The sequence below is a fragment of the Saccostrea cucullata genome, unplaced genomic scaffold, assembly GCF_032062105.1.
Source record: "Saccostrea cucullata isolate Sc308-1 unplaced genomic scaffold, CSIRO_AGI_Scuc_v1 ctg1558, whole genome shotgun sequence".
Lineage (NCBI taxonomy): Eukaryota > Metazoa > Mollusca > Bivalvia > Ostreida > Ostreidae > Saccostrea > Saccostrea cuccullata.
In genome coordinates, this window is record NW_026933071.1 from 268,674 (window position 1) to 330,181 (window position 61,508).

The window sequence follows — 61,508 nt, forward strand, 5'->3', positions numbered from 1 at the left end:
GGAAGTTTTATAATTAGTTATATAATCAAGTCATATCTCTAAAACAGTTGAATTTCCATTAGTCGTTTCAAACCGGCGAGGCAAACCTCTTCCAATTTAATGAAACAAAAGAAGGATAATAGAAGGTTCAACAAATAAAGGCCTCTGCATGAGACAAACCAACAAGATGTTAAAATAAACTAAACGAATTTTTTATTCAAAGATTTGTAGTATGCTTCTTTAATAATAAGTTTTATCATTCATACAAAAATTTTAAAAGTACTTTATAAGAATTAATAAACACAACACATACTGAGTAAAATATAAATGTGCGTTTCATCGGTTGTATAATTTGATGTCCAAAACTAGCAACTGTTTTCACTTGTTAACATTTTGGGTGTTTCACACGCACTTCTGAGATCTGTAGTTTTAGTACTCCCTGTCTTTTCCTTAAATACATTTTTGTACATAAAAAGTGTCCTCTTATTGCAAACAAAACCCAGGAATATGAACACGCCTTGTGATGTGTTTAAGACGGATATAATGTACGTAAAATAACTTGGCGGTAAAATACCGTCTAAGATCTGCAAAAGCCAGAAGACTCCTGTTATAGGAAATAAGCGTACACATATCAAAAAATCGTTCCTTTCGGGTTTATTGTTAGAAACTGTTGGAGAACGTTTAATTGCACGTATCGTCTGTGTAAAGAAAAACACGTTAATGATGCAGAGTAAACCAACCGGAACTAGAAAAGTAATTATCAAGGACATCATTCCATCTATGAAACAGATTTGCTTTCCATAACCAACATTCTTCCGACTTGAAAACATAGCAATCATATTCCCCATAACAGTACAAAGTGGAAGGAGAAAGATGTAAATGCAGTACTTCATAAACAGGTACTTGTTCATCAGCAGTGGCACTCTGGCCTGAAACACCCGATACATGTGGAAACAACAGGTGTTCATACTCGTAAAGGATGAGAGCCAGAGATAGTGAAGAAGAATACCTACGACGGTACATTTTGTGCTGTTCTTGTCTTCCCCGTAACTCGCCAGAGACACAATATTGATGACAAAGATGGTAGACACAAGAACCATTATCGTTTTTCCTGGAAGTGATCTTAGTTCACGAAAGAAGCAATACGTGAGGAACGTTATCAATAGACATACACACGACAAGATAGAAAATACAGCAGAGAGTTTACTGAAAATTCTCAAATTCTTTCCCGTTTTGAATTTAGTCAGCAGGTCATCAACACAAACTCTGAGAGTGCCATTCTCTGAGATATCGGCATTAACAGCAGACAGAGAAATATCGTAACTCTTTAAAAACAACGCGTTTTGAGTGCTATCAAATTCAAACTCCTCTAATTTCAATTCCACCTGTTTGCACATTAATGCGTCAGTGATATGAGCTGCACGATATTGAAATATATGACTCCATAATGAACCATAATTTGAATTCGAACATCGATCTTTCTCCGTTATTAGTTCTGTTATGTTGCTGTTATTTGTCCCTAATGAAAAATATTTGTTCTTCAAATCAAACAAAATAAAGGTATCATTGAAGATATATTCCATTTTAGTTTCAGTAAATCGTAAAAGTAATCTTTCAGTATCTTGTCTATGAACAGATTCATTGATGAATATTGTTGAGTGCATCCATCCATGGAATTTTCCGGAGTCATTTTGGATATATTCCATACGGAAGATATTGAAATAAATATTTTGTGTTAGCTTAACGTTTTTCTTTATTTTGAATGGTATCAAGTCTGTAATTAAATCTTGAATATTTTGTACTTAGAGATTCCCTTAAAAGTTATATCCAAGTTATATCGAAGATTTTTGGTAACCGAAAAGAGCGGGATGCAGCTTTCTCTATGAGATAAATACTTTCCGGGAAAACATGTTATATTCCTGCAGATTCCCTGAAAAAAAAATTGTGTGTTAATTTTTTTAATATCTTTATGACAATAACTTTTCCCTATCAGAAGAAAATGAATTAAAAAGAGATTACTAAGAAAGACACCTATATAGAGATTACCTATATATTAAGACACCATCCTATATAATCTAAAATCACATATTTTCTTGGGGTCAAATTTTTGAGACTTGAGGGAAAAAAAATATTAGTTTGTTGGGATTTGATTTTGTGGTTGGAGATTGTTAATTATTGCATAACATTTCTAATGGAAAGAATTCGACAATGAAACATGGAATGGATCGTAGATTTGGTCATCTCAACAGGTCCGATAACGAAATAACTTACATGGAATGAGTCGGAGATTTGGACATTTGAACAGATCCGATAATGAAATAACTAACATGGAATGGGTCGAAGATTTGGACATTTGAACAGATCCAATTAAAAAAAAACTTACATAGAATGGGTCGTAGATTTGGTCACTTGAACAGATCTGATTTAGCAGCGCATCGAAATCCATGTCTTCATAATCATCACTGACGGAAAATAAATTGCGCAGCAATGGATACCAAACAAGGGAATTTGAAACAAAGTTCTCTTCTTCTTCTTTAATTCTACCCCTTCCCCCGCGTATCCCTGAAAACGCGACGCCATTGCATACTGCACAATAGAGATTCTTGTAGGGGGCATAGAAGTAAACTTTTGGAAAAAATTCGCAATGATCTCCATCACTAGAAGTATCTGGACACTTATCAATCGTAATCTCAAGAGCTCTATATGGGTTGCACATAGCGCAGTAAACGTTTTTATATAAATCCCCTCCAAACTGATCTGGCCCTTTCCAGTTATGAACGCTAGTGTATGGAAGATCTTCGCATGCCCAACTTACATCTAAGTCTGTCATTGGCCAGTGTCCCGATTTGTTGCATTTCTCTATAAGATGAGGCATGATCTCGTCACATTTTCGACTGTTCGTGGCTGGATAAAACGTCAAATTGCAATCAGCTCCTCGTAAAGATTTGTAAAAATTACTATAAAGCAAGAAGTTTGTGTGTTCAATATATGAAAAACAATGTGATTTTATCGTCCACGGTTTGTAGTTTTTTTCTTTTCGAGAAGCACTACACAGTAAACAGTACATATTTAAATATGGAATGCCTGTCGATAAATCGGTGACAGGGTGAATAGAAAATGCGTCTCCCGGCGGTTTCTTACACCTGTCGCCTATAAATTCCGGATAACTATCTACGCCATAACACCCATTCGTCACTAAACTTTCGTTAAATGTTTTTTTAGGTTCCGATGTCGAAAATATTTTTTCTTTTAAGCAGGTTCTAGGATACATCAGGAACATATCTTTACAGCAGCGATCATAAGTGCTTTCATTATTAATAAGGAACATACATGATGCATCACATGAGCAATTAGTATATTTCATAAGCTTTGTTGGAATTTTGTATTCACCACACGTTCTCGATACATCCTGCATTGAAAACGTTTTATGCACAAGATTTGTTAAATCACTATAATTGTGTTTCATCAATACTACACCACGTGATTGATTTATTATTTTTATTTCTCCGAACTGTTCAAAAACTTTTTGTTTTATTAAAAGGAAATATTCCTCTAGAAATTCCTGCACATTGATTTCAAAGAAAAATATAGGCACGGACGACCCGTTACGAAATAAAAGCTCAGTATTCATGTCTAAGCTTACATCGAAAAATGGAAATTTCGATGAATTTGGTCGGTTACACAAATAACAAAATAAGTTCTTATATGGCAATGTTCCAGGATTATCTCGGTAATATAAACATGCGTTATTTACTGTACGGTTAAAAGTATCCCACAGTCCACTGACGTTGCACTGGGATATTGTGTTGACCGCAGTAAATATTGGATTACACATTTTACAAAACATATTTTTGAACATTGTGTCATTATTAAAGTAATCGGCGTCACATCCATATTCAACATTATGTATATAATGTTTCCACGTCCCTGTTTTATTACAAGCATTAAAATATTGCTCGTTTTCTTTGTAACAGTTGTAAGAGATATTTTCATTTGGAGGATATGACTGTAACACACATTCACGCGCAATGGCATTTTTTATGACATCATCAAAGGTTGAAATGAAATTGATGTCCAGAAATTGATCACAGAATATATCGATAGGCCAGGTAAAAAAATTGAAATCATTGTTGCAAATTGCACAAAACCGGTTGTAATACGTTCGAGATGTATTGTAACTGGTCACCGGTGGGTATTTTAGTTTATCGACGTCATTGGTGACATTTTTGCATCTTTTGAGAACATCACTCTCTGCGTTGCGGGGACAAGAGTCAACCATTAAATATGATGTTCTTTGGTTTCTTTCAGGGTAGTTTGATGACGCATTTACGATTGTGACATTCTTACAGGTCGGTACTGGGGGAGAAAAGAACACATCAGGACAGCAGTCACCTCTGACGTAACACTCCTGATCGCAAAAACATGGCGGACAACGCGGGTATAGTACTGAATCCTGGACTTCCCAGGGAAACAGGGTATTATTTAGGTAACAAAAATGTCCAGTTCCGCACAGAGTCAAAATTGGTTCAAGTAACTTCGGGACTTCTATATCCTCCATGCTCACGTATGATTGAAACACCACACAAATAAATATGCTGTAGAGTGTGATCCGCTGCATCACTGGTCAATTGTTTATATCTGCGAGCTTTCTTATGTATTAGAAATCCTCTAGTATAGAGATTATCATGGATATGATTCATGACAATATAATAAATTAAGTGTATCTCATCAAGTATTTATGAACAAATCCCTTCCAATCAATATGTTTATGATTACTATAATCATACTAATGGTATCTGGTGTTGTATGAAGGCATACGTCCCATCAAACATCATATAAACAGATTTCATTTAATAATACACGTCTATTTTAAGCTTAATTTTCTATAACATTTATACTGCAGATCTGTAGCTTGCTGGTCTGACGAATTTGGGATGGAGACCAGGGAGCTACAGTGCTACCCACTATATTCTTTTCCTGATGAAAGCATGGCATTGAATGATGAAGACTATATTTGTTCTGTTAAATATTAAAAAATGACGCCTAAATGGAGTTTTATGAAGAGACTTACCTTTACAATTGACGACTGACTTTTACAATTTTAACATAGACAAACTCCAATCACTAAAATGTAAAAGTCAGCTGTCAAATGTAAAAGTAAGTCTCTTCATAAAACTCCATTGTGCAATATTTTTCAGAATATTTATTAACAAAAAACTGAATTTTGATATTAATTCTTGCATATACGTTATATAAGACGTTATCTAAGACGTGCTATTTTCCAGGAAAGTACTAATTATACAGTGGATGAAAGGCATTTAAATACTTAGAATTACTGATAGTCAGATTTATCAGTTAAATGTAAAAGTATATCTAAGAAGCACCTCAAACTCTCGTAGCTTGAATTTACTCCGGTAGCAAGTGGTATGTTTTGATAAGTTCAATAAAATTTAGTTTAAGTTAATGTAGAACACTTATAGGGACGAATTCTTTGACAAATAAAATGAATACCAGCCTGTGTCCTGTTAAAATATAAAGAACTCCTCGCCTCGATGCACCAATATCCGGTGTCGCTATTACACAGTCCATCCCTTTGTGACATTCTTTCTGTTCTTCCGTCTGTAAACTTTTCACATTTTCAACCTCTTCTCAAGAATCACTGGGTCAATTTTAATGAAACTTGGTACAAAGCATCTTTTGGTGTAGTGAAATTCAAATTTGCTTTCGGAGTTGCATGTACGATGTACGATTAAACCAGAAATTTCCGAGTATTCATTGCGGTCTCTGGTTTTATCGTACATCTATAACCCAACCGGAAGTAAATGTATCTTATCAGATGTCTTAATTTGTATCGAGGTAATTTTTGAGGAATGAATGAGTGGTTTACAATAAAGAGGTTCGACCAGAGACTTCTGAAATGATTTTATTGACAAGAAAAGAGTCTTTCGAGGCGAACGATGCCATTAAAGCTGTACCGGTACTTGCAAGTGTTTTAAATGTAAAAGTAATTTACTTTTTTATATCATCCCCAAACAACCCAATAATTTTAATACACTGTATGTATATCACTGTTTTACATAAATATATGTATGTACTTTTGAGAAGAAGATTATATAGAACTCTTTCATTTTAATCGATCAGAGCATGTTTCAAAAATCTAAAAAATCTAGATTTAACTTTGCAATTAGTTACGTTCCGTTCTTTTCATCAGTATTTGCATTAAATATTCAGATTTTTTTTAAAAATAAACAGCAGTTAAAGAATTATAAGCTACAAGTTTGGATTTACGAGTACTTGGCAATCTACACGTAAGACGTGTTAAAATTCGCCAATAGCAAAATTGATGACGTAATGCACATATTTCTTTTGATACATGTACGCGTACAAATTGCTTTGCTAAACTTCTCTATTATACTTTGTACGACAAAAGTTATCCGTGACTGTGATTATGCATGTAATCGAGACCTGTGGATCCATCTATTCTCTCTTCAAAATTCAAGTTTGCTCTCTGGTATTTAAACTTTCTTTTTATTTTGAGCCCCTAAAATATAATCGATTGATCTATCAATGGATATTTTTCATTAATTTTGTGTGAGGTGCACTCATCCTTTGAGTTTAAAAATTTAATATAAAAACCATTCATTTTAAAGAATGAGATTTGAAGAAAAATAAAAGTCACATCAACACGTTTAAAAATTGTTTTGTATATGATTTTATTTTTAAACGTCAATCGCTGTTGGTCTACATATTCTAGGTTTACGCTATATACTAAAGAAGTATTTCTGGAAAACTCGTGAACATGTTATTATTTCAGATATTTTGTTTCATGTTTCTTATGTAACAGCAAGCTATTAGGTTAAAGGCCCTTCCTTCGAATTCTGAATACCTTCACTTTATTTCAGTCCTTTTCAATATTAGCAGAATTATATCTTGAACATTATTATGCAACACATTTGACTTTTCACAAGTAGGTGTCCGCTGGGATATCCATGTCAATTTATATAAGGGTCAAAAGGTTAACAGGTATTAATCTTTGCTCCTTACTATTATATTTTTCTTTTGCCATATAACACCCACAAAACGATTACACAACGGTTTTTTTTTAAATTCGCCTAGATAAAATTTTATCTAGATTCAATTAACATAACACATAGCTTTTGGGGATAGGAAGTCGCCCTCTTTTTACTATTGAAATGTTATCTCAGTATTTTAAGACCGACTGTACACCTACATGCAAAATCAGACAGACAAAACAGAGAAAAAGTGATGAAAAAGAAAACAAATAACATTTAATCTCTACGTATAAATTACAAGAAAGAGAGAAGATTAATGTCCCAGATAGCATGACTATGTTGGGCCAACAGTGGCAAAAGGTTGTATGGTTGGCGTTGGGGGAACAACGTTGGGCCAACGTTGGACCAATGTTACCATGCCAACCTTCTCGACCATGACATACGCAAGTGAGTTAAGGCTAAATATAGGTTTTTCTATGCAAATGAGCCAATAAAAATGCATAAATTGTGTATTTTATGTACAGAGAAAGTTCTAATTGATTTTCTTATACAGACTTAGTACCTACAGTATATTAATGCAAGTGCACATTATGACGTCATATTATGACGTAATAGTTCTTTCCCATTCAAGGTAATAAAACACATCATCAAAACAACGTCGGCGCAAGGGCATAACCTATTTAATTTAAAATAAATAAAGTATAATATTAAGGAAAATATTCTTAAAATTAAAAAAAATTGCTTCACAAATCCTATGCTATTCTTCAATCGATAAAAATTTTACTAAACTTACACTGGACTGTACATTTTTACCCTGTTTCAACTTAGAACTGTACGAATAGTAACCAAACAATTGCAGTGTCGACATTTGTGCAACAATATCTTAAAACTATGGAATATTCTGCTTTTCTTTATACCTTGTTTCTGTAAAACAAAGTAAGGTATGCCCTTGCGCCAAAGCGATTTTGTTGATGTTTCTTATAAACTTGTGTAGTAAAGGCTGATGACGTCATAATACGACGTCATAATGTGTACTGGCAATCGCATATCATGGGTACCAAGAATGTATTAGAAAACAAGTCTTAACATTTTCTTTGCGGTATGTATAGCAATTATTGGTTTAAATTAATCATTTTGCATAGAAACCTCCATACGTAGCCTTAACTCACTTGCGTAATTCTTCCGTTGACCCAACGTTAGTCCAGGTTAGCAACTTCCATTAACTTTACTTTCCAAGGAAGGAAGGAAGGATGTTGATGTTGGTCCGACGTTGGCCCAATATTTGTAATATACCCTCAAAAAGTGTCTTTTAAAGTTGGTAGTAGTATGTTGGCCCAACGTTGGCCCGATGTTTGTAATACACCCTTAAAGAAAATGTCTAATCGAGTTGGTAGCAGTATGTAGGCCTAACATTGGCCCTTTGCTTGTAATACACCATTAAAGGAAGTGTCTTATCAAGCTAGTAGTGGTATGTTGGCCCAATGTTTGTAATATACCCTCAAAAAAGTCTTATCAAGTTGGTAGTAGTACATGTACTAGTATGTTGGCCCGATGTTAGCACGAGTGTTCTTTTGTTAAGGTGTTCCAAAGACGCAATATTTTTATTGGGCCAACGCTGGCCCTATTATAATACTGCCAACTAAATGATGTGTTAATTTTAGCTGCTGAGCTTTACGTTGGGAACAACGTTGGTTCTAATATAAGTATTAATTTAAATGCACTGAAATAATTAAGAGTACATTCTATGTCCATGCTTTTAACTGGATGACTGTTTTTGTTCAGATCTGATATTTTCAACATTTTAACTTTGAACAAAAGTGATCACAGCACCAAAGAGAGTTTTATTATATTTTTTGAATTGTGGGCATGCATGCTTATTTATTTGAAATAAAACCCTTGAAATAATGAATTTTTACATGAGCGTTGTTATCATGAGAATTTAGAGAAGACTGAATAAGTTCTCAGGGACAGGATGTAAATGAAGCCCAAATATACATAAATCAAAATGACACAGCTTTATAATCCCAGATAGCAGAATGTTATTGGACCTTTGTTGGGCCAACAAGCTCCTTATGTTGGGCCACTGTTTGAATTCAACATTGGGCCATCGGTAATTTGCTCATCGGCCCTTAATCAAACCAACTTGTTGGCTTATTATTGGGCCAATGTAACAGTTAATATTGGGCCACTGTTAGGCCAATGTATTATTTCAATGTTGGGCAAACGTCATTTTTGTACAATTGGGCCATTGTAAGCAACTAATGTTGGGCCAACGGTAATTTGCTCATCGGCCCTTAATCAAACCAACTTGTTGGCTTATCGTTGGGCCAATGTAACAGTTAATATTGGGCCACTGTTGGGCCAATGTATTTTTTCAATGTTGGGTAAACGTCATTTTTGTACAGTTGGGCCATTGTAAGTAATTAATGTTGGGCCAACGGTAATTTGCTCATCGGCCCGTAATCAGACCAACTTGTTGGCTTATTGTTGGACCAACGAACGGATATCATTGAGCCATTGTTGGGCCACTTATTCTTTCAATATTAGGAAAACATCATTTTTGGGCCAACGTTGGTTTGTATCTTATTGGCTCTCCATCATGACAACTCATTTGCTCTTCACTGGTTGACCATTTGTCCTCAAAATTGACAAACAAATATAAACAATAAGGTTATACTAGTTTTGTAGTACAGTTTAATTAATGGTAAAAACCCTTTAATACTATCTTGTATGCTATATATGCTAGATTAATAGTTTAATACATATTCAAAATATCTCATAGAAATGCCATCAACAAGTATTGCATTGTAAGTAGCTCTACATTAATTAAATAACTGAGGAAAAAGAAATCAAAATATAAAATTAAGTTATAACATACTATAATTTTATTGCTCAGTGCATGAAGAAAACATTAATAAAGAATTAAAAGTCGATGCTCACTTCAAGCGATACATGTAGGGTTACATGACTGTATACTCCCTCTCTGATGTAAATTATGCACAAGTTCAGTAAATTACAGGTATCAATAAGCACGTCTAACAAATAAACAAAGCCCTCCTGTAATAATACTAAAATGAATCCCGTCATTTTGTTTACTTACACAAAAAATGTTTCTGGCATCTGCATCGTGTTTATAACCGACAAACAGACACAAAAAGGGTAGAACTACAGGTATGTCACACTATATTACAGAACAAAAGTTAGGCACTGACACTTTCCATCTGATCCCTCTCCTAAGTCTCCATTTCCTCTTCCCGAGTCTCCTCCTCCCCCTTCTTTTCTTCTCTGTCCGTTTCTTCCTCCCCCATCCCTGTCTTTGGCATACCTTAGCCATTCTTTGATTGTGTTCTTCATGTCTTTTTAGAATCTCCAGTAACACTAAAATTGTAATATTTGGTACTTAATACCTTTGTTACTTTTCTCAGTAAAGAGTAAACATACGATTAAATTTACAAGTATATCACTATATGTTTAAGCTGTCAATTAAGGAACAACCGTCTTTTTTGTTTCATGGTGTGATTAAGTGATTAGCTTGCGTGATGAAGGCATTTATGCATGATATTTATACGCTTGATAATCATCATCACAACAATTTTGATTCAATGCTGCCCCATATAAAATACATGTATTGAAAATTTGTCGGTACAATGAACAAATTTTAAATGAAAGAACCCAATCTATTTTTAGTACTGAATAAATTTTGTTTTAACTTCAGCAAGTTCATCATTTTCAAAATGTTTGATCATGTACTCGACGTTAAGTGTATATAAGTTAATTAAGTTAGACTTCGGAAATGTATTCTACTATAGACACAAATTTCAATTTAAATAAGGAGCAAATTATTTATTGTTTTAACTGTATCAAAACACGTTTTTAAACTTTCATTTATTTTTCTTGTATAGAAACAAAAATTTTAATCACTGATAATTTATTTTGTTTGGGTAAATTATAAGTATTTTAAATTTATTTTAGCTAGCTTGATTTTTCAAAAAGGATTGGTTGTAGATTTATTTCTGATTTTAGAGACGATCAGATTTGTTAATATACAGATTTGTAACAATTAAATGTTTATACACATTGGCCCAATGTTGGTCCAATATATCGGGCTAACATGGGGCAAAGGAGCAAAATGACACTGGGCTAACGTCATTTGCCAACATCGGCCCAATGTTCTTGTTGACGTTTTGCCAACAATGTCGCATTCATTGGGCCAATGTTGGCGCAACGTTGGGCCAATATCTGTAGAAATAACACTCTATATTGGGCCAACGTTGGCCCAACATATCGGGCCAACATTGGTCCTATGAGCAAACTTAAATTGGGTCAATGCCATTTTCCAACATTGGCCTCTGCACTTCCCCGTGTCTGATTTACACAGATTTGTACATGATATAGTTTAAAAACTAAACGTTAATTCAACTGTGCCGAGGCAAACATATTATTAATACTTACAAAGTGGATGCAGATATGCAAGGTATCAGTCTCATTTCGCTCGCTCGTGTCAGATTAAAAATGGCGCGGATATTACAAGTAGCCCGGTTGTTGTCTACCCATGATCCTCAGTCAGATTCATGGTATATTGGGCCAACGTAGGGCCGATGCCAATCCCCAAACAAATATTTTCTCTCATGATTATAGTTTTATGATATAATGCCAACAGTTAGCCCAACATTAGCGCACTATTATACATAACCAGCTATCAATATTCCATGTTGGGCCATTGTTGGCCCAATCAAGGTAACCCAACATAGATAATAGAACCATAATGTAAGATTGGGCCAACGGTGTTCCGCTATCTGGGTTATTACAAATAAATATGCATATACACAATTTAAAAAATAGAATAAAACACTCTTTGGTGCCTGATCACTTAAGTGCAAAGTTAAAATAATGAAAATATCATATCAAAACAAAAGCAGTCATCCAATGATAAGCATGGGCATAGAAAGTCCTTTTAATTATTTCAGAATGTGCCAACCTTGTCCCAACGTAAAGCTCAGCAGCTAATTATAAAATTAACACCATCAATTAGTTGGAAGTATAATAATTGGGTCAACGTTGGCCCAATATAAATATCCCATCTTTGAAAGACCTAAACAAAATAACACTTGTGTGTATTACAAACATTGTGCCAACGTTGGGCCAACATACTACTACCAACTTGATTAAATATTTTCATTAAGGGTGTATTACAAACAATGGGCCAACGTTGGGCCAATATACTACTACCAACTTGATAAGGCACTTTCTTTAAGGGTGTAATACAAACAATGGGCCAACATACTACTGCCAACTTGATAGGACACGTTCTTTAAGGGTGTATTACAAACAATGGGCCAACGTTGGGCCAACATACTACTACCAACTTGATAGGACACGTTCTTTAAGGGTGTATTACAAACAATTGGCCAACGTTGGGCCTACATACTACTACCAACTTGATAAGGCACTTTCTTTAAGGATGTATTACAAACATTGTGCCAACGTTGGGTCAACATAGTACTACAAACTTGATAAGGCACTTTCTTTAAGGGTGTATTACAAACATTGGTCCAACGTTGGGCCAACGCCGTGATCCTTCCTTCTTTGGAAACTAAAGTGAATGTAAGTTGCTTACGTTGGACCAACGTTGGGCCAACATAGGAATTCCGTCATGGTCGAGAAGGTTGACCTGGTAACATTGGTCCAACGTTGGCCCAACGTTGTTCCCCCAACGCCAACAATACAGCCTTTAACAAATGTTGGCCCAACATAGTCATGCTATCTGGGAATTAAATTGAAACAAAAGTTTGGCGTTCGCTAAACCTTATAATCGCACGGCGATTTAAACACCAGACTGTGGAGTGAGCTGTCAGATTCAATTGCTCACAGGTGGTAATGAATTCAAATTTGTGGAGTATACACTTGCTGAAGCTGCATTTAAAAGCGATGTATTTAAGTATATTTATTCTTATTTATTCAGGTTTACTGTTGAAATTGATTCGGAATTCATTCTTGTCATGTTTTTGCACACAAGCACTGTAAGTTAATGTAAATACAAATATATTTATAATTTATGTGTATACGGTTTGCAAATAAATGTATTTCAAACTTTATTTACAATAACTTCTATAGCTCATCAAAAATACAATGAAAAACAAGTTAAATAACATCTTTGTTTCTATCTTATTCTCAACTGTCTATTACAAACACGATTGTAACAAGGAAAATAAGGTTAATAGATCAACATGCACTAATAGTATAATACATCATTCTTTAAAAGACTTCATTTGAGGTATATTATTTATTTATTAGTTGGACCAGTAATTGTATTGTTTCTAATATCAAATTATTTTGTATTTTCAGTCAGAGACTGCAAGGAAAACAAATGTTGAGACGGTAAATAATGAAATCGAAGAGCATAATGAACATGATGAAGTGTATGAAGTACGAGTAAGTACGACAAAGATCAAGATGAAGAAAACGGGAGGCGACGAAGGGACGAAGAAAGGAGCGGGAATACAACAAAAGGACAGTGATAAAAGAAGTGAGCCCTGCTTTAGAACTTTGAATTGATAATTTTTCATACTTTACCTCAATTGTCTATTTTAACATTTAATATGAAATTATGATTGATGTATATAAAATATTTTCACAGTGAACCATTAGTAATGTTTTCATTGAACATGTCTATGTATGCATTATAAATGCAGGTTGAATTGTGTATTATTTTTTTAAACAGTAATGAAATGGGTTTAAAGAATCAATTAATCAATTGCAAATGTTTCTATGTAATAACAACGTTGGCTCAACAATTTACCATTTGACTGTTGCAACCACTCTTGAAATAACGACCACTATTGAAGTAATTATATCAATAGTGGTTGAGAGTGCATTTCAATAGCAAACATAGTTAGTAACCGCTATTGAAATACAACCACTATAGAAATAATTATATCAATAGTGGTTGAGAGTGCATTTCAGTAACAAACGCAGGTAATTAACACTATTGAAATACAACCACTACTGAAATAATTATATCAATAATGGTTGAGAGTGCAATTCAATAACAAACGTAGGTAATTACCACTATTGAAATACGACCACTATTGAAATAATTATTTTAATAGTGGGTGAGAGTGAATTTCAATAACAAACATAAGTTGCAACCACTAAGTTGTAATGCCAAATATCAAACACTACCGTCGTTCTCATTGTCAATTATTCTGTCTCTTTCTAACGGCACCTTTTACACTATTTCAAAACCTTATTAGTGACCATTTAAAAAAATGTGAACGGAAACACAATTCTCCCTTTATATATATTCTATTAGAAAGATTTATCACCTCATATTACATTACATTAGCGGGAGTCATATTGAATAAATCTAAAGTCTTTTCAAATCATTATACACATCCTTTGGTTATTTAACATGCGCATTAAAATCTAGGGGGCTTCAGGTAAGCAACAACCGACAAACATGGCTGCAAGTGCAAAAGAATATTCAATGTTCTCTCCCAAGGAACACATTGAAATGTGTAAATCTCATGACTTACGAATTGATATGTTATGTGAGGACTGTGATGAATTTATTTGTGGTAAATGTGCCAAAACAAATCACAGAGATCATGACTGGAACACTCTACCCACGGCAGCCACCGAAAGGAGGAAAGGTTTGCTTAATTTTTTGAAGAAGATCACGAAAGAAGATCTGTCTTGGATTGACGAGAAGATAGAAAAGCTGTCAAAACAGATCACAGCAAATAAAGAACTGTGTGACTCTGAGATTGAAAAGCTGCAGAAGCATGTCGATGAGATAATATCCAGGCTTAAAGAAATCCTAAAGGGCATGAGAAAACATTGAGAGACAATTTGGAAATGGAAAATGATCAACTGCACCATGTGAAATCTGAATTAGAGAAGAAAAAGAGAGGTATTGTTAAAACGGTGGAATTCATGGAGGAGAACAACAGCATTATGTCAGATTACAGCTTAATTGACAACCACAGTGAACTGACAAAAATGGTTGACTTTGATTTAAAGGGCCATACCACAAATTGTGAATATTCAGTGAGATTCACTAGAGGTGAAATCAAAGATCAACTACTTGAGGCCTTGGTTGGAAGGACTTGGGATTTAGATGATATTGAAATGACTCAAAAACACTCATTTCAATACGGAGAAAAATTCATATTTGTTTTGGAGACAATTAGTGAAGATCAATGTTACATAAGAGAAGGGACATCAGAATATATAGAAAAAGTTAACAATGAGGGTGCAAAAAAACAAATACTTCGAATCGCTGGTAATGACATATGTGTCACTAAAAACAGTAATGTTTATTTTGCTGATTTTAATAAGAAGTGCATCAGCTGTCTGTCGTCATCAGGATCTGCCTCTACAGTTATCAGTACACTTCCATTCGTACCAATTGGAATCTGTCAGTCAGTGGACGGTGGACTACTGGTCTCCCTGAGAGAAAGGGAATTAGATCTTTACAAACTAGAGTCACACAGCAGACGTCTGGTGAGACACATCACAGTGACTGGTGACGTCATCCATGAGTATGAGTACCAGGAGGACGGTCACACCAGGCTGTTTACATTGCCATACAGAATAACACAGAACAGTAACAGTGGTATATGTGTTGTGAACCGTACAAATGAACATGTAGGTGATCTAGTAGTTATGACTTCCTCCGGTTGTATAACGTCTGTGTACCGTGGACAGAACCTGAAAAATAAATTTAGTCCATTTGATGTAGAGTGTGACTCCCTCTGTAACATCCTTGTTACGGATATTTACAACAAACAGATCCATCTGCTGAGTCCTGATGGGAATTTCCTTAAGTTTTTACTGTCAGACAATGAAGTGAACTGTCCATACACTTTATCACTTTACAAGTCTACATTGTGGGTGGGACATTGGGAAGGACTTGTCAAAGTGTTTAAATACAGAGTGTAAATAATAGCATACTTTTTATCTGAAATCATTAATCTAGAATTACGTACGTTTTATTAAGCAATATGTATCATCAAAAATTAATTTGATACATAGTTCCACAAGGTTCTCATGTATTGTTTTCATCAAACATGTAAAATGGGAAAGTTAGAAGGTTTACAGGTTAATTTACTGTGTATGAACTGCACATCTGAATTGCTTAAAATAGGTTTTCATTTCTTTTATGCTTTCTTGAGTCATGTTAATATTAATTGAACCTACACGTTTAAACAGAATTTTCATTTGAATAGTTTAGATTCGTTATACATCTGTTTTGTATTCATTTTAGTTATTATTAGTTAACATATTTGTGAAAGTCAAAATAAAAAGCACGGAAATTAATGGTGTACCAATCGCTGTATAGGGACCTCATAATTGGAAACATAACTCCTTTGGTATTGAAACACCCCTTTTATGATATAATCCTTTGGATTATTTCAAACTTTCTTTTTTTTTACCTCTCATGGGTGTCTTGGTCAGTCCATACTCTGATGACTCTCTTTTATACCACATTGGGATACTATTTGATAGCTGTAATATTTTGACTCTTCTTTCCATTAACGTTAAACCAGATAGGTGGTTCATATACTGAAGCCTCCTAAGTTTGAACTCTCTTCTCTTTAATATATATATATATATATATATATATATATATATATATATATATATATATATATATATATATATATATATATATATATATATATATATATATTATATATTATATATATATATATATATATATATATATATATATATATATATATATATATATATATATATATATATATATATATATGTATGTATATAAGTTTAACTAGATAATCAAGTTTTTAAATAAATTGTATTTAGAATTCTGAACTACCCTCCAAACAATAAACTATATGAATGAGAGTTTTGATTTTTCTTAGACTCAATGTTTAAAAAAAAATTCATGTTTGCTATCTTGTATATAAATGAAAATTATGCATTTCAATGTGAACTCCGTGAATATTCCAACGCTCATGCGATACTTTTTCTTCAGTTGTACATGATGAGCTACATTCATTGCTTTTTTCAGTTGATTTTTTTAGATACACAAAAAGTCACATCAAACAGGTCCACAATTGCTTTTTTTAATTTATAAAGGATATGGAGATAACGAACAATTTTCAATCTCAAAGTCCATAAAACAATACAAAATTAGAGTAGAGCAAACACGGACCCCGAAACATCAGAGGTGGGATCAGGTGCCATGGAGGAGTGAGCATCCCCTGCTGACCGGTCACACCCGCCGTGTGCTCATTGTCATGATCAGGAAATAACGGAATAAATTCGTCGTCAATTCAGTGTATAAATAATGGACTAACAATTGGTATGAAAAACGTCAGTCATTATTTGACTCAATGATAAATTGTATTTGTTAACAAGGTCATTGTATCGACCACAGAATTTACGAAATGATGACTTTAAACGAGACTGCGGATATTCTTGTTTCATCAATTTGCTTGTCAATAATTTACCTCGTTTTAAAAATTGTTCATACGTGGATCATGCTCTTGCGTATCGAATCAACTGAGATATATATACTTCGTATGCAGGTGATGAAGGTATATTGCTGCATAAGTAAGGGAAGTTTACGATATAAAAGTTAAAGTCATCATGTTTATCATATAGCTTGGTTGTTAGATTAGCATTAGTGTCTTTTTCAAGTAAAATATCCAAGTATGAAACAGAAGTGTCGGACTCTGTGGTATCTTTTATATGATAAATATATACATAAAGCGAATAAACTTTCAGCACTATACAGAATCTCGGTTTCTGATATTGGCCTACTTGAATATTTAAGAAATGTTTCCGGGAACTCGAGTAACCATATTCCTATTTTGATTACAATATTTCATGTTTCTTATAGCTACGATGTTAAAGTCTTGCATATCAAAACATGAAAGTTAAACTCTCAAAAAGATCTCCCGTTCTTTAAAATTAATTCTAATATCTTCACTTCATATCCAAAAAGTAGACATATTTTCAAACCTATAAATTTAAAATATCTATGATGAGTGGTCATTTAATTTTTATCCCCTTGCAATGGAGTTGGAGGATATAGTAACACGTGCACGCTCGTGTGTGTTTGTGTATGTGTTTGAGAGGGTGTGTGAGAGAATTTTTGTGTTTGTTAGTTTGCTCTGTGAAAAATGGAGGCGACGAAATCGATGTCGTTCTTTGCGAGAGGATGTACGGCTTAATGGTTCCCTGCTTAAAGTTGACACATAAGTAGATTCGTTAGAGATAATGGCGATCTAATGTAGGTCATCAGGTCAATAATAAGCTACTGTCTGCAGTGTAATTTTTGCACTTTTTAAATATTTTTGCCAACTCTTTTGCTCTTTTTCAATTCGTGTATGTGAATTAATAAACAATATCAGAAGATTGTATGTGCAAAATAACAACCACTAGTATCTTGGCTAGAAATAATTGAACAGAAATAAAGACTGGTGGTGACAGACAGCTCATGGATTTGTAACTCTAGTCAGTAAAATAAGCATCATTCGTATGAGTCACACATAGATCATTTGAAGAGATTATGAATTTACTTTGTTCTGCACCTACGTTGTTGACTTTTTCTGTATATTCTGATATATGATCCATCATGTTACATTTGACTTCACTGAATGTCTCCATCACGTTTACATTATTTCCATATTGTAAAGAATTCATTTGAGTCAAACCAACATCATCTAGATGTAAAGTTCCCCAAATCAAAGACTTAAATAAGTCATAATTGATTCACCTCTAATGAACCTCACTGAATGTTCACAGTTTGTCGTATGAACATCCAGTTCAAATAAAATTTCCTCAGTTCTCTGTGGTTGTCAATCAAGCTGTATTCTGACATGGTGCCGTTGTTTTCCAACATAAATTCTACTGTTTCAACAATTCCTCTTTTTTCTTCTCTAACTTGGATTTCACATGGCTCGTATAAAACGTCACCATAATGATTCTGTAACTTTTAATCTCAAAATGTTAAAGTTCTTCATTTTCTCTGATCTGTTTTGAAATCTTCTCTATCTCCCTAACAATTCCAGGCAGATCCTCTTCCTTGATGTTTTTCAGGAATTTAGGAAAACCTCTCCTCATTTGAGTGGCTTTCATTATGTAATTTTCCAGTCATGATCTCTATGATTTGTTTTTGGCACACTTAGCACAAATAATTTATCACAATCCTCACACAATATATCAATATGTAGTTCATGGGACTCACATATAACTGGATGTGTGCTAGAGGAGACACTAGTGAATATTCTTTAGAGTTGACATGCAAGTCTAACAAATTATTATTCATTACTTTTTTAAGGGAACATTTTAGCTCTTTGTACAACTTTAGGAATTAACCTGTAGTGTTCGAAAACTAGTCCCATTGGTCATGCCAAAAAAAAGCAATCATCAACTACGTTTAATTTATCATTTCTGATTTAATGTATGGGCTGAATGTACTTCATAGCAAATAAGTTGAAGCAAATTTTAAGAGTAATTCCTGCTATGCAAATGTGAATAAAATCTTTTTTTTTCTTCAGCATATTTCCCCAATGACAAAATTCTTTTCAACTTTTATATTTTTTTCTCGAGTAAATGGAATATTTTTTTTATATATACTTTATTCTGCCAATGATACTTTATAGCAAGTTTGTTCAATATTTTTCCATGCAGTACATTTGGCTTTGAAGAGAAAATAAAATGTAAAAAAGGTCTACGCATGTATGGAAAACTGGTAAAGATACCTGTAGAATTATAATATGAAAGATAATAGCAATTTTAACGTAATTTTAATTTTAAGCCATCCTTTTCTCGCCTGAATAGATATGTTTTACAATTATTTTGCTTTTGGAGAAGACATCAGCTGGTCACTGGAAGATGAACGATCTATGATTTCACTCTGTTTGTCTCCTTTCGTATCAAGAGACAGAATGTACACTTGATGTGACTTTTTACAGGAGTGTTTTCGAAGGAGATTAACAAACAACGAAATTGTCACAATAATGATTATTGATATAATCATTGCAAAAGTTCTGAAGGGAAATATTTGTCCTGTTTCGACATTGTAGAATGGATACTCAATAAATGGGCTCCAGTCTAATAGGACTTCCCCTGCCCCTATTCTAAGAATTGTTCCTACGAGGAAACCTGGAATGGCTCCATAAACATTGGTCCACTTTATGAATACAGCACAGAAAAGCTGGGGTAATACAATTACAAAAACAATGTCTGCCGCCAAAACGAATAATCCGTACACAATGGGTACAAAAAGGGAGACGAGAGTAGCCATTACCCCCACACAGAATATAGAGATGGTTTGTACCCATACCGATTCTGTGTCACCAGCCTACAAAACAAATGGTGCTGTAAACTATCTGTTTATCTATAAGACATCTGATATCTAAAACTGAATGTAGGTAAATTATTTTTTCTACTGTTAAGACCTTTTTTCTGAGAATCTTCTTGTAGATGTTGTTGGTAAACATGGAACTGGAGCCAAGGATAGAGCTATCCATTGACGACATCACTGCCGCGGAGACAGCACCCAATGCTGAATAAGTCATGTAAAATTAATATATAAATATTATTAATATAATTATATTTTTCTTTACTTTCACCTGGATAAATGAAAATTATTTCTTAATAAATTGTATGAAGTCAAAATGCCATTTCTGTCTACTTAGTATTTTGCACTGCAATACTTTTTAAAATTATTTGCATTCTATAATAAATTTTTTCTGGAGATTGGGGATCAATATAATAGTTCAAGCTGATACTGATATGAGTAAACAAAGAATCATGAATTATTTGCTGTTTTCAAGGTGAAATGACCCTCCAGTTATACGATAATATTATAAGAAAATGTTTTCCTTACATAATTTGCAGAATTTTAAAATATGTCTCCATTATATCCTTTAGGGTAAAATTAATAATAATTTTCTTTATTTTCTTTCTATTTACATTGAATGAACTTGATTATGATTACAAGAAGATTCTTCTCTGATGAGCTAAGAGTCACTTTCTCAGCGCAAAAACATACCCAAGACAGCCACCCAGCTAGGGGTGAACTCATGCAGAACATACGGTAGAGTCATGCTGGACTGATTCAGAGCCATGGGAGAAAATTTTAACGTCGTATTGGTCCAGTCTACAAACAGCATAATACCATAAAGGAACAACATCAAAACACTCACACACTGTACGTATATATACTGCAGTGACTAAATCTCATTTCAGTATTATCTCGTGGAACTTCTCAACATTTTCAAAAATTGGGTTAAATTTTAATTTAGTGACTTAATATCAATACAAAACTTACAACATACGAACTGGATCTTTTAAATTGACATTCTATGTTTCTTACATCAATAATATTTAGTGGTAATATCATTTAAAATATACAATATGATAATGAGTTAATGTGCTTCTTTTTATAGGCACCACACAGAAATGTTGTTTTTTAAATAACTTTTTTACATTTATAGGGACAGTAAATGAGATATTTACCCGCACTGGTTGCCACAGCCCCTATAAGAACAGAAGGAACAGCTAAGATAATGGCACTAAAGGCCCCGGCTATAGAGAGAATGTGGGCGTGTCTACCGCTTCTGACTGACAGCACTTTCTGAAAATAGGACTGCCAAGGAATTGTCCCAAAAATCTACAATAAATGCTTTAATTTGTAACTTTATATATTTTCCAATCAGGAAATTCATCAAAATGACATCGTAGTTTAATACTTTTATATTGTACTAGTCAGTTAAGGTAAGTCTGATCTACCCTACTTGTACTGGAACGGAACCATAACTTCATAAAAATCCTTATTAATTGCTGTCTAGCAAGTGCTCTACATTAAAATTATCTTAACTCCTTACAAAAATATCAACTGCTTTAAATTTCAAACACATTGCGCTATAGAATAGTCTACAAGTTGTGAAAATCAGATGTATCCATTTAAAAAAAAACTCAGAAAAACTTTGAGAAATTAACTTTATTAAACATCATTAAATTTTCAAATCGTTAGCATCAAAATTTACCACTTTTCTACACTTTACACATAAAGTCCACACGATAAAAAGACTTTTTGATATTGAAGACAAATGTTTCTTCAACAAAAACAGAATAAAAAATTTCATATCTTTTGAATGGCCATCAGCAAAATATTCCCTTTAAAAACCGCACTGTCCTCAATTGTCCTTAACTGATATTAAAAGGATGCTGAAGTTCCTTATTAACAAGATATATATTTGATTTGAAGACAAAGTTTTCATTAACTGTTGGACTTCTGACGGACACTTATTTTGCTCCTTTGTTAGTTGACCTATTTTTGATACTTATGAAGAATTTCTTCGTGAAAAGAGGAAAACACCTATTGTCGCTTCACATTCTACTTTAAGATATACATGATTTTTAACAATTAAAATTGTTATTTTAATTTATATGTTAAATCGATATATATATACCAGTGAACTTGAAATATTAAAAACGACATAGTCTGCTACATCTATTTCAAATTTAAATGTTCTAGCGACAATAGATTATAAAGGCCAGCAAAAACTAAATTGCATGTCAAACAAAATTTAAGCTTTTTCATCAATTTCCCTTATTTATGTAGTGATTTTCATGCTTATTATTTGCTTTAAGGTGTTAATATATCCCAAATTATTCACTATTCAAGACCTATCTGATCACTAAATAGAGCTTACAGTGGGTTTGTCCAGTCAGGAGGGGATGGTCACTCTTCTAAGACACCTGATCTCACCTCTTGAATTTCCAAGGGTCTGGGTTTTATACTCTCTTTACATAATTGAATTGTTTGATGATAATATTTTTCCTGATCGGTCACTGTTCGATTTCTTCAGCTTGTAATATTTTAAATAAGTCACATAAAACCCTGGATAATCCCTGTATTTCATTCAAAAAGGGTAATGAATTGACTCCTCAAATAAGTCTTTTCTTGTATAGTTAAATTTAAACCATTACCATTGCAATGAAAAGGTCAATCCAAGGACTTGTCATTCCGACATCAAACTGTCCAATCCATATATCTGCAGTATCAGAAATGCTCCCTACTTTGTCGTTGGTCAGGATAAAAGGTAGACTTAAAGCCTACAAAAAAATTAATTTTTACTTCAAATAACTTGTCTTATTCAAAAAGTTGATAAGTGTGGGATTAGACTTGCATCATATATTTCGAAAAATTCGTCAAAATGTCTTAATAAATACATATAATACAGTTATAATGAAGATGAGTTGAACAATGTCCGTGTACGCGACAGAGACCATTTGACCAAACATGGTGTAACAGACGGTAGCAGCAGAAGAACTCAATATGGCGATACTTAGAGGTAGGTCCACAATTACACTGAGACTTGTTCCTGTCAACAAATGTTAATATATAGATCTGTCTCTCTTTCTTTCGTTTGTGTGAGAGAATGTCACAGTGTGAGGGTGTGTATTCAGTGTATGAAGAATAAGAGAATATGTATGAGGAATGTGAGCTTGGGTTATCACAAATGAAACATATCACAATGGTCTTTGAGTGAATATACATGTAACTCACCTAACGCTACAAGAATAGAGGCTGTCCAGAAAACATCTCCACAGAGGGTGGCTATATAAACAAGAACCACAATAACATCCCCCGATTTCTCTTGGATTGGGTCCAACATGGTCAGAAATCGCCGTTCTCTCATTGGACGAGCAAATACAATACCTCCAGTAAATGGTTTTCACAAAAAATTATACTTTATTATAAAAAAGTAACTAAATGCGTCTACTTAATGATTTCATCTCTACACGTCCCTTCTAATGAAGAAATAGTATTCTAGAAATCTGGTTCTTTGGGTTTGATCTTTTACAAAGAAATTTGCTAACACAGAAATACTTAAAAAGATTTCTACAAAGGAAAAATTAGTTTCTGTTCCCATTTAATAGGAATCTAGCCTGTCAAATACGTTGATACGGTTGGAGAGGCCATAAAATCTACCTTATTGTACGAGAGTCATTCAATAAGTAATGCAACATACGGTATGTCATAATAAATGTTGAGGCATTTAATTTTTTTACTAAAGAGGTCCTTAAGACAGAAAACCCCATGAATTGTCCCATTGTCTTCGCAAAGAAGTTTCACTTTTCAAGTAAGCATGGTCACTACACTGCGCGGAAAACTGTTTATAAATTAAATCTGCCAAGAAAATGAAATAACAGTCTATGTGAAAACAGTACTTTTTAAATAAATCGACGAAGAACTCATACTTAAGATATGAATTTATATGTAGAAAAAAAATTATCTTTAATGCTGTATACTTTTCAGATGAATAGTACTATAACTCCGAAGGAAAAAAAAGAAGAGCTTAAATATTACAATCAATCTGGCCGATTGAAATGTTGGGGGACACCATTAAATGATGATATCGATGCTATGTGCCAGATGGTTTCTGAAAATGCTTAATTTACAAGGAAACACATCGTTAAAATACTTAACATTAAAACATCACAGTATTTTGTAGAATTTTGACAATGAAAAAAATTAACAAGATTTCTTTCAGATATGTGCCTTATTTTCTTTCAAATGCTTTAGAGAGAATATGCGGTGAATGTAACAACGGTCTGTTTGAAAAAAAAATATGAATAGAATATATGCATGATATAAACTTCCTTGATAAATGACAAAATATAGGTGCACTTTTTTACAGCCGAAAGATAAGATTAATAATTCTTAAAAAATGTGGAATCAAAGAAAAGGTGACATTATATTATGATAAATAGAAGCAACTGCGCCAAATATGTTTTATAAGCTTTCATGTATTTAGAGAGATCCATTAGAACAAGTACATATATCCAATACGTTCTATTTCCACTGTTGAAGAGTTATAGTTCTTAGTGCGCTCTTTTGTGGAAAAGTCGGAGAATGTACAAATCTCGCGGGATTTCTGGGACAAACGTAACATAAACATGTAAACAACATGTTGAATGTAGATGAACAAATACTAATAAAATGCATATTATGAAATATTTTATTGTTTTGGACTTTATTTAAATCAAGAGTAGAGATGACAAGGAAATTAATTTACATCTATTGGTGATGGTATGTATCTATTTATCGTAATGGTACATTTGAAGACAATACACTTACCTCGGAAATGTCGTATTTTTTTTATTAATGGACGATAAAGTTAGGGTTTTTGCTCTCTTTCATATGTCTTTTAGTTCTTCTATTCTTTGGTTAGAATGACAAATGCACTAAACATTTAAAATTGAATTGAGACTGGCATATTTTGTATTATCCGCAACGCCATGCTGTCCCAGTCAGACGACCAAACGCGTCTCTAAATCTGAAGAGTTCACTAATGGAAATACAACGTATTGAAGGACTAGCAATATTAACTTTTGTGTTCGAATTTGACCAAGTAAAGTAAAGCAGATTTCTTGCAAGGGTTGTGCAACTTACGTTAACTAAGGTATTTTTCCTGTGCCTGCATAAGAATGCAATTGCACATATCCTTAAAGAAATAAAGTTTTGGAAGAAAATAAAGCGAACAGAATTTTCCCTTCGGTCATATTAGATAGATCTAAGACAATGTGAGAACTTCTTATTCCCAAAACACATGAAAACAATCAAAGGAAGATGGTACAATGCTAGATATGTCATGGAAAGTGATACTCGTCAGTGCCTTTGGGGCATCCCTAAAGATGTGTATGCTGAGGTGTACTTTGCATGGATACAAAGACATAATACATGTGTAAAGGGCAAGATGGAATGTCTAGAATGATTGAACCTATTAAGAATATGTATTATGTACTTTTTCATATTTGTAGATGACATGTTGCATTATTTATTGAACGACCCTCGTAAAAGCAAGGAAAGTTGTCTTTTTCTTGAAAAATAGAGACAATTGAATAAGGAAAAAAAATATTTTACCAGTGATTAATCCAATAAAAATTCCAAATGGCGCCAATGTCCACACCATACCGGAGAATGCAATAGATTCGGCTGTCCCGTTTATGAATCCTCCTCCCACTATTGTTGCTAACAATACAAAGTGTTAAATTAGTTATCTTGTCGTTACATTTAGAGATGAAACATACACGTACATATGTGCAATTCATACAGAAGAGGAAATCAAACATTATTTCTAATGATTAGAAAATTCATTTCAAAATACTTATCATATTTAATACATTTTTTTTCACCACAAAATTGATATATATAAAAAGATTTACCTTTACTATTACATTAAAACCATATTTATTATATATTGATATAAGAGGCATTATGAAAAGTAAACAAATAAAATACGTTAAATTTGTGCAATCTGTAAATTAATACTAGTTAGAAATAAATCAGATATAGGTAGAGCAGCAATGAAAACGTGAATATTCTCTTTCGGAATAAATTACATGCCTATCTATTTTTCTATTGCCAATAATATCTTTGATATAGCTTTGAAACTAGTATTTTTTAAATCGTGCGAAAAATAAAGTATTTTATTGGTAGGCAGAAGTGTTAGTAAATATTGCAAAATCACATTATGTGGGTCAATGCTTCGGAAGAAAATATAAGTACTGACTTGAGAGGATTTGATATCGTGGTAGAATTTTAAGCAGTTTGCAGTAATATTTAATATAAAAATTCAAAATATATTTTGAATAAAAAAAGATGTAAACTTGTGGATATCTTGATATTTTTAAAGTATAAAAATTAAACCCCGGCGAAATATAGCATGCCTTTTTCTCCTTAATAAATAGTTTTCATTCACCGTCTCAGGTGCAGTAGAAATATTTTTGCAAGCACATTCAATTTGACCACATAGACAAGTAAATATACGTAAGACTTGTTTAAACAGGCATGCATATTTCTACCTGTAATGATCACATTTGATGTTTTCCCTCAATCTAACTGTAGGAAGTGTTGTTCCTTATATTTATGCATATAATGAAATTAGGTATAGCTACCAAGGTATTCATTTGTTTATTTTAAGCGTTAACTAATCTCTACAGTTAAAATAAAGAAACCTACATTTGGAAATTATTATGAATGTATCGTTGACAGGAACAATTGTCAATGCAATATTGTGCAGAGTTACCTGTCATAGTAAATATTCCGACGATAACATTAATGTCCCTCCCCGCCACGACTGCCTCCTCCATTCTGGACACCCCATCTGGTTTCTTCTTTAATTTCCCGGCCAGAATCCCCACAATAATAATGATAAGGTAAAACACAAGTAGTACCACCAAACCTAGAACATTAATCGCCATGTTTATCTCCAGCCAGCAAAGGTGAGATTTAAGGACAGATGATACAAACAAATGTTTTCTTTGAAAATTAGGTGAATCAGGTGAATTTTATTAGGAAAAGCTAAATGGTTAAAATCAGCCTATGTGATATTGCCATTTTTTTGGTGTGTGTATATTACACTTTTAACGCCAGGATAACATATTCTGAAATTTATTTTCACCTGTAAACCTTTATGATGTGATTTATTTTTATTGCTAATATTTTCAGATTAGGAAAAAAAAAGAACTCCACATTTCTAAACTTGTGACATGATATTATATCTTTTTCAAAGAAAAAATTTGTTTGTATCATCTGTCCTTAAAGAATTTGGATTTATCTACTGCTTGTCCAAATATACAAATTGATTTGTAAAGACAAAAAGGTGTTATGTAACTTTACATTAGATTTGTCTTTATTATAATTTTTTATTTTCTGATAACATTCACAAACAATTTTTCAGCTTTCTAGGTCATAGTTTTTGCACTTAATTTTACAGCAGAGTATTCCGTCAACCAAATAAATAAATAGAATTACAACTTTGCTGTTTTCATTTGTACTTAACATGCTAAATGTACAAAAAAGACCTTATAATTTGCACACTCCTCCTACGGAAGCCATTTAAAGTCTTCATAAATATCACTGTATAAAAAATATTATAATATCACAGAAAATACAGCAATATGTGACTCAGAGATTAAAAAGCTACATCTAGAAGCATTGTAATAATTTAATGGACATTATTCATGTTCTTTTCAAAAACGCATTAATTATTTTAGTTAAACATTCAACAGCAATCAGTAAAGTTTCACTTCTGTCAGTCAATGGATGGAGAACTGCTGGTCACCTTGACATACAAGATATCAGGTTCCATAAATTTCCATTAAATCCATTACATAAATTTCAGTAATTCGTAGTAAGTTCACCTTTGATATCAGGCTCACATCTACAAAAGGAACATTAAGTGGAAATGAGAATTGAGATCAAAAGTGAGGTTTTCTAATTTTTATGACCCCGGAGCATGTTCATGTCATACAGCAGACGACTGGTGTGACACATCACAGTGACAGGTGACACATCCGTGAGTTTCACACATAAACTGCATCTAATACTTGTTTACGAAATATTACAAATTTGGTACATAGGCAAACTTGAGATTTATATTTTCGGAAACAAAATGTGCTGTAATAGCAAAATAAATTTTCATAGAAATAAGGAAATTCGAAAATTGTCATGTTTTCTTACCTCTCTGTGACATCTGCATGTGTATTCCAAAACTTAAAACCATTATGCTCAACTTGTGGCAGGGATGGCAACAGGTTTTAAATGATAAATTGTTCTATATCATTATTCTAAAGAACACACAAAATCGAGAGTCAAAAGTGGGGCTTACCCTATCTTGACCTTTATGTTAACATGCTATTATAAATTAATTCTTAATCAAAATATTCTATTTTCTATTTAGTCGTAGCACACACCTGTTTACATTTCATTTCATAAATAGGTGTAATATTGAATAAATTGAAAGTCTGTCTTTAATTAAATTAAATCCTTATTGTAAATGAGAAATCGTTGATAATAATGAAATATATATTGCATTGCATACATTGTAATAAACACTTTGCACTATGAACTATGAACTAAATAAACACTAAAATAAAACTGCAACCAGCCCATTGAACATTTTTTTAATTAAATATTTTTATTAACATATTTTACACATAAAGAAGATTTTTTTGTGTTTAAAGGTTGTATATACAAATTTATGTACTAATTTTATCTGGTAAATTTGATTAATACTTTAAACAAATATCAGTAATGATCATGATTATTTTGTATTCATTAAATACTCTACAAAATTTTTCTTCTTATTCATTATAAATTTGGCAGTATAATTTAATTATAAGAAGTGTTTTCCAACTTCGACAGAGGAGCTTGAACAGAAAGCGCATGTATTTGTATATAATGTGTTTCTATAAATAGGAAGAACAAGCTGTGCTAATGCTGAACCTTCTTGTTTTGAAATATTTGAAGTAATCAACAAAATAAACATGCGGTTCTGTTTGACAAATAGATTTATAGAAAATATATAGGTGTCCTTCATTTTGAGAGATCATTATGCATGTATCTGTGTATTTTAACTTTTCAGTCTATTTCAGCGTATTTACAAATTTTTGCACTCAGAATCTGTAAAGATCCATGATTATCTAATATGCAAACTTAAATCTAGAGCACTGGTAGGGCTTTGGGTAAAAAGCTGCGTGGAGTGGAGTGGTAATGAAGAGTCATGGAGTGGAGTCTGTATTGTACGGAATGTTTGTGTGAATACAATCCCTCATGCAATATTCTTTTGGATGTGTATATAGTGAATGAAGCAAGGAATAAATATAAAGGAAGAAATCCATGAAAGCCAAAATCTAATAGTCTTCAAATATTACACAGAGAATCACATAGAAATGTGTTTAACCAAGACTGGAAAAAAGATTAAAAACTAAACATTGATATATGACCCTGTACTCCTATCCAAAACAGACAAACCTAGTATAGAAGTGTTCATAGCTTTAACGTCAACAAATGCAATGCTGAAATGGTCACATAAACTGAGATATAAAGGTACATAATTATTTTCAATTTCCATTTATTATGTATGTTATGTTTTAGAAATAAATTAGAAATGCTGTATAAAATGTTCCGCCTGGAATATACACTGTCAATAGAGGCACTCTTGGAGATGGATTTCGGGCGTCAGTTTGTCTCAATGCATATAGGGTGAAACGTAGGTTCTGAGTGTTAACCAAGAAGAAGCCAAGCGGAATTGAGGAGGACTTTGAGTTGAAAAATGCAAATGAGCTACTCCTGAAAAAATGATTGACGCCTGGAAACTAAATTGACGCATACAGCAGAATTACGCCTTGAAAGTCATTATTGTTATATAATACTAGTTGACCTAAAACCTATATATATCCAACATAGCAAGAATAAGAATTTACAGTACCTGAGAATGCTTCTATATCAATTTTTATTTAAGGCCTAAAACCTAAAAACCGTAGGAAAAAGCCTGATATTAAAAATAATTTGGTACTATGATAATTAAATCCCTAGTGTATTTGTTTTTTCTACTTTTATTTTAGATATAAAAACTGTCAACACCTCTTTCTACTGTTTGTTTGTTTGGGATAGGAGCACAGAGTCATATTACTTATAGTCTTTATCAATTGCCGGTATATGAAAAAAATGACCCCGTGTGTGACTTTTAAAGTCCATTAGCTTTTTGTCTGCATTAACTTTATTTCCTGTTTCATTTTTAAAAAAAATGATGTTGCAAGAGAGATCTATCGTAAGGAAACTGTTTTTAAATTCCAACTCCATATCAGTCCACTTTACTCCACCCCAATCCACTCAGTATTTTTTTTATCCCAAGCCCACTGATAGACAACACCTGAAAAACATGGCTGCTAGTTCAAAAAAGTATCAATTAGGCTCTCCTCAAGAGCACATTGTGATATGTAATCCCATGATTTACCTATTGATGTTATATGTGAGGACTGTGATGAATTTATTTGTGGTAAATGTGCCAAGACAGACCACACAGATCACGAATGGAGCACTATACCCACGGCAGCCAACCAAAGGAGGAGAGGTCTACTTAAATTTCTTAAAAAGATCAAGGAAGAGGATCTCCCTGTGATTGATGAGAAGATAGAAAAGATTCCACAACAGATCATAGAAAATAAAGAACTGTGTGAAACTGAGATTAAAAAGCTTCAAAAACATTACGATGAGACACTGAACAGGCTATTCGAAATCAGAAAATGCCACGGAAAAACACTGAGAGGCAATTTGGTTAAAAAGAATGATCAACTAAATTGTATGAAATATGAATTAGAGAAGAAGAAGAGAGGCATTGTTGACAGAGTGGAATTCATGGAGGAAAACAACAGCACCATGTCAGATTACAGTTTCATTGATAACTACAGAGAACTGACAAAAATGCTGTCTGAATTGGAGTTTCATACAAAAAACTGTAAACATTCAGTGAGGTTCAGTAGAGGTGAAATCAATGTTGGCTTACTTGAGTCTTTGTTAGGAAAAACTTGGGATATAGATAATATTGATGTGACTCATAAAAAATCATTTCAATATGGTGATAAAGCAATATCTGCTTTGGAGACTTTCACTAAAAATCAATGCTACATTTGTGAACATCAGTCTAAAATTATAGAAAAAGTAAACATGGAAGGTACCAAAAAACATAGATTTAGTGTCAACTCGCCTACTTATGACATGTGTGTGACTGATTACGGTGATGTTTATTTCACTGACTATTGTAACAAGTCAATCAGCTGTCTGTCACCATCAGGATCTGTGTCTACAGTCGTCAGTACAGATCCACTGGAACCAGGAGGAATCTGTCAGTCTGTGGGCGGTGGACTACTGGTCACCTTAAGTAGCAAGGAAGCAGATCCTTTCAAATTACAGTCACACAGTAGACGTGTGGTGAGACACATCACAGTGACAGGTGACGTCATTCATGAGTATGAGTACCAGGAGGACGGTCACACCAGACTGTTTACATATCCAGTTAGAGTCATACAGAATAGTGACTTTGATATCTGTGTTGTGAACAGTACAAGTCTGACTACAGGTGATCTGGTTATTATGTCTCCCTTTGGTCGTGTGAAATTGATATACCGTGGGCAGAACCTGACAGAGAAATTTTGTCCAGTTGATATAGTGTGTGACTCTCTCTGTAACATCCTTGTTACCGACTTATTAAACAAACAGATCCATCTGCTGAGCTTTGACTGTGAGTTTTTAAAATTCTTACTGACAGAGAATGAAGTGAACTCTCCATACTCACTTTCTCTATACGAGTCTACTCTGTGGATAGGATACTTGGAAGGACTTGTTAAAGTGTATCAATTCAAAGTGTAGAATGCAACAATATCAAAAATATTAATTTGATTCATTAATATGACACTAGAATAGCATAATGAAATTATAATTCATAAAAATCATCAAAATTCGTTTTTGTAGATACATTTATATACAAAGTTTTCTTATTTTGTTATCATGCAACCAAAATTTGTAATTCACAGATTTGTTAACTGTGGATATGTTCAATTGAAATATGTTCTATATGTACGAGGGTTGTTCAAAAAGTTCGTGGACTAGCGCCATAAAATTTAAACCACTTAAGATACATCAATGATTTTTTTTTAACATTTAATAAGCTTCATCTTTTTTATTCATGTAATACACTATACATCATTAATTATCTTTTTAAATAAATTGTTGAATTATTTTAAAGCAATGGTTTGTGAAGGCGGCGCAACCTTGAAGATTACATTTTTTTTCTACCTAATCGTAACAGAGAAAGAAAAATTATATAAGCATTTGTCATCCAAAAATCCCGTTATTTCACCCCTGTGGTATTACAATATTATACCGAACAATTTGCAATTTTAGTCCCATTCTGTTAGTTCTATGAAATTTCATCGTATATTTTATATGAATCGTCCAAACAATTTATGAGTTATATTTACCCAGCAGTCCCAGCTGTCCCTGGGACTGCTTTGTTCACTCATGTGTGAAAGAGGTTCTGAGTGACACGATAGCTCCGCCCCTTGTGTATTCTGAATTATCTGACTCCCTGTTGTTTTGTTAACTTGCAGCAGAGAGGAGTTTAAACTATTACTAAAACAGCAAAGAGTTCTTACAATCTTTTAGTAACTAGAGATTACATGAACATCACATTTTAAAGTGATTTTTTTCTAAGAATGAAATATACAAACACATTTAAAAGACTCTTGTTATCTAGTATTTAATTGGAAATTAAATGATTTGTGTTATTTGATATTTTCAGGGACTGTATATTTACACAAATGTAGTTTAGATTTTAAAAATAAAACTGTTAGATAGGGAAGTCAGGAGCGATTTTTTCCCTAAAATAAACTACATGTTCATGAGAAAAAATATCTTAATGTAGGCCTATTTTATAATTTAATGTAAAATTAAATACTCAAATTTGCAATGGCACTATCAAAAATAAAGAGTCATATTTAGATAAGAGATGTTTTTAAATTGAAAAATCTACATGCTTAACAAGTATTATGCTAAAAAAAAGTGTTCCATGAATCTCTCAAATAAAACCTAACAATTGATTTTATGGACATGATATAAAATTCTGCCATCACTTTTCCGTAACATAAACAATGTAACCAATTATTGGGGAATTTATAGATCAATTAGTTTTTAATTCATAAACAAGTTATTTAAAGAGTACATTTATTTAAAAAATAAACAGTTGGAAAATACTGGGAATTGTGATTTATTTCTTTTTCTTTGTTTTTCTTTACATGTGTAAACAATAAGTACACCTGGCTGATCATGTGTATAAATAAAATGGTATCAACACGTGCGATTTCAATCGCCTATGGGCAGAAAATCAACCATGCATGCGTTTGGGTACACATATCAATGTTATATATCATTGAATATGCTGCTCAACAATGACCCTAATTTAAATCTATGTAATGCAAATATATATATATATAAATGAAATGTGTATAAATTTTTTCCAGGATTAATTAATTTTAACATAATCTGAGGGTTTCATAAATTTACAAATAAAACACATAAAACTGAGTATTGAAGAGCTAGAGAAACTATTAATAATTATATTGACTTGTCAGTAAAAGTAATCATGACTGAAAAATAATACTTGGCAAAATTAAAAAATAATTTTTCAAAGATTATTAAGAAAATGCCTTTAGAGTATTCCGATAGAATGGAAATTGGCCTTACCCTACAATGATAATTAAGATCTATTTAAGGCTAATTCTGGTGAAAAATAATCAATTCAAGTTTAATTTTCTGTATAAAAAATAACTATGGTAACCAGTATCAATCACAGAAAAAATTGAATTGATATACCAGATAATTGTGATTAAATATTCATGTTTAGTGTATTTCATTTATGTCAGTGTGAAAGCTTTCTTTCTTCAGTAAATATTATTTCAAATTGTTTCTATGCACGTACTGGTCATAAATGTAAATGACCTTCGCATACTTAGGATTCCTGAACTACTACTCAGAATAAATTTCAGCTGCCTTTTATAGTTCCATTGTTTTTCTGAGTTAGCTCCGCCCATAAAATGGGACTGCTGGCACTTCTTTCTGGGACTGCCTTGCGTCAGGTTGGGTCTGGTCGGTACTTTATATCGCACGTACGACTTCGTACGTGCGAAATAGCATTTCGTACGTACGGCCTAGTATCTCGACGTACGACTTACTATCTTATACATATGACTTACTTTGTCTTACGTGCGACTTATTGTTATCTACGTACGGCTTATTATCTTGTACATTTGATGGACTTAGTATCTCGTACGTACGACTTAGTTTTGGTCATTTAAATGCTTATTTAATGCATTTCAACTGACATAACTCATTAAAAAAAATGAATCACATCATTCCCAACATGTATGCTCATGGGTCTATTTTTGTATTGCATATATAAATGCAGTTTAAAAAATCAAAGCAAAAGGCCTCATTTTATAATTCAGGGAAAAACAAGACGTACAACAAGAAGTCGAAACAAGGCAAACTTATATCTAACCGTGGCATATCTTTTCTGAGAAATGGAACTGGAATACGTATAACAGAACGAGGAAACCAATTCAGCAACACTGATAATCTGATTTTCCTTTTGAAGTAGCACATTTTCCGTTGGGAAGAAAAATTAAGGTAAATGAAATCTTTTTGATATATAAATGTAATTATACAATTGCAAACATGTTATGGATACATGTACATGTATATGTTCCATTGAGATATTTTTATAAACTTCGGATCTTTGACGAAGTTTGTGTATTAAAATTTATTTTTGATAAGCAATCATTTTACTCGTTTGTGTGAATGGTGTCGTTTTCTGAATTTTGTTACTAATTCAATGTATATCTAATTTCTTTATTAGCAGATACCTTAGTATACTCAAAACTACAATAACTGAATCAAAATCGGTCATACTGATTTTCTTTATATCTATAATGTACCCTTCAATCTTTTAAATTTAAAATTTCTCAAACCTTTCTTCTCGTAGGACTTTTCTTCAGAGAAATCACAGTATTAACCGTACTTCCGGAATGATATTATCAGATAACACGTGCCAATTTTATTATAACGCCAAAAACAAATTATTAAACACTATGAGCCGGCAAAATAATGTTTCTGGAAGAGTCGTATGAATGTAACTGTTTTGTATGTAATATGATCAATTTTTTTTTTAAAAAAATGTAGAAATATCAATTGACTTGAGATTATGACAATATCTTTTGATCCTTGAAATACTGTAGGTAGTTAATCAATTAATTATTAATAATTTGTTTTTATTCAGACAGCCATCAGAGCATGATTTTTTAAAAGCCAAGATTTATTCCCCCCATTTCATATTTTCAATTCAAACATATGGAGATAACGAACAGTATTTAAGATCAAAAGTCCAAAATACGATACAAAACAGGAGCAGAGCAACCAAGAACATCTAAAACATCAGAGGTGGGATCAGGTGCCTTTGAGGAGTGAGCATCCCAGGGCTGCCGACCGGTCACACCCGCCGTGTGCATCTTGTCATGATTGGGAAAAACAGAAAAATAGAAACGTAGACTACCGACAAATCTTATGTAATTACAAGTTTCAAAGCAATTCAAAAAAGAAATTCTATGGTCTTTTTAATTACCCTCTTTAGAAAAAATAATCCATCATTGGGTTTGTCTGTAACTTTTTTTGGATTTATTAATTTCGTTCTTTATTGATAAATGTTAAGATAAATGCTAAAAATAAGTTCTATCTATTGCCATTTTTGATTTCAATTAAAACTACCAATACAATAATCTAAATTTCTATAGGAGAATATTCTATCGCTATTCTCGATTTAATCTTCATTTTTTCTTTAACATTTCCCAAATAACTGCTCCTATTTCTCTGATTTTGAAAGTTCTGATATTCGTCAATACTTATGATATTTTTACATTTAAACATTCAATGAAAACACTGGCTATGTTGCAATAATACCTTTTGTAGTTATACCTCTTGTATCTTATTAAAGAACAAGATGGAGAGTGCGGAGCTAGAGATGCAGGTGTACATTGCTATTGGCTACATGTCCATATTCTCGGTGGTGGGAACGATCGGTAACGCCCTCGTTTTGTACGTCTTCCCCCGTTACAAGAAAAAGCTTACCTCAACCATTTTTATCCTTACCCTGGCCGGTGTCGATTTCGTCACGTGTTGTGTTACAATTCCCTCTACCATCGCTACAGAAGCCGCCAAATTTCAACTGAAATATGACATAATATGTCAGATTTATATTTTTCTTATTACGACAACTGTTCCGTTTTCGGCATTTGTCATGGTAGCAATAGCGATGGATAGATATTTATGCATTGTGTACCCTTTCAAACATGCAATGACAATACGACGAGCGAAAATCACTGTTGGGAGTCTCTGTGCGTTTGCTGCACTTCTTGGGATTACATGTTGCTCTCAATACAGAATAACACCAGTTCCCGTACCAACCGCAGTTTACCAAAATATCACCTTATTGCCAAATTCATCAATATCTTACATTTCACATCATGATTATGTCTGTTTGGCTCAAGACACGGAATTCCTTTACATTTATCAGAAAATATACTCGTCGTTGTTTGGAATTTGCGCCCTTATTATCATCATTTTGTACAGTTTGATATACAGATCCGTTTTAGCTCGTCGAAGAAATATTGGAATGTTTTTGTCCGGCAACTGCTGTGGAATATGGAGCTCTCAGTGCTTCACAGAACAGACTGAGATCACTGTTCTAAACAACAGAGACGTGAAAAATGCGCAGGACGATCACAAAGTAGAAGAAAAATGTAATAAGACTGTGCAAAAGAACGGAAATACACAGATTAGCATCAGGGACGTCATTTTAGAACCAGGAAGCGTGTCAAAAGCCAAACTTGAGAAAACGCGTATTGCAAACATTAAAACGGCCTTTTTGCTGTCTATCGTGGCTTTGGTGTTTATTGTTGCTTTTCTTCCTTCATGGTTAGTGGCCTTAAGGGTCCTTCCATTAAATATCATCGTCATTTACATGTATTTCATTTACAATGTTGTTAATCCTGTCATTTATGCCTTCTTTCACAAGACATTTAGGGAACAATTATCACAAAGACTTTGTTGTAGAAAATAGTAAATAGCGAATTCTCATTGTACGATATCCGAATTCATTTTTTTTAGTTTCGACAATGACGTGTTATTTGTAGCTGCATGTAGGATTTGCACTGTAAATGCGATGTACAAGTATTGCATAATTAGTGCAAACTATCTTAAGTTTCCCGAGAAAAAAATATCGAATATAACTTTTTCTTTCTAACTGCGCATATTTAGTAATCTATTATTTTTGTTTGTATCTTGCTTTCTTTTTAAACACACGAAAAAAACATGTGTAATATTAAGTTTTTTAATTTGTCAGCTTATCCGACAAAAATAAGAAGTGAAAACCTCACAAACATATGTGAATTTTGTTTTGTTGGGTTTTTTTTTTTTTTTAAAAAAAAAGGTTTGCAAAAGTAAGTTCAGGATGTGAAATGAATACTCTAGACTCATGAAACAGGGTTTACGGCGCTTTTATTTATAAGACAAACATTTATGGAAACTTTTGCTACAGAGAACAACACGTTTCCTTAAGATTTCCACTTTCTCAAATCTTGTTTAGAGAAGCAACATCCGTTATGTTGATTTTATGCTTTTTCGTATAACATTATATTCATTTTCTTAGAATAGTAGTCCAGTCAACAAAAAGTTTGTGTTCTTCAGTGTGGTAAACTTAAAGAGAAAGAAACATTTTTTCCAATTCTTCTTCCAAACATTTTGTCGTGCTCCGATAAACATGATAAGCCTATGTTTAATTTTTTTTCTTTCAGTATGTGCACGCAGCCCCATCTTTGGACAATCAATATTCAAAATGCAACTTTTGAGATATTTATTTTCAAAATGAAATATATGCACAAACTAAAATAAACTACGGTGAAGAAACAGTGAACAGTGAACAAACTGGAATATACACTCTCTGACGATGCTTCCATACATTTAAGACTTTTCATGGCTTTGCTGTTCTTGAGAGGAATGTTTTTAAGATTTTCCCTATATATTTCCATGTTAAACTTTGATTGCCTATTGTGACCCCACCCTACCCCCAGGGTCATGATTATCGGACAAAGTTTGATCAGCAATGCATCTGAAACATAATAATCGAACGTGTTTATGTTCTTCACCCTACAACAATAATGTTGTTGGACAGACGTTATAACTGGGTGACGTAAATATCGTTAATAATGAGAACTTTAAATACCTCAGTATAAGAGGGTCAAATATTATCGATGAAATATATAGAGACGAGTAGAGCTTTTTCAAAAACCTTAGCCATCTTTAGCAACGACCTTAAACATTTGGCATGTATGCACCTACTGGGCTTTCATGTGTTGTGTTCGGAGTTTATGAGGAAAGCCCAGGGTCTGGTTGAATGAAATTAAACAGAGAGTGCAAAACAAACAAAAAGAATAACTACCAGCTGAAAAGCTGTCATGTGATAAAAACATTTCTATATACGATGAAAAGTACAGAAATGCCCTTTGTGGTTACTACAAAAACAAGAAACATTGATGTAACCATTAATTGTCGCCTGGGAAATAAATAAAGTAAACAATGGAAATAAGTCTTGATCATCAAACTGCTTCGATATGTATGAGAAAGGCATGCGTCTAAATGATGGAGACGATAGTCGAGAATATCTTGATAACGTATAGTCGGATGAAAATCGAACAAAAATGATACCCTTTTAACTTTATCAATTCCTCAAGTAAATGTAGGTTGCTTAAAATATAAGTTGAAACTAGACATGCATCGCTTTTTATCAAAACTATATTTTTCTTTAAAAATATAAATCACGAACTGTGAAGAGCACGTTTTTATGCGATAAGTAAAATTCGATGTTCTAAAAATGGGACCAGTCGTGTATTATGATAGTAACTGATAAGCAACTTTATATATATAATATCATAAACATGTATATTTTTACAAATTCACTTTATGGAAATAAATATATTATGTATTTCGTAATTTACAAAGGGAGAGAACATTCTGATTAACACTAATTTGTCCCAAATTTTAATTTTGTTTTTGAAAGATCGATCTGTAGCAAAAATTATACATTAAAAATATTTTTAAGGAAACTGAATTAATTAAAACCTTTTACATGTTATAGCAGGAAAACAATGAAAAACATTTTTTTGCTGAAATATGGCATTTTACTGAGGTTTTTACTACTGTTAATAAAAAAAATATCATAATTAAATGACATGCATTAGCTAGATTTTATAATTCCCTTAATTTATATGTACTACATAAAACTGTTTAATATTGCATTAATTTAAAGAATGAAAATGTCTGGTAAGTTTTGTTATATTCATGCCAATATCTTTTTTATTTGAAAATTATGTAAAAATCATGGAGGAATGCTCTAAAAATATTTTTATCATGTGAATTTCATGTGAATAACTTTTTATGATATTCATATATTTTTTTTAGAACTTTTATGTGAAGTTTTCTTTGCACAATATTTATGCCATGTGCTCTTCTTGTATAATTCACATGAAAGTTATGTCAAAATCGCTTGAAATTTTCAAATAAATTTCAAATATTTTGTCCTTCTCAAGCTAAGAATTCACATGAAATTCAAGTGAATTTCTTATAATATATGAGAATTCAAACTGATAACGGAATGCAATGGGGTCGGCGTGACCAGACTGAAGCTAACAGCCAATAGCAGCAGGTGCCTCCCTTTTCTCTGAGAATAGACTTTCGGTGTATTTTTCATAATATGTAAATTTTGATGCTAATGCCTCTTGCACCCCGCCTGGACGTCCAATTTTATGTTCTGTGCAGTCAGACATATACCCAAATTCCAGCATTTGAAAGAAAAATTAGAAACTAAAAACACTTAACCCCTGATCCCCCAAGATATTTTTTGAGAATGCACTGTTATTTACTGGGGGCTACGAAATTGATCTTTTCATTGATACTTTGGCATTTATTAATTTAGATGTACTCCTCGTTTTATTCTTTTGAATAAAATACATCTTTCATACATTTAGTTGATTTCTGTAATTATTTGGTTTTTCTGAATCCCCACCTGAGATTGTTATTAAATAAACTCAAATACACGTATGGTATTTTTATACATGTATCACTACAGTTACTTATGCAGTATATACAAATAAAACATTGATAAAAATTCATATCAATTTTTTTTATCAAATTTTCTTATCTTAGATGTTGGCAGACATTCATATCCATTTTCTTTTCAAATTTAAAGAGGTTGGAAGGGACACAAAACGTACGAACTTAAATAAAGAAACAGTGTATTTCTTTATTTTCCTAAGATAGAGCACACATTCTGGTTAAAACAATACTGTCGTGTTTAAGTTTACTAAGTATTTATGATTTATCGCTTTGTGTCTAAATATAAAACATCAAATAAATTACTTATAAATCGATGTTTCATAGCTTTCTTCGGTACATAAACCAGCATTATGATTTTACAGTAACACTGTGTTTTTTTACTTGTCCAAAATAATTCAAGTCTATTAACATGTATCTAGCAAAATTATATATTCTTTGAACATGATACAATCGGAAATACTGTGTGCTTGAAGCGATCCCAGTGGGTTCTACAGAGAAAATAAGACAATATTACGTATGTTGTGAATTGCTCAAAACTATGTTGAAGAAGAGAGATGTCTTCCTGTCACCCTAATGTTGTGTAGTTAACCTCCAATGATATCCGGCGAGTGCTCTCTGTATAATGCAGCAGTGACACCTAATATGATGAAAAAAAAACCCATCAGATTAATAAGAATTAATCGAATTTATTAGCAGCATTAACAACACAACACATGAAAATGAAACATATATTTAAAAAATAATTATTATGACTGAATACACTCTCGCTAAATGATTAAAGAAACTGTACTTTCTTCTTTCCTTCAATTTAGCTAGAAATTTATTTTTAAAATTTCATGTTCTCTAAATCACTTTTAGAATGTTCAAAATTACAATGCGCTATAAAAAATAGAGGTTAGCTAAAAGGGATACCAGAGAATTAGTCTTAATACTTGTAAAGGGTTTTGCATTATTCTGGTATTTGTTAGTGAGCTCTGGAGAAAAGTTCGGGAGCTGTTTGATTTTATATATCTGTTTTCTTATTTTGAATATATTTCTCAGATTAGATTATTTCTGTTCATATTCGATAGAAACTTAATTTTTTTATGTCCTTCTATCTGTTCATCCATTTCTTTACCTTAAAATTCAAAGTTTGAATTCTTGCTTAAACTTTGATGACACAGAAAGAAAAAATCATTCCAATTTACAATGAATACATGAATGTTTGTAACTCTTAATTATGGCATATATTTGACTGCAATGTGAATTCAATTTTTAACACTGCCCTGCAATGTACGAGGGTTGATCCAAAAGTAATGTCACAACTTTGATAAAATTGCTATCAATCGACGTAAAGCAACAGAATTATACATGATGAAAGCTTTATTTATTTCAAATCAGACCTGAAAAATTTGAATGAATATAATGTATACTTTCCAAAATATCGGATTTTAAACAATGTGCGTTTATGGTAGTCGCCGCACCTAAATATAACGTCATATGACGGATACGCACCGTCATACTTTTAAGCATTTCCCCTTTGTTTCATTTATAGATATTTGTGATTTGCAAACACTTTCATCGATTCTACTTTCTTTAAGAATCCTTGGTACCATTATACACTCACTCTTTTCGTAATTAAGCCCTCTGTCAAAATTTTCTGAACAGTAGCATCAGACAAACTTAAAGATTCACATATCACTCTATACGACTGTCTTTTTTTTGACAACGTCAAATACCAACGTTTATTTCGTCCGATCTTCTATCTTTCGGTCTTCTTGTCCTCTGCTGATCATTCAGTGAACATTCACCCTCCCAAAATTGCTGAAACCATCTATTAAGATGTGTTTTATTTACATTCTTTATTCCGTAAGTCTGATTAATTATTGTAACTGTCGCTTGTGATGATTCCCGTATTTTGAAGCAAAAATGCATTACAACTCGTGGATCCATTTTTCCCAATTTTGACAATCCCTTTGTTCAATTCAACAGTGTAAAACAACAATGTTTATGATCAAAAATACCAATGCCGTCATTTAATTTTCAATTAAAAACTAAAAAATGACGAGAGTTGTGTCTTTTTAAAAAAATTTGGAAGATGAGATGCCTTTTTAGAATCTTTTTAATGTGTTTGTCTTTTTCACTCTAAGGAAAAATACACTTTAAAACGTGACGTTCCGTTGTGACGCGGCGACACCCCCTATGCTCTATGTTTTAAACATTTGTAAAATAAATTCAAATTAACATTATTAAATTAAAATTTCAATGTAAATTAGATTTATATTTGTGGTATATTGTATTCGAAAATATGACGCCAAATATAAAAGATATGGACACTGTGACATTACTTTTGGATCAACCCTCGTATATGCCGTGTACGACAAAATTATCCTTCAAATTATATTTGTCATTCATACTCGTCGGTTTCTCTAATCTTTCTAAAGATTTATATTGATTTCGCTTTCTGAAATTTAAACAACACTTTTATTTTGAGCAACTTAAATAAATGATCGCTCCATTATCAGTCATGCGTGATGTGCATTATTCCTTTGCATTAATTAAGCAAATACAATTTATCATTAACTCAAATGCTGACTGACGTTTTTCATATTAATATAAGTCCATTATTTACACACCGAATTGACGACGGATTTCCCGTTATTTCCCGATCATGACAAGGATCACAAGCGGGTGTGACCGGTCGGTAGGGGATGCTTACTCTATGGCATCTGATCCCACCTGTCATGTTTTGGAAGTCTGTGTTTGGTCCTATTTTATACTGTTTATGGACTTTGATATTGAATACTGTTCGTTATCTCCATATCCTTCATTCTATTTCAAGTTACACAATTCTGATGAGGAAAAAATATGATCTCAAACATTTCTTACTTCTAAATATATAACATAGGAACAAATATATTTTGAATGTTTCATCTAGTCAGAAACCAGACAGGAATCCCTTCTCAATTACATGTTACATTGACATTTTAATGTATTTATCAAAGAATATATTTTTATTCAAATTTATATTTACCTAATTTTTTTTTCATTTTTCACATCGTTATGAATTCGCCAGACTTTATTTTATTTAGATATACATCATAAAGGCACGTAGAGGTTTTGGGGGGATGGGGGTGACCCACAACGCAATCGCCACTTTAATTCCAAACATTGCTATTTGCAATCTAAAAATCTCATTGAAAGACAGGTTACGCCCCCATTGCAGTTTTATATTGCAGGAAATTGTATTAATTGTAAAATTAATAGGTACTACTAAAGAGAGTTGGAACTTAACAACCCCATCCACCCCAATACCATTTTCGACTTTGGACGATATTTATTTTGTGGAAATGCTGTTCCGAGAAACATTCCCTGATCAAAAAAGCAGGGAGCTAACCAGAAGAATATCCATCGTTTATATACTCTTTCTATTCATATTATTAATTGATGACAATGACTTAAATTGAGAACTATATTTATATATATTTTTTTGGAAATAAATTTCGATCTGACCATTAATTTTAAAATATTTTTACCTCTTTAACATTAACTGAAGATCAATGCTACTTAGAATGATTACTGGTATCTCTTGTTTTAGTTGTATTGGTGTTGCATAAACAGATGTCGTATTGAATGAATCTATCGTATATTTAAATTCCTGTGAATGCAAGTGACCCTTATTACCGGGTAATAGATATCATGACAGTTTTAAGTAGTCTTGTGTTTCTGCAAAGTTAAAAATGTTTACATTCATGTAGAATATTAATAAAGAGTGTCAAATTGTTTTATAATTGAATTATATTAATTAAATCAAAATTGAATAAATGTTTTATCTGATCAAATCCTGATTGACCAACTCTGAAGTGCGGAGCTGGGACACACATGTCGGGCAAACAAAGCGAAACCCGGGTTATATATAATCAATAATACTTTCCCTAATGAAAAAAAAAATATTGTATCTGTTTTAAAATGACTTGTACTGTAAATCATATATTTTCGTGAGGTAAAATTTTTGAGGTTTGAGGAGAAAATATTGGTTTGTGTGATAGAAATTGTTTAGTAGTTATGCATATGAAATTTCGTGGTGGTCATAAGATCGTTGGTCCCTCCAAACCTCAAAAACAACGACAATTAAACCCAAGAAAATTAGTGATTTCACAGTATTCTATACATTTCCTAATGGATTTTTTTAAATTGAAAATATATTGAAATTTTAAGTTTTTAAAGACAGAATATGAATACGAGATTTTTGCGATACGTGGATAAGGCGCGTTTTACAATGTGCCAAGCAGTTTCCCGCCACATCTCATCAGAAACTGTACGGGAAGAAATGCAGTGGCGGATATAGATGATGTTGTGGCAGATTCAACTCTCTCCTTTGGATTTGAGAGAGAGGGGTAGGGAGGGAGAGAGGTCCCAAATATTTGTTGTGTTTTTATTGAAGTGAATGTTCCATGAAATGCTACCTATAATTATATAATTATCTATTGAGAAATTGATGACTTGTTTTAATAATACCCCTCAAGGGGAGTAGAAGTATTAAAAGTAGCCATCAAGGTCTCAATAGAGAATAATAATTATGTATGCAGAAAATTTGGTTATTGATAAATATAATCCGCTCCTGAAATGTCACATTTCCTCGGAATTTGATAAAAGATCACGTTTCAGACTGTTGCCTCTTAAAAAAAACCAATTGGTTTGCGGTCGATTATGATGCATGTGTCAATATGTTTCTTGTGGTTATCTAACATGCGCACTTAAATCTATGGCACTGGTAGACAATACCCGATAATCATGGCTGCTAGCGCTAAAAAATATCCACTGGGTTCTCATCAGGAACACATTGTAATGTGTGAATCCCATGATATACCTATTGATATGATATGTGAGGACTGTGAAGAATTTATTTGTGCTAAGTGTGCAAAAACAGATCAGAGATCATGACTGGAACACTCTACGCACAGCAGCTACCGAAAAGAGGAGAGGTCTGATTGAATTTCTGAAGAAGATCAAGGAAGAGAATCTGCTTGGGATTGATGAGAAGATAGAAAAGACGTCAAAACAGATCACTGAAAAATAAAGAACTTTGTGAATCTGAGATTAAAAAGCTACAGAGACATTTTGATGAGATAATGATCAGGTTAAAAGATATCAGAAAATGTCATGAGAAAATATTTAGAGACGATTTGGAGAAAAAGGATAATCAACTGAACCATGTGAAATCTGTGTTAGAGAAGAGGAGAAATGGAATAATTGATGCAGTGGAATACATGGAGAAAAATAATAGCACCATGTCAGATTACAACTTGATTGACAAACACAGGGAACTGACAAAAATGCTGTCTGAATTGGAGGTTCATACGACAAACTGTGAACATTCAGTGAGATTCACTAGAGGGGAAATAAATGATGTCTTACTTGAATCTTTGGTTGGAAAAACTTGGAATTTAGATGATATTGTTGTGGCTGAAAAGAACTCATTTTAGTATGGAGATAAAGTAATATATGCTTTAGAGACATTTATTGAAGATCAAAGTCACATTAATGAACATCAGTCTAAATATATAGAAAAGATAAAAAAAAAACATGGGAGGTTTCAAAATACATAGATTTAATATCAACTCTCCTACCTTCGGCATGTGTGTGACTGATACTGGTGAAGTTTATTTCACTGACTTTTGTAACAAGTCCATCAGTTGTCTGTCACCATCAGGATCTGTCTCTACAGTCATCAGTACAGATCCACTGGAACCAGCAGGAATCAGTCATTCAGTGGACGGTGGACTACTGGTCACCTTGAGAGACGAGGAGCCAAATCCTTACAAATTAGAGCCACACAGCAGACGTCTTGTAAGACACATCACAGTGACAGGTGATGTCATTTAAGAGTATGAGTACCAGGAGGACGGCCAGATCAGACTTTTTACATTCCCATCCAGAGTCACACAGAACAGCAACAGTGATATCTGTGTTGTTAACAGTACAGGTGTCACTACTGGTCATCTAATGATTATGTCTCCCTCTGGTCGTATGAAATCTGTCTACCGTGGACAAAATCTGACAAAGAAGTTTGGTCCAACTGATGTAGTGAATGAGGCCCTCTGTAACATCCTTGTTACTGATCTACTGAACAAACAGATTCATCTTCTGAGACCCGAAGGGGAGTTCCTAAAGTTCTTACTGTCAGAGAATGAAGTGAAGTCTCCATACTTACTATCCCTATACATGTCTACACTGTGGGTCGGATATGATGATGGACTTGTCAGAGTGTTTCGGTACAGAGTATAAAATGTTATAATTTAATTTCAGTTGTAACGCGTCATTTGATTGGTTTAACTGTTTTATCCATTTTGTATAACATAACTTGCCTACGTCACAATGAGTTAAGTCAAAAACGTATCACTGCGCTTGACGTTACTTTTAAAATAATGCTCACTTTGAGGCCTTTTTCTAGAGAAAATATTGTCTCATTGTCTACATTGAAATTAAATTATAAGAAATGAAGCTTATTTCAACTTATGTTATCCGATGTAACAAAACTTGGGCAAGTTTACGCTTATTTCTAAACCGCTTCGCGGTTTATAAAGCGTAAACTGCCCCAGGTTATGTTATATCGGATCGGGTAACAAAACTTGGGCAAGTTTACGCTTATTTATAAACCGCTTCGTGGTTTATAAAGCGTAAACTGCCCCAAGTTATGTTATATCGGATAACATAAGTTGAAATAAGCTTCATTCCTTAAATAATTCTGTAGCAAAAAAGAAAAGTATTTGATTAATTCAATATGACATTACATTAGTATTATTATTTTCTTCATCTAAAATCATCAAAATTTGATTTTTAATGCAAAGTTTTCACATTTTGTTATCAAACAAAATTTAAAATTGACAGATTAATTTTCTGTGCATGAGTTTAAATTGAAATATGTTTAATATGTAAATGTTATATTTGATATTTTAATGAATATATATTAATCACTATATATATAATCATATGCAATTTACACCTTTTTTTCAAATAAACACCTCGGTGCAATTAAATAAAGAGATATATAGGAGCTTGCACTTTTTGTAGTTGGATATGATTTTTATCGAACGAGAGTTGTGTGTTTTATACCCCCGAGCCTTGGCGAGGGGATAAAAACACACAACGAGTTGGATAAAAATCATATCCAACTACAAAACATGTTATTCTTTTATCCCATGTTTCACATATTGTTTTATACACCACAATCAATGTTTTATACACTGTTTTTACATAGGACTCCACTTTATTTTACTTCTTTACTTCTTCCGTCATTTTAAGATCGATGGTTTGGTTTGAATACTTTATTGTTTAGATGTTACAACAAAAGGATTGGACACTATTAGTTACACAGTCAGTTAGTGACCTAATACGGATTCATACAGGGTGTGAAATGGAATTCCGTATTGGGCGAGGCGAAGCCGAGTCCCAATACGGATTTCCATTTCACACCCTGTATGAATCCGTATTAGGTCACTAACTGACTGTGTAACGAATTTATCCCGCTGAAGACCTTTTTCAATATTAAAAAAATATTTGGGCATATTTTGAATCCGTATCAGGTCACTAACTGACTGTGTTACGAATTTATCCAGGTGAAGGCCCTTTTTCAATATAAAAAAAATTTTTGCGCATATTATCAAAATATTAAGTTTAATCCAATAACAATCAACATATAAAATCGTTACGGTAACAAGAAATTTAACTAAACTACCTACGTAAACCGTTTCTTAGCAGCCATTTTTATTTACAATAACAAAGCTTCGAACGGAATAGCGTGCCCGATTTTCATATTACTCCTCGACGGAGACGTAATACGGAAAATTTCAGGGCGTCATGTGATCAGCCTTTATCCAATCAGCAATCTACAAATTTGTCTGAAGCGGGATAAATGTCCTTTTGATGAAACATCTAAATAAAATATGTTCAAACCAAACCATCGATCGTTAAATGACGGAAAATTAAAGAATATCGATGAATGACAAAAATAATTGGCACGTTTTGCTCTTTGTTCGGTTATTACAGTTGTTAAACAATGTTATTGATATTGTTTCTAAGGTTTCTTTCATCAACGGGCTTGATGTTATATAATGTTTTAAAGATTTCTGTCATTATAAGATCGATGAATGACAATTGATCGATGAATGGCAAATTTCAACCAAACGTGACACAAAGTACCCTTGGGAAAAGGGAATTCAAGTTTGTTAAAATGAAGGGCCACATCCTATTCCATGGGGAGATTATACTAATAAGTGAAAATTTATATCATATTTTAAAAATCTTCTTCTCAAAAACCACAGTGACTAGGCTAGGAAAAGATGTAACATATGAAAACATCCTCAGGTAGTGTAGATTCAAATTTGTTCAAATCCTGACCCTCGGGTATAGGGCGGGGCCACAAATGACAATCAAAGTTTAACATAGGAATATACAGAAAAAATCTTTAAAAATCTTCTCAAGAACCACTGAGCCAGGAAATATGAAACTTATGTGAAAACATCCTCATGTGTGTAGATTCAAGTTTGTTCAAATCATGACCATCGGGGGTAGGGCGGTGCCATAACTGACGATCAAAGATTTACATAGGAATATATAGAATTTTTTTAAATCTTCGGGTAGTGTAGATTCAAGTTTGTTCAAATCATGACCCCCGGGTGAAGTGGGACACAATGGGCGATTACATTTCAACATAGGAATGCATGCATCGGATTAAAAAAAAGGTCATGTCTTTATGGAAGCATCCTTACATAGTGTTCATTAAAATTTGATCAAGTCATGACCGTGGGTACGGAGGGCCACAATTGGGGATCAAATTTTAACCTTGAAATATCAAGCATTTTTTTCCCAAGAAAAGAAAAATCATGTTTAAAAATTGATATGGATGCCTCCTCAGGTAGGATCAAATCAAACGAAGACCCATAGCGGTAGGACTAGGCCACAATGGGAGAGGGGGGTGTTTAAATGAATTAATAGTAAAAAAAATTATTTGAATAAAATAGCAAAGCCTTTTAAATTAATATGGAAGCATCATCAGGTAGATTAAAATACCAACACCCCCCCCCCCATGTAAACTTCTCAATTCTAAAGTGATCTTTGCTTTTTTTCCTAGTCAATGTGCTCAGGTGAGCAATGTAGCCTGACATAGGCTTCTTGTATTCGTTTATCACAACGTATTTCTTTCATATCTTTAAATCAAGATTTGAATGAATAAACCAGTAATGACGTTTTTTGAAACAACTGCTTGATGCCGGTGTTGTACCTGCATTGTCACTTTATATTTTCTTTTATAAAATAAATTTCTTAGTTATTTCTCTACAGAGAACTTAGAATGATTGTATGGCGGTTGTCCGTTGTTATGCTGATTTTTATGACTTACTGTTGGCTATTTAAATTCTTAGTGTGTCCTTAGAATTATCATAATGTTTCTAAAGTCTTACGATATAGTAAAGATAGAGAAATTCTTCTGTGAATTACTACCGTGATTTTGTTGAATGTTTACTGGAAATGGCTTCTAAAAACTAATTGTAGAACCAGTATGGTAAAAAAATACGGATCTCTGGATTAGTTGCTACATACGCCGACATACCTGTACACTTTTTATTAAATACCTTATAAGTAAGACGTCTGGATTAGATTAAGAATCATAGATTAATTAACGACTTTTATAGATGTTTTGTTAATAAATAAAGTAGTTCAAGTACATTGATTAAAGAATAGTTTTTGAAGTTTTACGAAATGTCTATGACGTAGATGATGCATCATTGCGTCATGGTTAAAAGACAAGATTGCAGGTGTGGGTTGTCAGAATACCGTTTGAAGTGTCACCTGTCTTACAGCACCTTGCACCTTGATCTGAGGTATTATTGATATACGTAAATATGTAACAGAAGGCTATGGAGATGTCGAATAGTATTCAATCTCAAAGTCCATAAAACAATACAAAACAAGAGCAGATCTAGAGCAAACACGGTCCTCTGAAACATCAGAGGTGGGATCAGGTGCCATGGAGGAGTGAGCATCCTCTGCTGATCTGTCACACCAGCCGTGTGTTCATTGTCATGATCAGGAAATAACGGGAAAATCTGTCGTCAATTCAGTGTATAAATAATGGACTAACAATTAGTATGAAAATGTCGGTCAGCATTTGACTCAATGATAAATTGTATTTGCGGACAAGGTCATTGTATCGACCATAGAACTTACGAATTGATGACTTTCAACGAGAGTGATGATATTCTTGTTTCATCAACTTCTATATCAATAATTCACCTCGTTTTAGAAATTGTTCATACGTAAAGGATGCTCTTGCGTATCGAATCAAATGAGATGTATACACTCCGTACGCAGGTGATGAAGGTATATTGCTGCATAAGTAAGGGAAGTTGACGATAGAAAAGTTAAGGTCGTCCCGTTTATCATATAACTTGGTTGTTAGGTTACCATTAAGTTAACGTCTTTTTCAAATGAAATATCCAAGTATGAAACAGATGTGTCAAAGTTTGTGGTAACTTTTATCTCAAGCTCTCCTAGATATATCGTATCGACGTAGGAATGGAAATTACCATTGTTAATTGACAATTCGTCGTCGATATATCTGAAGGTCGAGTTGAAGGCCATAGCAAGTTTTTTCTTCTTTTCACGCATGAGATCTTGCATAAATTCTGCTTCATATGAATACAAAAATAGATGTGCCTATAACGAAGCGCAATAAGTTCCCATGGGAATTTCAATAGATTGTTGAAAGACCTGGTCTCCAAAAACTACATAGCTATTGTCAATCAGAAACTCAACCATCTTCTTTAAAGTGTAAAGATCTTTAAAGTAAAGATAATTTAAAATTGTTTCAGCACAAGTTATAGCGCAGTAAAAACCCTTATCAAGTTGGAAGTAATATTGAATATTTAGAAACTTAGATTTATTCAATATTTAAATTCAGCGATATTTAGACAGTCGGTGCACTCGGGATGCTGACCCTGGGAGACTCAGAAAATTGTCTCTCTCAGTAAAGTTATAGTTGATATTTTAAGTTTGTAATTTGTTAGCAGTTTGAATTTGTATTTTTGAAAAACATGGGATTTTGATGATATTGGTGTGACTAAAACCAAATCATTGCAGTATGGAGATAAAGGAATATTTTCTCTGGAGGCACTAAGTGTATTTCAATGTTACATTATACAGTGTATGAATTTCAATCCAAATCTATAGAAAAAGTAACAATGGAAGGTATCCAAATACAAAGATCTAGTGTCTCCTCTACTAATGGCATGTGTGTGACTGATAGTGGTGATATATATATTTCACTAACTACCTTCACAACTCCATCTGCTGTCTGTCAGCATTAGGATCTGTCTCTACAGTCATCCGTACCGATCCACTAGAACCATGGGGAATCTGTCGGTCAGTGGACGGTGGACTACTGGTCACCTTGAGAGATGTTAAATCAAATCTTTATTTATTAGCGTCAAACAGCAGATGTCTGGTGTGACACATCACAGCGGCAGGTGACGTCATTCATGAGTATGAGTGCCAGAAGGACAGTCAGACCAGACTGTTTACAGCGCCAACTAGAGTCACACAGAATAGTAACAGTGATATCTGTGTTGTGAATCGTACAAGTATTAATAAAGTTGAACTAGTGATTATGTCTCCCTCTGGTCGTGTGTAGTCTGTTTCTCATGGACAGAACTTGGAAGTAGATATTAGTCCAACCGATGTTGTGTGTGGCTCCCTCTGTAACATCTTTGTAACTGATGCCAACAAACGACAGATCCATTTTCTGAGTCCTAACGTTGAGTTCCTGAAGTTTTTTTTTTGACAGCTAATGAAGTGAACCATCCAATCAGATTATCACTATACAAATCTACATTGTGGGTGGGATACGATGAAGGACTTCTCAAAGTGTTTCAGTACAAATAGCAAAATATATGACATGCATAAATATTATCAAATTCATCATTATGACATGCATCCGCTTTATGAAACATGTAAGATCTTTATAAAAAAAATCTCAAAATGGAGCTTAATTTCTTATGGTAATGCATAATGAAATTTATATCTTTTGTTTCCAAAATCAATAAATCACAACATTCACCGATTTATTACATGTAACTGTGAATTAATATTTCTATATCATATACATACAGTGATTTTTTCCCTATGTTATACAAGACAAGGCCATTTTAACCTTCAATTTAATCAAGCACCATTTTGCCTGAATTTTAAGTTTCCTATATGTACTAGTAATTCTATCAGCAATATATGTTTCTAAACAAAATACAGTAAAACTCGGGTATAACGAAGTCACTGGGGCCTGTGAAATTACTTCGCTATATCCGTAAATCGTTATAACCGTATAAGAAAGTCACTAAATTTATATATCTGGAGATCCAAGATGAATTCGCTGTATCCGTAAATTTGCAATATCCGTGTTCACACTAAACGAGTTTTGCTGTACACTTATGGCATATACAATGTGCTTATCTGACGCTGTGTAATCAAGGTACTAAAACATAATTCAGTTTCTTGTTTCTCGTCAGAGAATTTACCTTTATTTGCTTTGGTCCGATTTAAAATATGAAAATATGAGCTCTCATAGATGTGTATCACTCATTTAATGGAAACTAGGTTTGCGATCAAAAAATGCATGCACTTGGTGTTGAAAATTATGATAATAAATATTTAAAATGAATATCAAAATACCAATGCTTCTTTTAAGATGATAATGAAATGTAAGAGAATTAAATTCATACCAATTTACTTTGCATTTAAATTCTATGGGAGGTTTTAAAAGTCTCTAACAATGTTAAACTCCTTTAATAATATATTATCGTTTAACTGAAAAATGATGACAATAACAATGAATGAAATACGTAATATAATATACAAAACAATTATATGGAACACCAATCCAAAAATAGCTGTTGATATTAGTCAATACTTTGTAGCTTATACATTATCATCATCATTCCATCTCAGAACTCAACGGGGTTTTTTTTTAATCCTCTAATCATATTACAAATTTTAAAGAATTCTTGCTTCACTTTCCTATTGAGTCAGTATTCTATCCATTCTTTTAACACATATTTATTCCTCATTTTTCCTCCATCACATTATTACTTTCACTTTCAGATCAGCTGTCATTTTCACAATTTCGCTCCTTCACGTCGATGCTGAACTTGTATTCATGGTCACACCCCATGTACATAAAGAAGATGGTGTAGTTATAGTGACCAGGGGAAGGGGCCACAAAGTCCAGTGTGACCTTGGCCTTCTGCTGCAAGGTCAGTTAGATTTGTGGTATCCAATCACTTATAATCCACCAGCCCTCCTCTCGTTTATGATGAAAAAAAAGAAATACTAGTATGATTTGGTATCTCCAAGTCCGTCATAAAAGAAAGGATTTCAGACAGCAATTGTATTACATATGAAACGGTATATGAAAACAAGTACTTTCAAAATCCACCAGGGCAAATAATGGTGCCACCACTGGTCCTACTAATTCATCAAAAGCACTTGGAGGAACACTTGCAAATGCCTAAATAGATTGGGTTGTTTCCTCTCTTGTCTTCAAATAAGTTGAAAATTTATATTGAAAAAATTTCTCTGATTTGTTTTTATAATGTTTAAGATTTTATATTGTAATGTGCTAGTAATGACAAAAATGGGGTGATTGTAAACCGCTAAAACTTTTATGGTACAGAAAGAACAAAATTTCATTCCACTTACAATGTATACGTGAATGTTTGTATTTCCTGTTAAGAATATATGTTTATGATGTAATTATAATTTAGATTTTCATCTAATTTTTTAATTTAATTCTGCAAACATGTATGGCAAGTGGAGCAAAAGTATCCTTGAATGTAATTTTAAATGTATTTTAATGAATATGAACGGGTAATCTATACCCGATAGTTCCGATTTTCTTGCTATCTGGTATTTAAATTGTTCCGTTTTTCTATTTTGAGCTCCTTTAATAATTTATCGCTTACTTTTTCACCAGTCATGTGTGAGGAGCACTGTTTCTTTGGGTTTAAAATTTTGATTTAAAAAACCGTTACTTACAAAGAACGAAATACTGTATACAGGGAAATTTTCACCCCTGTTTTATTTTCGCCCCTTTCCCCCTTACTTCAATTGGGCGAATTTAAAACGGGGCGAATTCAAAGAATATAGTATAATTTCTTAAACAAAATTATGTCTGGGCGAATAAAAAGCGGTGCTAAATTGTTTGCAAGTAACAAAGGGCGAAATTAACACGGGGCGAAAATAACCCTGTATACAGTATCAACTAGACAGCTACGTCAATCAAGTTCACCAATTATTTGTATGGGATTTTATTTTAAAAACTATCTTCGCGGTTCGTCTACATGTTTGTCAAGGTTTCCGCTTTATCTCAGACAAACAAGGCTGAAAAGAATATCTTTTGAGTTCATTTCTATTATCGTCCTTCATCTCCATCACATCAAAGATGATCTCTTCTTAAAAAAAAACAAAACTCCTGATTAATAATAAAAGGAAATGAATTGTTTACATTTTTCTCTTTCACCTTCAAAGTAGTTGAAAATTTATCAAAAATATTTTTCTCTTATCCGAGCTACTTTTATAATGTTTACAGGTACGAGATAAAATGAAGGGGATGTGTCGGGGGAATTTGTATGTTCATTTTCTTCTTATTTTTTTTTTTTTAGAATATGTTATTTTTATTTTTCTTTGTTAGAAAATACAGGTTGGGTGTCCTTCCATCTTTTAATTCAAATTTTGACTTTGGAAGTTTTATATCTTGGCGAAACTTTGATGATACAGAAGAACAAAACTTCATTCCAATTAACAATGTATATTTTTAATGTCTGTTTATTAAAAGTCATATATATTTTTGTAATTTATGTATCTGTTTGTTTGTTTAAGGTCCGTCTAATGAATTTTTCACTCAAATGGAGACTGCATCCGTTTTCGGTCAATAGATGCAAAATTTCCTTTATTCAGTATTTCTGGCCATTGAGCAGTGAGGGATCCTTTTCTTGTCAGCACTTACTGCCACACTAGACCTCGGCTTATACGGTCTTATCCAAAGGTGCGGTCTCCACGTCCCACAGTGGGATTCAAACCGGCGACGTAAGGATCAACTCCTTACTTACCGACTCTACAGCAGACGTTCTAACCACTGCGCCACGCGGGCAACTTCTTTTATGTGATTATACAATGTACGATAGATGCAAACATTTTCCGTGTTCAACAAAAATATCTTTGACCATGCAAACGATACGCTTTGGTTTCTCTTTTCTTTCTTCAAATTTATGTTCACTGGTATTTAAGGTCAGACGAGACGCTCCTCAAAATCTGTTTTGTATACTAGTATCCTCGTAATGTATGAAAAATATTCAAAATTTTCATAACATTCTTATTTCTAAACCAGTTTCTAAACGTTTTTTAAAAAGCCAAATATTTGAAATTGGAAAAATATTTTTCTTCCCCAAAGGATTATATAAGAAAAACTACCCCTGGTATCTTGCAGAAATGCCTGGAAAGCTTAAGGTACCTCATTTTTTGTGACTTAACATGTTTAAGTAGCAATACTTCAATGACAAACTCTAAGCAAAAATTATCTATTATTAAGGAACGTCTCGTCTGTCCTAAATTGCCCTTTTATTTTTAGCTTCCTTAACCTTTTTCATCAGTCATGCGTGTAGCGAAGTGTTCCTTTGGATTTCAAAATATGAACAGCATTCATCATGAAGAATAAGATTCAAAACTAGCGATCGAGTAATATCAAACAAAATCACTAATTTTTTTAATACAATTTTTAATTTCAAAATTTTCAGCGCTGAAGGTCTACAATTTGATCAAGATTTACTCTTTACTAAAGAAACATTTCTGAAAACTCCTTAACATGTTTGAGTTCTTATGCTTCATGCATGTCTCTGATCATGTTAATTAAGGTCTTCTACTTTGTTCTTATTACCTTCATTTCATTTCCATCCAGTCTCCATACTTGCAAAACTATATCTTTAACATTACTATGCGTAAACATTTTATTTTTTTAATTTCAAAAATTGCTACAGAAAATGGGCGTGAGCTGGGTCTTTATAAAAGGGGTTAAATTAAAAAGATAAAAATCAGTCAGTTAAAATACATTGTAATATTCGCTCCGTAGCTGAGCAATTTCACACCATGTTGAACTCGCCTAGAAACAGTGTTATTTATTAACATATAGATAAAAATCGCCGAACTGGGTTCATTTTTTAAGGACAATCAAGTGCAAAAAGGGTAAAAAGAAAAAAATGTTACTAATTTTCTTGTATAGAGAGACTATTCTCATATTAGTGTTATTAATATGGAATATTGGCTGTTTAGTCCCAAACTTGCCATCTACATGAGGGATGATTCTAGGGGTACGTGTTCATTTATCTGTAGAGGTCAAAGTTGTTTGAGTGCTTTAGAGTTTACGATGATCAGAGAAGCATCCCTATTATATTTTTTCAAAATAACTGACGAGGTGCATTATGGGGTACAGAGGGAAATATTTTAAAATTCTATTTTTCTCTATCTACATTTTAAAATAATGATAATGACCAACATGACATTTTATATTACAGTGTATTTGAGTAATTTATTTCTCACCATTTTAAAAAAAATTGTACTTCAAAAACATAATTTTCTCTTTTTCTACTTAGAATGATTATCAAATATTTAGTTACATTTTATTACATACTAGTATATAGATAGAAGTGTCGTATTGGAGAAATTTAAAGTCTGTCTTTAAAATCCTCAAATCCATTAAAGTGTTCCTTATGCATGGTTATCTAACATGCGCACTAAAATCTAGGGCACAGGTAGGCAACACCGACAAACATGGCTAAAATTGAAAAAGAATATTCACTGGGTTCTCCTCTAAAGCATAATGAAACGTGTAAATCCCATGGATTACCTATTGATATGATATGTGAGGAATGTGATGAATTTATTTGTGCCAAGTGTGCTAAAACAGATCATAGAGATCATGAATGGAAAACTCTGACCACAGCAGCCACCCAAAGGAGGAGAAGTCTACTTTCATTTCTGAAGAAGATCGAGGAAAAGGATCTGCCTGGGATTGCAGAGAAGATGGAGAAGGTGTCTAAACAAAACATAGAAAATAAAAACCTATGTGACTCCGAGATTAAAAAGCTACAGCAGCATTGTGAAGAGATAATGACCAGGCTGACAGAAATCAGAAAATGTCATGAACAAACAATAAGAGACAATTTAATTAAAAAGAATGATCAACTGAAGGATCTGATAACTAAGTTAGAGAGGAAGCAAAAAGGAATTGTTGACACAGTGGAATTCATGGAGGTGAACAGCAGCACCATGTCAGATTACAGCTTGATTGACAACCACAGAGAACTGAGGAAAATGATGTCTGAATTTGAGGTCCATACCACAAACTGTAAACTATCAGTCAGGTTCACAAGAGGTGTGATTAATGACGAATTTCTTAATTCTGTGGTTGGAAAAGCTTGGGATTTAGATGATATTCGTGTGACTTTGAAAAACTCATTTCAATATGGTGATAAGGCAATATATGCTTTGGAGACGTTCAGTGAAGATCTATGCTACATAAATGGATATGAATCTGAGTATATAGAAAAAGTAAACATGGAAGACATAAAAGAGCATAGATTTAGTATTTTCACAAATGACATGTGTGTGACTGATAACTGTGATGTTTATTTTACTGACTTAAGTAATAAGTCCATCAGTTGTCTGTCACCATCAGGATCTGTGTCTACTGTCATTAATGCAGATCCACTGTTCCCAATAGGAATCTGTCAGTCTGTGGATGGTGGACTTCTGGTATACTTGGCAGACAAAGAATCAAATCCTGACAAATTAGAGTCACACAGCAGACGTCTGGTGAGACACATCACAGTGACAGGTGAAGTCATCCATGAGTATGAGTACCAGGAGGACAGTCAGACCAGACTGTTTACATTCCCTGATAGAATCAAACAGAACAGTAACAGAGATATCTGTGTTGTGAACGATACAAGTGATAAAACAGGTGAACTGGTGATTATGTCTCCCTCTGGTCATATAAAGTTTGTCAACCTCGGACAGAACCTGACAGAGGACTTTAATCTAAATGATGTAGTGTGTGACTCCCTCTGTAACATTCTTGTTACTGACATTGACAACAAACAGATCCATCTGCTGAGTCCTGACGGGGAGTTCCTAAAGTTTTTACTAACAGACAAAGAAGTGTACCATCCATACAGATTATCACTCTACAAGTCTACGCTGTGGGTGGGATACTATGAGGGACTTGTCAAAGTGTTTCAGTACACAATGTAGAATTAATGTGATAATAGAGATTGTTCTATCTGACGTATCCGTATCCGTATACGTATCCGTATCCGTATCGAGATATGAAAGGCATCTCGATCCCGATGTTTCAACCATTTAATACAATTTCCGTTTCTGTTTGTGGTTAAATAAGCCACAGTCATGCATCGGAAAATAGCAAATGGCAATTTTTCCATTAAAAATACTAAACTGCTGTAAACCTCTATCATTTCGTAGAAAAATATTATTAAAAAAAAGAAAATGAATAAATAAATTCAAGTATAAAATATTTCATTTTAACTATTTTGTTTTAAAATTAAATTCATTTTGTTTCAAAATATTTGTAGGAAATCTCCTTTCTCTTTTTCAGGATATTCTGAATTTGTCATATACCTTTACGCGGTATAACGGTATACCCCCCCCCCCTCACACACACTGAAATACAAAATACGTTATCATCAACGCGATTGATAAAACACTGTAGCCGTTTTTAAAGAGACTATTCAAACTGATTTCATAATTCGCTTCAGGACCGTTACAAGTATTGAGTATATGCATTGAAGAGCCTGTCCAACTCCCTCGTTTCACCTCCCCTCACATTTAGCAAATTGAAAGTAGGGAGGGAGGGGGCTAATTGAAAGAGAAAAATATAAGTCCTGAAAAACCCTGACATGCAAAAAAAAAGGACGTAAACACTATTTTGTGTGTGTGTGGGCGGGAGAGGGGGTCGAACTCTTTTTTTACTACCACTTACTATTCTTTGACTGCAATACAACATGCCTTTTGAAAGTGGAAAGGGAGCTTATCCTACGCCCCCAGCCCCCCCCCCCCCCCCAGTGCCGGCGTCTGTGCCTCACAATGTGCACACACGACATTTGATAAAATCTTTTGACTATCATTCATTAATCATTTGTGATTCGATATAAAAACTATTTCGTAATTTCGGAATAGGGTATTCAAAAAATATAATCTCAAATCTTTTTTTTTATGCTAAGATCAAAATTAATATGGCTCAGAATTTTCAAAATAATACATCTTATTTTGCTAAGTCTACTTGTCCATCGTACTAATTTTCTTCTCTTTTTTATCCGACTTTCTTTTTTATTTATATGTATAATTTGGCCGAGATCGAGATCATTGTGCACAGTGAAGAGAAGGAACTGCTTCAATGTAGCAAAGAAAAAAATCACGCATTAAAAGAAAAATTACAGTGATGAAATACATATATCAAAGTTTTTCAGAGCTTGCTTTGTTTACTATAAACTCGATCATGTAACTTTCATAAAAAGAAGTTAATATGCAAATAGAATAGTTTAAGAAAGGAAGATACATATCGTAACCAAACATTTAATTTTCTCCCCCTTCATCGACAAGTGTTAATATACTGCGTTTAATCGCAACACTGTCGGAAATTGTACATAATCAATTCTCAAGCTCCTTGAAACCCTGGATACGCATAGGCGTCAGAATCGGGGGGGGGGGGGGGGGGGCTTAAGCCCCCCTCCCCCCATTTCTTGCAAAGATAGACATTAGACACAATATATGCATTTAAAAGTGGGGTTTACTTTTTTTGTTGGTTTACCCCCCCCCTTTCAATTAACCCCCCCCCCCCCTTTTTGCCTGCGCCGCCCATGATACGGCTATCGACCTACAATTTAGGGAGTGTATTTAAACCGCCCCAGAATTACCAGCTATCCAATTTTTTTCTGGAGAACTATTACCATCAATACGTTATAATTAATGGCATAGAAGATGATAAAATAAGAAAAAGAGGATTGAAGTTTTCAGTAAATCCCCCATACACATATTGTTTTGCAATATGGTGAAATCTTTCCCAGTTAATGTACAATTACATGTTTTTACAATTAATTTACAAGTTTGAGATAAAGAGGTTTAACTGTATATTATAATTATATATTTTTGGGGATATGTCGTGTAAAATTCTTGTAAATATTAATGTTAATTTTAGAATGAAGAATGAATACCCTAAGAGAGAGAGAGAGAGAGAGATTTTCGAATAATTTTCTACATATTGAAATAATTCAAATCATGCTTGTTTTTCTAATTTTATTTTTAAACTTTTACCCCCTCCCCTTCTCCCCCCAAAACATGATGCATAAGGCGTGTACAGCAACTGATATGTTTTTTATTAAAAAAAAACACACTACATATCATTTTTTAGTGAATGAGGTTAAAAATCAAACATGAAACGATGGAAATGTAACCAGATTGTTTAGACATCGGGATCGAGATGCCTTTCATATCTCGATACGGATACGGATACGTATACGATACGGATACGTCAGATAGAACAATCTCTAATTGCATGATCATTGATTCAATTCATTAACATGACATTACACAGTAAAAAAAGTATCATGAAATATATTCTTCGTCAAAAATCATCAAAATGTAAATAAATTGATACATGTATATACAGAGTCTGCATATTTTATTATCCATCAAAATTTAAAAATTCTAAGATTTATTATTTGTGTATGTGTTAAAATAAATGAGGTTTATGTAATATACGATTTCTTTATCAATTGTATATATATTTAATCACTGATCACATAATTATGAAATTTACAGTTGTTGTTTCCTTCAAAGAAATGCAATCATATATTAAAATA

At 33.0% G+C, this 61,508-nt stretch overlaps 8 protein-coding genes across 8 annotated transcripts; 5 read left to right on the forward strand and 3 right to left on the reverse strand.

Moving 5' to 3' along the window:
* Positions 1–254: 254 nt before the first annotated feature.
* On the reverse strand, positions 255–1,487 carry LOC134237202 (adhesion G-protein coupled receptor G2-like). The gene has a single exon (XM_062719305.1). The coding sequence runs from the start codon at positions 1,374–1,376 to the stop codon at positions 345–347; it is 1,032 nt and encodes a 343-aa protein (XP_062575289.1). The 5' UTR covers positions 1,377–1,487; the 3' UTR covers positions 255–344.
* Positions 1,488–1,759: 272 nt separating this feature from the next.
* On the reverse strand, positions 1,760–4,780 carry LOC134237213 (uncharacterized). The gene is made up of 2 exons (XM_062719316.1): positions 2,363–4,780; positions 1,760–1,909 (listed from the first exon to the last, which is right to left on the reverse strand). The coding sequence occupies exons 1-2, from the start codon at positions 4,595–4,597 to the stop codon at positions 1,760–1,762; spliced, it is 2,385 nt and encodes a 794-aa protein (XP_062575300.1). The 5' UTR covers positions 4,598–4,780.
* A 10,069-nt stretch (positions 4,781–14,849) lies between these two features.
* LOC134237214 (uncharacterized) lies at positions 14,850–15,935 on the forward strand. The gene has a single exon (XM_062719318.1). It carries the CDS (start codon positions 14,850–14,852, stop codon positions 15,933–15,935), a length of 1,086 nt encoding a protein of 361 aa, XP_062575302.1.
* Positions 15,936–19,597: 3,662 nt separating this feature from the next.
* On the reverse strand, positions 19,598–27,251 carry LOC134237203 (high-affinity choline transporter 1-like). Its single transcript, XM_062719306.1, has 8 exons — positions 27,077–27,251; positions 25,912–26,019; positions 23,214–23,365; positions 22,971–23,096; positions 21,495–21,648; positions 21,028–21,135; positions 20,432–20,538; positions 19,598–20,334 (listed from the first exon to the last, which is right to left on the reverse strand). The coding sequence occupies exons 1-8, from the start codon at positions 27,249–27,251 to the stop codon at positions 19,825–19,827; spliced, it is 1,440 nt and encodes a 479-aa protein (XP_062575290.1). The 3' UTR covers positions 19,598–19,824.
* Positions 27,252–29,544: 2,293 nt separating this feature from the next.
* On the forward strand, positions 29,545–32,202 carry LOC134237215 (uncharacterized). The gene is made up of 2 exons (XM_062719319.1): positions 29,545–29,568; positions 30,811–32,202. The coding sequence occupies exons 1-2, from the start codon at positions 29,545–29,547 to the stop codon at positions 32,200–32,202; spliced, it is 1,416 nt and encodes a 471-aa protein (XP_062575303.1).
* Positions 32,203–36,358: 4,156 nt separating this feature from the next.
* On the forward strand, positions 36,359–37,642 carry LOC134237204 (5-hydroxytryptamine receptor 2B-like). The gene has a single exon (XM_062719307.1). It carries the CDS (start codon positions 36,383–36,385, stop codon positions 37,499–37,501), a length of 1,119 nt encoding a protein of 372 aa, XP_062575291.1. The 5' UTR covers positions 36,359–36,382; the 3' UTR covers positions 37,502–37,642.
* Positions 37,643–46,167: 8,525 nt separating this feature from the next.
* On the forward strand, positions 46,168–46,818 carry LOC134237216 (uncharacterized). The gene is made up of 2 exons (XM_062719320.1): positions 46,168–46,402; positions 46,517–46,818. The coding sequence occupies exons 1-2, from the start codon at positions 46,168–46,170 to the stop codon at positions 46,816–46,818; spliced, it is 537 nt and encodes a 178-aa protein (XP_062575304.1).
* A 10,584-nt stretch (positions 46,819–57,402) lies between these two features.
* On the forward strand, positions 57,403–58,884 carry LOC134237217 (uncharacterized). Its single transcript, XM_062719321.1, has one exon. It carries the CDS (start codon positions 57,403–57,405, stop codon positions 58,882–58,884), a length of 1,482 nt encoding a protein of 493 aa, XP_062575305.1.
* Positions 58,885–61,508: the final 2,624 nt, after the last annotated feature.

Coding starts and splice junctions, on each gene's coding strand:
- LOC134237202 (XM_062719305.1), bottom strand. CDS start 1,376: ATGTGCAAACAGGTGGAATTGAAATTAGAGGAGTTTGAATTTGATAGC.
- LOC134237213 (XM_062719316.1), bottom strand. CDS start 4,597: ATGCAGCGGATCACACTCTACAGCATATTTATTTGTGTGGTGTTTCAA. Junction 1,910..2,362: donor AAATCTACGACCCATTCTAT/GTAAGTTTTTTT, acceptor TTTTTTTTTCAG/GGAATCTGCAGGAATATAAC.
- LOC134237214 (XM_062719318.1), top strand. CDS start 14,850: ATGGAAAATGATCAACTGCACCATGTGAAATCTGAATTAGAGAAGAAA.
- LOC134237203 (XM_062719306.1), bottom strand. CDS start 27,251: ATGGCGATTAATGTTCTAGGTTTGGTGGTACTACTTGTGTTTTACCTT. Junction 26,020..27,076: donor CGGAATATTTACTATGACAG/GTAACTCTGCAC, acceptor TTGTATTGTTAG/CAACAATAGTGGGAGGAGGA. Junction 21,649..22,970: donor TTGACCTTTTCATTGCAATG/GTAATGGTTTAA, acceptor CATTTATTGTAG/ATTTTTGGGACAATTCCTTG.
- LOC134237215 (XM_062719319.1), top strand. CDS start 29,545: ATGAAGAGTCATGGAGTGGAGTCT. Junction 29,569..30,810: donor AGAGTCATGGAGTGGAGTCT/GTATTGTACGGA, acceptor GTTATATGTGAG/GACTGTGATGAATTTATTTG.
- LOC134237204 (XM_062719307.1), top strand. CDS start 36,383: ATGGAGAGTGCGGAGCTAGAGATGCAGGTGTACATTGCTATTGGCTAC.
- LOC134237216 (XM_062719320.1), top strand. CDS start 46,168: ATGTGTGTGACTGATACTGGTGAAGTTTATTTCACTGACTTTTGTAAC. Junction 46,403..46,516: donor AAGACACATCACAGTGACAG/GTGATGTCATTT, acceptor TTAACAGTACAG/GTGTCACTACTGGTCATCTA.
- LOC134237217 (XM_062719321.1), top strand. CDS start 57,403: ATGGCTAAAATTGAAAAAGAATATTCACTGGGTTCTCCTCTAAAGCAT.